Consider the following 51,253-nt stretch of genomic DNA (forward strand, 5'->3'; position numbering starts at 1 on the left):
AACCCCAAACCCACCTACACCACAGGACATGTAGACACGAGGAGAGTACGTCCCTCTCCTTTATGTTGCCAGGGCCCAGCAGCCAAGATGCCAGTGTTTAAAACACCAGCAAACTAATTTCTTCCTAGCTGCAAGCAACTAGGTGCATGAAAATCACTGGTGTGAGAAGGCATCTCAGGAGCTCTGCTCTCTGCCCCACCGAGGCAGAGCAGCGCAGGCTGTGCGTCGGCAGCACCATCTGCCCTCAATGCTGGCACAGCTCCTTTCAGCCAGGAAGGACTGTGCCCCTGGCAGTGTGTGCAGGGTGGTGCGGCTTTGTGTGCCCCTGGGTGGACCTCAATGCTAGTTGTAGATAACTGCCAAGGTAGGGAAGAGGCAGCCAAGGAGCATATGGGGATGAGAAAAGGTTGGGCATATCTGGAGTTCCTCTGAGCAGACTCATCAGTATAGCTTGCACTGAACACAGCGAGCCATGGAAAGCAAATGTCAGCTGCCTTAGCTTCTGGGTGCATGGGACAAATCACCACAGAGGTGTATAAGTCAATCTTTTACCCCAGGTCTGTCGGCTGAAGAGATGACTGCTCGCTCAGCACTCAGGCACACATAGCTCCTGCCAGCTTTCCTTGACCTGTTTACTAGCAATGACCTAGATGCAGGGAGACCTTGCATTTCAACTGCTCACTAGTGCAGCTTGCTTCGACTCTAAAGGGACGAGGAAAGCATGTACAAGCAGTTTTGCTGACAAACCTGCAAGGGTAGTTGTGGTTAGCAGGAAAATGGTGTTGAGGCAAGGTGGGGTAGACTGACCCTTCAACTGCAGCTGGAAGAAGACAGGTCTCCAGCCTGGTTGTGGCCATACGGCTGCGTAGAGGCTATGTCTCCTCAAGCATGGCTTTGAGAAGGACTCTTCCCCCACTTGCTCTCTCCATGCCAGCCCAGGAGGTGCTGCAGCTGCCCAGCAGTGTGTCTGCTCCTCCCATGGCTGCCCTGACAAGACAAGGATCAACCTCTGCTGCAGCTCCTCTGCTTACCTTGTCCTTTCACCTTAAGCTCTTCATTTATCTGGGTCCCATTGCAAATGCCAAATTATACCCTTAATACCTCTGAACAGGATTGGAGGGTTAAATAAGACAAAATATTAGAGTATCTGAGCAGAATATATACTTAATTAAGGGTCCTTAGTCTAAATCTAAAGTCTCAAGTGCTTCCAGGCATCTGGCTACAGCTCTGGTGGTGCCAAGGCTTACTAGGCAGCTGCCCATGTGAGCGACTGGTCTTAACGCCTGCCTGTTCAAGATCAGGACACCAGCCTCATTTGGTGGGCATCATAACCCTCCAACAGGAGAAAGTGGCATATGAAATACTTTGCAGAACCCCACAAATCTGAGACAGGTGTCTGGCTTGCAGAAAGCAGTGGGATTCACACGCGGCTTGCTCTTCCAGACACAGCCAGTTCCTTGCTTCTCCCCTTTTCAGTCCTCCAGGCAGTTTTTGAGGTAGCTACAAAAGCACATGCTTGAGGTACTGGCAGAAGAGAGGGGCCTGTGCAAGCAAGAAACATGGTCTGTACACAAGAGACACAGGAGGTCTGGGATAGAGTGGCTATAGTTTGTATATCCCAGGAAAAATGAAAAACTAGTACATAAAACTGTCTGCTTGTTTTGACTCAGATGACTGGATATTGAGACTAGGTAATGTGTGTTAAATGTAATTTAATTTCCATTTCTCTGTCTTTTATAAGCTGTGAAGTTTGTGCTGATTTTCTGTATTCATATGACTTTCTCAATCTTCACAGGCTTCAGTTATTATCTCTTTTTAAACCTTGATATATCCATGCTCGTTTTAGTCTTGCAGAATATTTTTAAATAATATCTACAAGATGTGGTGTTTTTTAGCTATCCTCACAGCCAAATCTGTGCCAGACTCTCCTTCTCTTCCACCTTGATTGCTGCAACATCCTTTCTCTGGTTATGAGATGTATACACGTTTGCCCTGCGGTTATTAATTCACAGAGCTGCTGCAAAAGTTGTTCTCCTCTTTGCTTGCTGTTTTGTCACCCCTTTCCACCAACATCCTTATCTCAGTAGAAGTACTTAACCCATTGTATACAAGCCCATTTCTGTTGTGGCTGATGGCATTACGGTATGCATGCAGATGGACCTATTTGCACACACAGAGTGGCTGAAGCGATTTTGCTGCACCCCAGGTTGCTGCAGGAAGGAGCATGCCCGGAGGGTCCTGCTGCTGCTGCAATGCCCCTGAGCATTGCGCATCCCTCAGGGCTCGCTGCAAAGAAGTCACAGGCCATTGGATCGCTGGCAGGGGCTGTTTGTTTCCAGCACCACCTTTCCCAAGGCCCCATGGCTGTCGCATCAAGGATATGCACCACTCCCATGACAGGAGAGAGCGAGGAGCCCTGCGGAAAGACGGCTGTAGGGTGCCTGAATAGCCCTGCCACCCCCAGAGCAAATTCCTCCGGTCTGCAGCGCAATAGCTGTGAGCTCCAAGTTGCCTCAGGAAGCATGTCATCAAGGGCAGGCTCTCAGCCAAAGGACCGATATTCATTACTATAATCCAGGGTGGGCCACTTAATCTGCACATTCAGGTAGCCCAGAGCCCCTTCTTCCCTGGTAGATTGCCTGCTAGGGTCCTACCCAGACTCTTTCTCCTTCACCATCTCTCCTGTCTCTGCTGAAATGTTGTTCAAGTTGTCTGGGGTCTTATTTTAAGGAACAGTACGGCACTGATCTGTAGTTTTTCTAAGGTGCGTGCTACACATATGGAAATACTGTAAAGCTGTTCTCAACAAGCACAGACTGAATTTCCCCTAATTGTGAACCATCAAACACAGCCACTTGTCTTTCCCTGACAAAATACAAGGTCAAACCCAACCTTTGAGGAGATGCCCTATACTGCTCCATACTTAAGATTTTATCCCTGCAACACTGTGCTCAGTCACCCTGACCTTCACTTTCAGGAGATGCTCCCAGTGAACATCTGCTTCCAAAAAGCTCCTTAGACCTGTCTGCAGCCAAACTGGCAATGGTAAGGCTGCTGGTGCCCCTCTGTCCAGTGACCTGGCCAGGCAGTGATACCACACTGCTAATGTATTTCTAAATGTGTGTGACACTAAGTGGTATCACATACAGAATACTGCTCTAATTTCACTTCATGCTGCAAACAAGATTAACTCGTATCTTAGAAATTAAAATTGAAATATATAGGCTCTGGGTTCATGCAGGTAGTTATGCACGTAGCTTAGGAAACAAAGATCCTGAACCTGATAAAAATAAATAAAGAAAATATTGTAGGTTCTTTTTGTGACTTCTGTTCTCTCATTGCCATACAGAATTTGCCTTGCTTGCTAATCTAGGGCATCATTCCATTTTATCTTTTTTAAGATAGTGTCTTTCTTCTCCAAACCCTGCTTTAATGTTAGTATTTTACAAAACATAACAGAAGTGTAAACATTTTAGCTCATTTATGCTAGAAAATGGTACTGTGGTAATAATGCAGAAGTAATCATCCCCACCTATTGTGCAGACAGCATGAAGACATTTTATAATAGAATAGTAATGCCCAAATAAGAACTGAAAGAAATTTAACAGCATAAGTCACTTCTCTGTCATTCAAACTAGAGCTTTTGCCAGTATAGACTAGTTTGGTTACAAAACATCACAGTTCTTACTGCAATTATTATACTAGGAAAACCAGTAGATCCAGACTGCCTACAAAAACATGACTGTAGCAGCTACCAATATCCTGAGGACTTCTTACACCAAAGTCAGTCCAGTTGTAGTTCTTGATTTAATTGGAAGTTATTCTAAGAATGACTTTGTTCCACTGGACTGGATTCCCTTTCGTAACAAAAGTGTAAAGTGCACTTCTTGTAAAATCACATATTCCAGGAAATAGGTAAACTCTGGTTTTCTTTTTGTTTGGTTTTGTTTGTGTTTTGTTTTGTTTTTTGGAAGGGGGTGGTGTGGTTTTTTCTTTTCCTTACAGCTGGCGAAGGGACTGTGGGGTGAAAATAAGTAATTTCTGCATTACTGCAGGAATTCTGCCTTTCCACTAACTATCCAACCTCCCACCAGTGTGCTGTCCTTATTTTGCAGGCTGGTGAGATTTTGCAGCTCCAGGTGGCCTCCTTTTTCTTCACAGATAGCACAGCTAGGCCTCACAGTCAACACAGCAGTTAACCAGAACTTTTTTTAGCTTGATAAATATATCTGCATGAAGGCATTCTGCTGCATGCATGGATCCAAGCGGGGCCAAGGTGTGGGCTGGGCAGCACGCAGCCCAGGGCTACGGCGGTCCCATGGCGGGCAGGAGGGAGGCTCCCTCCCAGCAGGTAACACAATGGAAAATGATAACATGCAGGGTACAGCTGTGTTAATCTCTCTCACCTGCACCACTTCCCAGCCACATGCTTTGGTTTCCACCAGTGCTCAGGTGGCCCCGTGAAGGGCACATTAGGTTACCTGCGAATGGACAGCTTGGGGGCATCCTGGGCATCTGTCTCCACCCTCAACCGGGGCTCTTCCACCCTTGTGGGCTTATCTGAGCTCTTTCCTTCTATTTGCTTTGCTGCGTGGTGGCTTTTTTAAGCCTGACAGAGAAATAAGAGCACCATCTTTGTTTCATGAGGGGAAACAGCCATTTCTGAGCACCGAGGCAGCAAGACCCAGGGAGTGCTAGCATTAGTCAAGTTTGTCTCTCACCATTGGCAAAGTAAGGAGCTGTAAGATGGTGGTGGCTTTGCTACATATTTTAGCTACACCAGATCTTGGGAAGGTGGCATAGGAAGGTACAAAATACTCTCCCTTCTCCCATCTCTGCTATTTCCCCCTCCTCTGATCACAGTAGGGCAGCAAACCCAATTCTCTGAGGTCTTCTGCCAGCTCCCCATTCCAGCTTGACTGTTTCCGTCTTCCCATGAATGGTGTAAGCCAGTCCCAGTCCTGGCCTTTTATCCATGGAGTGTCAAGAGTCAGCTTTGTCAGCTCAGCTGAGGAGCCCAGAGAAATGGCTTTGGCCAGACAGACACAACCAGATGCTCTAAAGCACAGTGTTCCTGGGTCTGCTCTGGTAAGCACCAGGCATGGGCTTGGCATGTTCTGGTACCTTGACTTACAATTAATGCCGGCCCTTTCAACTTCATATTGCAGCAGCCTAGGGAAGTGCATACAGTCAGTGACTGGACCTCACCTAAGAGGACAGTAACATATTTAATTCAGGCCTTTGCACTTGTCAATCAGATGTTTTGCATGCAGGGAAGTGGTGCTCAGACAACATAGGCAATATTGCCCACCTATGCAGGTTCACATGGCTCTGGCTTTGACTGTCATTTCTGTTTCCTCTTAGCTTTGGGACACTTTTTAGAGTAGTTGCTCCATTGCCAGCGTGTGTGCAGCTCCACAGGATCAATGGCAAGGAAAGCCTGCTTCACAGGCTGGCTTCTGGCAGGTGTTTCATACGTGGTGAGCTTGGACCTGACTTTGCATTGAACGTGACTCAGAGTGTCCCTCACTGCACTGGGCACTGTGTAGGCACGTGCATCTATGCAAAGCAGGTGCAAACCGCTGCTGTTTATATGTGGAAATGACCTTGCTCAGGTATCAGGGCTGTGTCACCTGGGGTGTTTTACCTCCATGGAGAATCATGTCTTGAGTTTCTTTTCACTCCCCTGCTTGGGTGGGAGGGAGTTTGTTTTAATATGTCAGGTTTAAAACTTCAGTGGGTTAGGAGTTGTTTCACATGCAGTTCAGCTGCCCCAGCAGCAGCTGCCTCTGTGGGAAGGGGGGAGTGAGCAGTGAAGCACAGAGACCATAGGTCTGTAGAAGACTGTCTGTGTAGATGGGTTAACCTGCTTTGCCTGCTTTTGTAAAATACTGCAAGTTCTATGCATTTCAGAATCTGGTCTATGTATACATTACTCATTTGTTATAAGCCTGTTGGTTATTCCCCTTCATCTGTTGCACCCAACTGCTGTTTATCCTGATTTGGCATTTGGAAAAATCTTGTCACCCAGTTTACATTAGCAGAAGGTGAAAGTAAACAACGAGGAAACAAGGACAACTGCAGATATTCCATGTGGGTAGATTACTTGTTCTTTTCCTGTGGAACAACTGTAGATGTTTTTCTTACTTAAAAAAACAAAACAGAATCAAAAACAATTAACAACCAACCAGCCCCCCAACCTCTGGCTAACTACCAGTGTCAGCTACGCCAGCCATACGCAGCTGTATGCACGTGGCTGAGTGATGCCCCCTCAGAGCAGGGCACATTCCAGATACTTGGCTCTTTGGGATTAACTGTCCCTTTCATCAAGTTGGCCTGGACTACTGTTGCTGTTGATCATGCAGTGCAAAATCTTCCTGAGAAAGACTCTCAGGCTCTTGATTATAGAAGATAGCCATTTCAACAACCATTACATAACAAAATCCAAACCCTAAATGTTGCAGGCAGTTGTCGTAGATAGGAACTGTTTATTGATCATGGCCAGATATGAAAATATGCATCCTTTACCCTAAGCAATGCTGAATATCTAGTGTAGCAAGATGAAAGCCAGCATTTATGCCACTTGGGGGAAAGAGCTCTGCCAGACGTGGGAGGATGTACGTTATCTAACATTCTACCTAACATGTAGCTTCTGAGACTAACAAACAGGAGGAGAATTACAATGCTTCTGCTTGTGAAACACAGTGCCTGAGGAGCAGAAGGGTGTGGATTTACTCCCACCTCATTTTAGGGGTCTAAATGAAGCATCGGTGTCAGGAACACAGTTGTCCTGGTTGCTCCCTCAGAGAGAGACACAGTTCAGATTTTAGGAGTGATACATTGCTTTCTCCAGGCACCTCCCTCTCTCTTGACCACAGAAGAAGATGAGCTACAGCCCTCACCTGAGATGAGTCCAGCTGCAGCCACAAAGCAGGGCGGCAGAAACACTGCCTGAAGGGAAGATACTGCCAGTTGTTTGGGGTCACTCTTAAGGAAGGGAAGAGGGAAGTCCTAAATGATCGGCTCAGGATTCCTCTGGTGGGGGGACAGCCACAGCCAGCAGCAGTCAGCATGCACAGCAGATCCTGTTCACTCCAGCCCAGAGATGGGCTCGGGAGGAAGGTTGTGCTGGGACAGTCCCCATGAGATAAGAACCTCCTGTGATGCCAACCCTGAAGCTACATTGATTTACACTAGGATGAAAATAGCCCTCGGCGGTTTTACAGTAGTGAAAGGTCAGCCAGACTGGGACATCAGGGCCAGCATATAAAGAAACAGGCAAAATCGCAACTTTTCTCTCCATGTGCTGGAGCTTTGCTCTAAAGACAGCCTCCTAAACTTTTTATTGGGATAATTGTTTGTCCACTCTGCCTAAGAACAGGTTTACTTCTGAATGCTGTCACCATTAGAGAAACCCTGGGCTCAGGCCAGGATTGTACTGTCCTAACAGAGAAATTAAAACACAGCCTTGTACCATATCCCCTGACTTCCACAAGCTTGCTCACAGCATGTTCCCTGTTAACACCTTCTATGAAAACGGGCCAGATCCCCTTCTCAAAGCTCATGGGCTCCTCAGTGCCAGCAGAGCTGACATCCATGTGAGCTGCACAGATGGACAAGTTCAGTGCACCTCCTTGATGCCAATGTGTGCAAAGGAAAAGTCAGCTTTTACTTTCCCAGCTGATGCTGGTTTCCCTGGGGACAGAGGGACACCCTGCAGTTACCCACTCTTTCCTCTGACCACAGAAAGCATCTGCCAGCAAGGAGGAGGGAGAGCAGAGAGGGGGTGGCTTCAAGGCGGATTTGGAAAAGCTCCAGTCATTGCAAGACCAGTACCATGCTGAAGAAAAAAAGGTGGGTGGCTCATTAAACCCAGCATGGCCAGCAGTGCCAAGGTGACAAAGGGCATTTTCCTGGCAGTCAGCCTCGAGCTTATAAGGCGGGGGGGGGAGTGGCATGTCAAAGCAGTAGAGGTGAAAGTGTTCATCGCTATGAATACATGGAGAAAGCCAGTCCCCAGGAGATGATTGGTGGCTTTGAAGGTCTGAGGTGCTCTAGATGTGTTGGTGTGATCGACAGAGCTCACAGTCCTGTTGCCCGATCCACACTGTCCTGTGCCCCTTCTTCCAACTACCAGGCTTTGCAGTTTGTAAATTTGAAAGAGTGCTTCTGTTACGTGCTTTAGCACCTGACCATCCACTATGGTAAATATATTGTTTCTAAAGTAGTTTGGTCCAGAAAAGATCATATTAAACTTTTCGAAATACACATTTATTTCCTGCAGTGAGAATGGCGGCTGACCCACTTTGGATGTATAGCCATAACATGGACAATCACCAGCAGCTGCGTGTCTTCTCTTCCTCCTCCTCTCCCCATGAGCCTGCACGCACATTCCTGCAACTGCACTGGCACGTGTTTCAGCCAGGCCTGGTGCTTGCTTTGGTAGGTCCCCACAGACACTTGTGCCACCACAGCCACCACATTGCAGCCCTGGGGCAAGGGCAGAGAATGGTGAGGTGGCAGGAGCAGAAATGCCACAGATGGACTCAGCAACCTGCCTGCCACAGAACCTGCTTGTTGCTTGTTGCCTTGGAGATGCAAGCACCTGGGCTGGAGAAATGAGCCATTTAACTACTGCCTAACATCAAAATGAAGAGTGCTGTTGGAAAACTGGCAAGTATTAAGCAATGCCCAGGGGCAGCTGGAGAAACAGAAGAGGATTTTGTGTTTTGTGCAGCACTGTGAGAAAAGGGAGTTACCTTCCTCAAGGGCTGGGAGACAGAGGTTCAAAGAATTGCCTCCCAGTCTGTGCAACCGGTGAAACGCCCGCTTGTGTAAGACCAGATTCCAGGAACGCCTTCCTGGGACACCACTGGCAGCTGCTCTGGGGACAGGAGTGGGGACAGAGATGGGAATTGATCCCTTGGAGCGCTGTGCCTGCTCTGCTTTGCTGCAGGCAGCCATGTGGTACAGGCTCTTTGGAAACTAAAAAATACGCCTCATTATGAAAATCGGCGACATTTGCTGCCATCTTCCTTTGTGAGAAGCCTGCTTGGTCAGTCCTCTGGTGACTAGGAACTTTTTTCTAATTTCAGGCCTCAGTCTGTTGATGGCCGGTTTGCACTGAGTCAGATTGTCCTTCAAGTTGAATAGTTTGCCATCGTCCCTCCTGTTCCCCCATGGTGCTTATGGGGAGAAATTGTAAGCTCTCTCATCCTTTGTTTTGTTCAAATTCTTCTCACATCTCACAGGACAGGCTGTCCATTCCCCATAATTTTCCTGGACATCTTTTCACAGCACCTGTTACAGTTTGAGGGCTATCTGAAAATAGACCTAACTGGAATTGTGTACAATATTCCAAATGAAGTTTCTCCAGTGCCTTTTTTACAATGCTATTAGCATCATTTCCACCTCTTTTCCATTAGTTTTTTACTACAGCATTTGACTCTATTTGTATAACTTCATCTCTCAGGGATCTCTGCATGTGATATCCACAACTTCTCGAGTGTGGGCAACACCCTCCAGCTTTCTACTGTTGACAGGTTTCATCACACATCAGTCATGTTTCACAACACTCCTGTGTTTTTAATATCTAAACTGTCAGTAAAAATATTGAAAGCCCTAAGACTGGTCTCCGTGGAACCCCCTTGTTCCAGCACAGCACCTTTCAAACATTACTTCTTCCCTTCAGGCAGTTTACAACCCCTTTACAATTTGCCTCCTAATTTCCATCGTTTGCAGTTTGCCTTTTAATCACCCAAGCAGTGGCACTGAATCAAATGCTTTACTCAAGTCCAGTAGGTGAGACCTGCTGTGCTTCCTCTGCCAAAGAGATTGGGTTATCACGTCTAAGAAATATAATTGCTTAGTTTGGCATGATCTGGTTTTGAAAGACTCATCTTGCATCTTATCCTGTTTCCCAGCTACTCATTACATGCAATTTGTAATTATTCATTCCTCTAAATTTGTTCTAAAGGTCTTAACACGCAGTTGGCAGGTATCTGGTGAGGACATGTTCCACACACTTTCTCATAAATCAGATACGGGATTTTTGCCTGACAGATCTAAATAATATGCTATGCCTACTTGTGCTTTCATCAGCTTTTAACATGGACTATTTTTAACTCTTATCAGTCAAATGAGTGCTCGCTCCTGAAGGTCTATGCAGATTCACTGACCTTATTCAGTACGGGCTTTATGTGTTTTCACATACTTTCTACTTTAGTTTTCAGGTTGTGCACTGTGTGAATGCGTTATGCCTTCAGGCTCTGGGGAGAACGTGTTGTAAAATTTGCAGGGAGTTGCTTGGCTGACTGTAGAATATGAAATTAGTGTTTGAAAGGGGAGAGCAAACCAACCAGGGTAAATGCAGTGTTCTCCTTGGAGTCATTCAGGTTCTTTGAGAGCTGCAGTGTTGCAGGAGCAACTCAGTGTCAGGGGAACACAGGAATTTGTTTTCATCAGAGAGGAGCTTTCCCTGCCAAGCTGGCAGCAGCTAGAGGTGAAGCCTTAACAGGGAAGCACTTTCATAGTTTCTGTGCTAGGAGAGGAGTCCGCCCTCAGTGACTGAGTGACAGAATAGGGACCTTCACCTTCTGATCCTTTTGCATCTCCTTTCTTCCATGTTTTGTGTTGTTGTTGTTTGGTTGGTTTGTTTTGTTCTGGGTTTTTTTAGGGTTTTTTTTGTGTTTGTTTCCCTTCCACCTCCTCCCCCTCCCCCCACCCCTCCTCCCCGTGTTTAGGGAACACTTGTCGTTTTGGAACTACGGTTATGTTCTTCACGGTGTTCTTCACAAGCTCTCCAAACATATCTTTTTTAATTACCAAGATACTGGATGGCAGTGAACACATGTATCCCTGAGGATTTGCACGTTGCAAGGGCAGAATTCACAAGGTGAGAAAAACAAGTATTGTGTAACACTCAGTTTTCCAGCACAGCAAAGCTGAAGTTTCCTTCAATCCTCGAGCTGTTTCCCACAGCCATTCTGAGGATCACCACCACAGCCTGCTCCAAGTTCTGGGAGATTCTGGAGGAAGTTCATTTCTAGCTTTCACCCTGCATCAAGCCTCTGTATTTCATGGATCTATCATCTAGCGGGCTCTCTACCAGTTAGCTGATCCACTGTAGTTCATCCATCACAGCGGGAGAGAGATTCCCTGAGGTTAAGCATCCGATTTAACAATCCTGGTGGAGCACAGCCCAAGATAAGAGTCAGAGGGGAAGCTGATGGCTGGCATAGAGATAGTGTTTGCACTTCTGCAAGTGGTCCTGGTGTTGGAGGGTGTGTTCCCCACTCACGTGAGGAAGTAGCAAAGAAAATATCTATTTGAAAGGGTGAAGTGGAAGTCAGTGAGATGAGCCTTGGAATTGTTTGCGAGAATGGGGCCTTTGAATGTTCTCTCTGTACAGGATACAGGCACTAATAGCCTGGGAAAAGACAGCCATTGTCCTGCAGATTTAGAAGTACACCAAAACACTTTATGCCTCTCAAATTCTATTTCAAATTCCCTGCAAGCAGGCTACAATTTCATTGCCATGGGTATTTATGGGACAGTTAAAGCACAATAATTCCTGCTTTGAAGGGTGTTGTCTACTGGTACTTGAGATATTGCTGTCAAATATCCAGTCTGATCCACTTCTCACGCTGTCAGGTACATAATGTAGATGTCTGTCATCATGAACCAGTTCATTTGACACAGTCTCCCACAGCATCCTGACAGCTAAACTGAGGGAGTGTGGTCTGGACGATCGAGTAGTGAGGTGGACTGCGAACTGGCTGAAGGGAAGAAGCCAGAGAGTCGTGGTCAATGGGGCAGAGTCCAGTTGGAGGTCTGTATCTAGTGCAGTGCCTCAGGGGTCAGTACTGGGGCCTGTATTCTATATATTCATCAACGATTTGGACGAGGGAATAGAGTGCAATATCAGCAAGTTTGCTGAGGACACCAAGCTGGGAGCAGTGGCTGACACACCAGAAGGCTGTGCTGCCATCCAGCGAGACCTGGACAGGCTGGAGAGTTCGGCAGGGAAAAATTTAATGAAATATAATAAGGGCAAGTGTAGAGTATTGCATCTGGGTAGGAACAACTCCAGGTTCCAGTATAAGTTGGAGAATGACCTATTAGAGAGCAGCGTAGGGGAAAGGGGCCTGTGTGTCCTGGTGGACAGCAGGATGACCATGAGCCAGCACTGTGCCCTTGTGGCCAAGAAGGCCAATGGCATCCTGGGGTGTATTAGAAGGGGGGTGGTTAGTAGGTCGAGAGAGGTTCTCCTTCCCCTCTACTCTGCCTTGGTGAGACCACATCTGGAATATTGTGTCCAATTCTGGGCCCCTCAGTTCAAGAAGGACAGGGAACTGCTGGAGAGAGTCCAGCGTAGGGCAACGAAGATGATGAAGGGAGTGGAGCATCTCCCTTATGAGGAAAGGCTGAGGGAGCTTGGGTCTTTAGTTTGGAGAAGCGGAGACTGAGAGGTGGCCTCTTTAATGTTTAAAAATATATAAAGGGTGAGTGTCACGAGGATGGAGCCAGGCTCTTCTCAGTGACAAACAACAATAGGACAAGGGGTAATGGGTTCAAACCGGAACACAAGAGGTTCCACTTATATTTGAGAAGGAACTTCTTCTCAGTGAGGGTGCCAGAGCACTGGAACAGGCTGCCCAGGGGGGTTGTGGAGTCTCCTACTCTGGAGACATTCAAAACCCGCCTGGACACATTCCTGTGTAACCTCATCTGGGTGTTCCTGCTCTGGCAGGGGGATTGGACTAGATGATCTTTCGAGGTCCCTTCCAATCCCTAACATTCTTTGATTCTGTGTGATTCTAGTGAGACCAGTCTCTTGAAGGTGTTCAAGTTGCTGACTTGCAATGTTGCTACTTTAGTCATTATTGTGTTTCCTCAGGTTCACCATCGTTTCTTTCTTCTTCATGTTGAAACAAGGCTTGTTGAAGGACCTGGTTATCTGGCACTCTCAAAACATGGTCAAGGTCAACCTGTTTTCTCTGTTTGTACAGCTGTGGGTGATCACACAGGCTCTGAAATCTCAGCATTCCTTTTGCTCTCTGGCTGCTTTCTGATCACTGTCCCCTGCAGGCATCCGCACTGAAAGCACTTTGATTTCTGGGGAATAGACATGTTCTTCCAAGACTTCAACTTGTACAGGTGTATGTGTAATGTATTTTTAATAACAGTGGCTCAAAAGAGCTTACAGGGAAGCTTAGCATTGATGCTGATGACTTCCATATGAGATGTATACTTCTCATGGAAACAGAGAAAATATTCTACTCATTTTGATACCATATACATAGACTGGTGATTAGAGATGTGCACATCATGTATAGGTATCCTGCAAAGCCCCCTGCTCCAAGCTTACTCTATTTTGTGTGTTACTCTTACATAGCCCATGGTAAATTTAGGAGTGATTAATAAAGGCATTTAGCATTAAAAAGGCATTAGGATTAATGTTTTGGTTATTACAGTTTTCTAAACAAGTATTGATTATCTGGAATCTGTTGATATAAATAGATTTTCATGGAGGACAGGAAAATATAAACTTAGTGCTAACTTTTAAAATGTGAAGTTATAAATGTATATCAAACCTCTATTAATTTGCTCTCGAGCGCCTTTGCACTGTGACAGAACTATAAAATGATCAGTCTGTAATGAGCGCAGTTTTATTATTATTTCATTTTTCCTGGTCAGAGCTGATCACACAGCACAGCAGTCAGGGAGAGGAGGGCCAGAATTTTGGAAATACATGATCGAGTAGCAGACTATGACCAGGTCACAGCATTGGCATGTGTACAGTAGCATGGAGGTTTTCAGTCTTATTGCCCTCAACATCTTCAGGGTCATCACCCATGACACAAAATTACAGTCTTAGACTAATATCTGTTGACAATGTCTCCAGCTCATTTTCAATGGACTAATGTCTGTAGCAGTACTGTACTTCATCTACTTGTCTTTAATTCTTTGTTTTGATGCAACTCTGTATAGGAAGAGAATTACCCTCCCCTGCAGTCCAACATAAACCTGGTTTCTGTGCCTGGGCTAACACATCTTTGCCTTTCTCCACAGTATGAGAAGACCCATGGGGCCCCTCATGGCACAGAGGGAGAGAATAAAGTCTTTTGTTGCAATACCGAGACATTGTTCCTAGAGCACCTGGGTACAAAAAGGCAGAACTAGCTCTGTATCAGCATTTAAACAATGAGGTGAAACCTAGTCAGTACTGGTCACCATGACCCTGTGGAGCAGAAGAAACTTGAATGAAAGTAGCAGGTAGGTGTGGGAAGGTATAAAGCCATGTGGGAAGATAGGTGGAAGACAACCAACACACTTTGAAGCAAAGGCTTCTTCAACACAAATCCGTAACTGGTACCCCCTGCTCCTGACTTCTGGTAATATGGTCAGCATAATTAAAGCCGTTTGATAAGGCAAATGGCAATTCTCTGTCACCAAGCTGGCCATGTATCAGTCCCCTTTCCCCTTGTCATAAGGCCCTGAAGGTCCTGGGCACCAGGCAGATTTCTTGCCCCCCTCCCTATCAGCCCCAAGGTTCCTGGGTGCTGGGCCAACTGCTCCTTTCCTTACCGACCTTGAAGGTCCCAGGCACCTGACCAGCCAGGTTGTGATGACCCTGTCACAGAACAGGGAAACGTGGCAGCACACAGAGTGCTGTCTGGAAAATCAAGCCATTATAAGTGGGACTTGGATCAGAACTGCTGCTGGATGGCAAAACCCATCATCTCCTGGTGGCCAGGGATGCCTCCACCGTCATCTGCTTCCTCCAAGGACTGGATGACTCATATTCTTTTATGCATTTCAAGTCTAGGTTATGATTATTTTATGGATAATGCAAGCCAAGTATTAAGAGTTGACCCAATCTGCACAGGGTCTAGCTAAGCTAAGCCATGCTATAAATTCTGTGCTGTGCTGCTTATAAAATTATGGTACACTGGTTATGATTATAATAATCCTGTGCTACTCTGATCATAAAATTCTATGCTATTCTGATCATAAAATTCTGGTAAAAAAAAAAAATAAAGCTTTCATTGTAACTACAACTTAGTGCTATCATCATTCTGCCCAGGATCTCCATAGTGGTGGGTGGCAAAACCCCTTCACATAAAATCTCCTGGCTCAGCTGGGAATAAATCATCTCAAAGTCATCTCATACAAATAGTTGGCGTAGATGTAGCTATTTTTGGAGCAAGGGAACCAGATTTGCTCCAGTATAAGTATATCAAATAGATCATCCTCCAGTCTAATAAAAAGGGATAAATGGCTCTTCATCTCTGCATTGGGGAAGGGGTCTACTAAGTGGACTGGTCAACCACAGAGCAGACAGAGCCTGACAAAGTCAAAGAAGGTCCCTGAGACCAGCAGAGTGCGTGCTCAGGGAAGCACTTGTTAATCTCCATTTTTTTCCCCAAGTCACCATAGCCTTTACGCATGCATCAGCTGTTAATGTTGCAGAAGCCAGAAGCTTTTGCACTGAAGCGGGTAGGAGGAATGGGTATTTAGTTTGTTTCTTTATCCTGCAGAACAAGGGAAGGTTCTCGTTTGGTTTTGGAGTCTGTCAGTGGGAGTGGTTAATATGAGGCACGCACGATAGCTTATGGGAAGAAGGTTCCCCTAACCTGTCATTTCTTGTGTGGGTGTGTTTTGCCCTGGAGCAACCTTAACTGCTTTTTAACAGAACTTTTTGGTGGGAATTGTTAGGAAAGCATTTCTCTAACTACCTGATCCTTGCTGTGTTTTTGGCCCTACCTATACCACAACATAAAATATTCTGTACATTGGGAATTCTCAAGGCTTGATAGTCATCTCAATGGTACCCAATTTAAACAGAATTATTCCTGATTTACATGGGCACGAATGAGGGTTTTCCATACATAATGTAATATTTTGCCTCTCTCAGATGTAGACACAAACACCGTTCTCAGACTCCTTCTTATAGAGGGTTAACTGCAGATGAATCTGATAAACTCTTTTGCCAAGAGCCATTATCTCAAAAATTCAGTATTGAAGAAGACCAAGAGGGTGAAGGAGAATCTGTATTTGGCACTGATTATCCAGGGGGTACTGAGGGCCCTAGGTACTGAAGAGCACCTGAGACTCTTCAAGGTTGGTAGGGGTCAGAGACCTATGTAAGTATAAAAAAAAATGCAGATTCTGCTGTTATGTGATTGGATATACCATTTCTGAGGAGAACTGCACCTTCAGGCTCTCTCACTTTTGTGACTCACATAGCTGAAGGAAATGTTTTGGACTTGCTTTGTTTGCAGCTCTTACTACATCAGCATCTTTCCCTAAACTACAACAAACCATAACATTAGCCCACACCTTTTTTATGTCCTGCCACTATGGTAGAAAAGCCCAGCATTTAATCAAGTGGGCCAAACCAAAGCATCTACTAAAAAACATATATATATATATAAAAGAGTGAGTGTAACACTTCAGTTATAATTTGCAAGGGGCTCAGGCACAGAGAGGGGGAGAAACGTTAGTCTCTGCACTTTGATTCTACTGCATTAAGGGTGTTGGTGTTGATGTATTAATAGATGCAGAATAAAGATATTCTCACCTTGAATTCCTCCAAAGCAATTCTTTCATGTGGTTGCCTCAGTAGAATTAAATTGTTATGAAATAGCCAGCACACCCACCCAGACATAAGCCAGGCACTAACTGTTCATGTTTAGAAACAAACTTTCCCCATGGGTACATTATTCATAGCCGGTCACTTGCCAGTTTTCCCTTGGAAGATATAAACTAAACATTAGGAATAAATGTCTCTCATTTTTTCTTTTTCCCCAGCTGGATGTTGCAGGAAACCTTTAGGTTCTCCCAATCCTCCTCTTTGCCACTCACTTATTTACAAGTCAACTAAATCGATGGTGCATTCCCAAAATCTTCCTGCTGATCCACTCAAAGGCTGCACCATGGTGGATTAGTACTTGGGAGGATCCTGCTACTTCCAAGAGAAATCCCAGATTCAACTGGCTGAAAAACATTTGCAGCTTTCAAACATTATTCCAGGAGAAGAGGAAATCATCCTCCCAATCCATCCTGCCAAAAGACTATGGGCATCTCCGTTGCCTGAGAAACATAACAGGTTGTTGTTATAACAACTTGAGAACAGCTGACCTCCTGCTTCCTTTCATCAACCAGCTGCAAAACTCCTTGGTCATGTAACAGGCTCGAATTGAACATCTGACCCCAGTTTATGCAATTCCCCTGTGACCATTTCGTAAGCTTTTTGTCACTTCACTTCACTCAATTGTTTGTTGAAAGCATTCACAGTTATATTGGCTAATGTGTTTCAGTATGACAGATAGCCCCATGGTTAAGCCCTCTGTCGCCACAGCAACTTCACAACCTTGCTCGAAGAGTACATCATGTCATGAGATAAAACGAAAACCAAAAGGATATGTCGAGGTAATTCCAGCTCTAACTACCCATAGTGCTACTGCTTTAGCAGAGGCTTCAGGAGACATTCCCAGGCTTGGTATTTAAACACGGGATGGCATCACAAAGATAGCATTTATCGCTAAAGCTGTGCCAGCTGTACAGGTCCATGAAGAGCACACCATGAGCTCTGCTAGTGAACCCAAGGACCTTAAACAGCTTCCAAAGAGCTACATTGAAATGACTGAGGGCATGAAGATATGGTGATTTAATGTGCCTGCCAAATCACTTGGGCCCTAGCTCTGTGCAGCTCCTTTACTTGAAGCTGTAGGTGTTGAAGCAGCTTGCTTCAGTGTGGTCCTTGAGTTGTACTGCCACCACTCCTGTGTCTGCCCTTCACAGTGCTCAGTTGGTATCAGACTCTGATTTTCCAGAGAAGATTCATTCCCCACCCCCTTGAGCATCATTTCAAGGTGGTTTCTGCTGACAACACTGCAGCAGAGCAAAAGCCTCACTAAGGAATATTGTGTAGGAGTGTTATTAAAGCAGGTCATTGCCCAAAGCAGCAGACCTGAGGGATAAAATGAATGAGGAGGTTCCTGCTTCCTACAATGGTTGTTTTCAGTTGGTTTGCCCACTCAGGCACAGATCATATCTGGTGCACCTACTCATGCTGTGTCCTCACAACAGTGAGTCTTAAAAACCACTTTTTTCCGTATGAAAGCTGAGTTGCCAACCTTGTCTTAGGATCTGGAGCACAATCATATGCAACCCATATGCAACACCGCAGTGTGATCTTGAGTCTCCGAGAAAACCTCACTGATTTGTCATTAGTTTGGATTTTTTGCCCTATCATAAATCCTTGCACCTCCTTTCTGTTACAATTTTGTCCCTCAAAATGTTGCTATTCCTCCTCCACACTTATGCAGGTGCTGGTACCATTCTCTTCAGGCATAAAGAAAACATAATTGGAAGGGGAGGGGGAAAAGTATAATTACCAGCTTTAAGAAAGGAAAAGATACTGCAAATAACCTGTTGCAAAATAAGTTTAACACTGCCACATTTAAATGGATTATCTCAGAAAAAAAAAAAAACAAACCAACCAACCACAAACAAACACAACAACAAAAACACACACATACAAAAACACACACATACAAAAACACACACACAAAAAACCCAAACCCACAAACAAACACCACAGTTCTTATTCATGACAACATTTCCAGGATGTCAAGCAAGCTGTTGAGAGTCTCTGGGCAAGTGCAGAGTGTCTCTGAAACCAAGAGAAATCAGGGAAAGAGCACACCTTCACTCCCCACCATCAGCTGAAATTTCTCTACTGCTGGGAAACATTCGAGTGCCAGCACTCTTTCCACTACCCTGCAAAATCAACATAACCGAAATCACTCTGCTTTTTGTTCTAATAGCTGCCAAGAACAAGGAAATAGCAGTTAAAAAAAAAAGTATGTGTTTCCAAAAGCAGTTTTGTACATCTTCTAAAACAAAAGCCTGTGCTTAAATGTGTGCAGTGGTAACACTGGCATAAATCATTTCATGTTCTGATTTTGCTACATAGAAAGCTGTAAGCTCCTGTGCAGCTGGCAGGGCAGCAAGCAAGCTGTTGCACAACTCAATATGTAGATCAGACCCAAGGAAGTTCTGCCGGGATCCTCTTTGTACTCTGTTTTTCAAATGTGATTAACATCTGTTCTCTTTGATTAGGAAATTGGAGAGAGACTTTATGTTATGCTTCTGAGTAATTTTGAACACTACACAAAAGAGTCACATGTTCTAGATATTTGGAAATACCAGGTTTTAGCAAGTCTTGCTTGGCTGCCCACAGACTGTTTAAAGCTCCTTGTCAAAGCTTTTCTCCTCTACTATCTGACTTAGATGATTTATTGTCCTCCTGAATCTGTTGACAGACTCACCTGATATTCAAGTTTGCTATTAGCTGTATTTGTTTATTTGTGAAACACAAAGGCCTGAGCCAGGAGTGGTGTCCTTACTCTGTGAGAACCCCCAAAGGCTGAGTTCTGCAAGAACTCCCAAAGGCTGAGCTCTGCTAATGCTGAACTCAGAAGCATTTGCATCTCACAGCTGGGCTTATCTGGTTTCTCATAAGGTGCAAGTTCCACCCAAATTTTTTTCCCTAGTCAGGATGTTTATAATCACTCCTAGAGGCTCTTTCCCTCTGTCAAATCAGATTGACCAATTGACCGACAGATTAAAAAATTATTAAGGGTGGGGAGGAAGGACAGACACACACGCACACCCACACACAAAGCCTGTGAGCACTCTGCCTTTGTACTCATATGGGCTTTGTTTCCTTGGGAATCCAGCTACTAAAACAGGCAGCAGCTGTGACAAGAAATGAAATCTAGTAGCAGAGCAATGAGATTGATGATTTGCAAGCCTTTTCATTTTGGCAACACCCATCCATTTTTCTAACATGTTAGAGGAACACATCAGGATGTGTGTGTAGTAAAGAAAAGCATGAACAAAGTACCAGGGCAAAGGTGCATTTTGTAGCCCACCACTGAAAGAACTGAAGTGCCAAGTGTGCACAGAGATACCGCGTACATCTGTCTCCCTTGTGCTCAATCTTGTGATGTCTCCTATGAATACTCACACTAAATCTCTAGCAGAGGAAACACTGTTTTTATCAGGCCTAACAAAACATAGGATGCAAATAATGTGAGTTCAGGAGTCGGTGGTCCCAGACCAGGTCAGACTAACAATCCACAGTCCCTTGACACCCCCCTCTCCCAGCCCTGAGGCCAGGGACCTCTAGTCTCCTGCCGCGGCCACTGCCTCCCCTCTGGCAGCAGCTATATCTGCTGCTTCTCGCATTTCTTTTCCGAGTGTCAGGTGGCTTCCCTATCAGATTTTTCCAGTGTGCAGTTAAGTGTCTCCAGTTTCCAGGTCCTGTCTTGCTGTCAGTTCCTGCCCTCTCTGGCCTCCCGGGGCCGCTGCACCTCGTGGCAGAGGCTGCGGGGCCCTGTGGGCCTGGGCACTATGGGCAGCAACACAGCACTTGGTGCTGGCGGCTCCAGGCTGCCGAGTGCCCGATTCGCCTCGCATGGAAGGGAAGCACGCCGGTCCTCATGTGGCCGGGGAGAGAGGGCAGTAAGGGGAGTGAGGGGGAGGCGATGTGGCAGACACTCTGCGGGTATGGGCTGAGAAGAGGCAATGAGCCAGCACTGTGCCCTTGTGGCCAGGAAGGCCAATGGAATCCTGGGGTGTATTAGAAGGGGGGTAGTTAGTAGGTCGAGAGAGGTTCTCCTGCCCCTCTACTCCGCCCTGGTGAGACCACACCTGGAATATTGTGTCCAGTTCTGGGCCCCTCAGTTCAAGAAGGACAGGGAACTGCTGGAGAGGGTCCAGCGTAGGGCAACGAAGATGATGAAGGGAGTGGAGCACCTCCCTTATGAGGAAAGGCTGAGGGAGCTGGGTCTCTTTAGCATGGAGAAGAGGAGACTGAGGGGTGACCTCATTCATGTTTATAAATATGTAAAGAGTGAGTGTCACAAGGATGGAGCCAGGCTCTTCTCGGTGACAAACAACGATAGGACAAGGGGTAATGGGTTCAGACTGGAACACAAGAGATTCCGCTTAAATTTGAGAAGAAACTTCTTCTCAGTGTGGGTGACAGAGCACTGGAACAGGCTGCCCAGGGGGGTTGTGGAGTGTCTTTCTCTGGAGACATTCAAAACCCGCCTGGATGCCTTTTTGTGTAACCTCATCTAGGTGTTCCTGCTCCAGCCGGGTTTTGGACTAGATGATCTTTCGAGGTCCCTCCCAATCCCTGACATTCTGTGATTCTGTGTGATGGGACCAACGCCGCCGCCCCTTTCCCCCGCTCAGCTGGCCGGGCAGGTAACACCGGGTCTGGCGCACCGGCCGCAGCCACCGTCCCCGACACAATACTACATGTCCCGTCGTGCCGCGGGCGTGGGGGGCCTCACGGCGAGGCCGCAGGCTAGCTGCCCGAGGATCGCCTGCTCGGAAAGCAGCTCGGCCCTCGGCTTTACCCCGATTTCGCGGGCAACAAGGCCCGATATCATCCTCCGCGGCGCCATAGCTTCGCACCACTCCTGCCTTTTCGCGGGCGACGGGCCAGCGCACTCCGCCTGCGTGGCGTCTTGCTGTCAGGCACCCGCGCGGGCGTCCTGCTGTGGTTCCCGTAGGGCGGGGGCGCCAGGCGGCGTGGCGGGCCCTAGCAGCGCGCGGGGCGGAAGCAGGTTGCCGGGGGCACGCGGCCTGGCTCGGCGGCGGCACCGGGATGAGCGGGAAGGAAGGTGACGGCGGCGGCGCGCGTGCCTCTCCCTCTTCCCTCCCGCGCTGCCGGCGGCGGCTGGAGCCGGCGGCTGCGCCCCCCGCCGGGGCGAGGCGAGCTCTGCGGCCCCCTGACGGTCGGCGCCGCCGCCACCCGTACCGCAGGGGTGTGGGCCGGCGCCTCCGGGCTGTGCGGCCCGTACGCCGCCTGCCGCCGCCGAGGGGCGGTCCAGCCGCAGCCGGCGGCTGTGTGGGCCCGCGGGGCCGGTTCAGGCCCCTGAGCCGACAGGAGAGCAGGCTGAGGGGCCAGAGCAGGGGGAGGCCCTGCAGCTGGGAGAGGGTGGGGGTGTGAGGCCCTGCCCTCAGCTAGGGGTCCCCTTCAGCTGTGTCACTAAACTGCCCGTACACCAGGATAGACCACGGCTTCAGAGGCGTTATCGCCCTCCCATTTGGGCTTTACAGAGGTGTCTGTGAGGGTAGCTTTGGAAATCTTCATCCTTGGTGGTAAAAAAGCGATTTTTACAGGCCAAAAGCTGAGCGTGCCTTAGGCCTCTAAAGTGCTTGTAGCAGTGACTGACTTAATAAGGCAGCGCTTGCTTTGCGGCGTGTGTGTTTGTTTGGCCTGGGTGGTCACACAGATCTGCTTTCAGCTAGAAAGTAGGCTCTGCAACGAGGAAGCTTGTCTTTTTTATTTTTTTCTTTTCTTTTTTTTTTTTTTTTTTTTTTTTTTAATTAAGGCTAAGTTACTGTTATCCCAGTCTGTGGTTTTCTGATATTCAAGTTGCTGGTTATTTGGTGGAACTTCTCACCCTGTTTCTCTCTTCCCCCTCCCCATTTCAGGAGAGCCTGTTTTTTCCTGTAGTGCATTATGAAGTTTCCAACTTTTGGAACACTGCAGAGAGCTTAATCCTCTGCACTATTTCAGGGGTTGTGTTTGCAGTGTTCTCAGCTGCTACAGGAAAAACAAAACCCTGAACTCATGTCCTAACAGAAAAGAAGGAAAAAATTATTTTCAATTTCCTCTTTTAGAAAGTAACCATGCCCACTTCTGGTTTTGGTTTGGGATAATAAACAATCACATTGAAACATGTTAAAATCCAGTGCTCTTCTGTAACTTTTAAGTAGCTTCCTTTTGTTCTTTTAAGGAAATTGAGAGAACTCCACATATTCAAAAAGGTATGCTTGTATTGAACAGTTTGCCAAATTTTGGCTTCTGTTAGGGACACAAAGCATACAGCTACCACAAAAAGGAGGGAGTGAGAGGAAGAAATGATTGAAATGAGAATGACACAAAGAGTCAGTCCTAGGTGAAGGAAGGATGAAAGGAAGAAACATAAGGGTAACAGAGCACTGGAACAGGCTGCCCAGGGAGGTGTTGGAGTCTCCTTCTCTGGAGACATTCAAAACCCGCCTGGACACATTCCTGTGTAGCCTCATCTAGGTGTTCCTGCTCTGGCAGGGGGATTGGACTAGATGATCTCTTGAGGTCTCTTCCAATCCCTAACATTCTGTGATTACAAAGTGCAAGTTGGTAGTAAAACACAATCCAAAAGAGATGCATTCTGGGTGAGGGTTTGAAAAGAAAGGCTAAGGATAAGGCGTATAAGGCCAGTTGAACTGAACAGCTATATCGAGGTGAAAAGAAAATGGTTAATAGGCGGAATGCAAGGACCAAAGATAAACTTGTGTATGTGGATAATGGTAGTCTACTTAAACTATACCTTGCTGCTTTTTTTGATTACTGAAGACCCATGTCATAAATAATTACAGTAATGAAAAACATACAGTTTGAATTACTCCTGTCAAGCTGAATATTTAAAATAATTTCAAAAAAAATGAGGAGAAAAAATAATCCTGTAGGCCCTTGCTGACACAAGTATTGCTCTGCAGCTGTTTCCTTACAGCAGGAGTAGGAGTAGTTACATTTATACAGTCCTAAAATTACATTAATTCCTTTGAAGGCAACTGTGAGGCTGATGTGGCCACCGGGGAAAAGGAATTTGACAGCCCTGCCTTAGAGAAAGGAAACATAAAAGGGTGTGAAGACCTTACCCAAAAAAAAAAAAAAGAGAAAAAGAGACTTGGGATCCTACCATAATCATCCATTGAGACTGGTAGGGTTTTTTTTCCTAATTTTCACTAGGAATGTAGTGGAAAAAGTAGCATGCTAATATGAAGATGATGTCAGTTGGTAATAAGGTTCATCCAGTTGCCTTATTATATTCTGTAAAATGTGGCTACAGTCAGGAATGCTCTGAAGACAGCATTCTGATGCTGCTTATGTGCTGGCAAAGCTACTTTATTTTTAAATATTTATCTTTTTTCTGTGTATCTTCTATTAATAGGATCGGGTGGGTTCAGAAAACGAAAGCATGACAATTTTCCACATGGTCAAAGAAGAGAGGAAAAAGAGAATGTTAATCCATCTTCAGCTTTGATGATGTCTTTTAAATGTAAGTAAGCATTTGGAATGCCAGATTATACAAACAGGTCGTGTAGAAATTTCTAGGAAATTACTAATATGTAGTGATGAAATAATCCAATTTTCTCTGAGGGATAAACTGGAAACTAGTTGGATTCATGCTTAATACATTTAGAGCTTGTTGTTTGGCTTTTTGTGCAATAAAGTCCTGAGAGTGGGGTGTCACATAGTTCTGCCTGACTCATGACATGCTCTGTTTTTTATTCTACCTCCTGCTCCCCCTCCTCACCCTGCTTGTGCTGAACTTGATGCAAAGCAAACTGCATAAGTGTACAGCCAGACAAAGGGTGACTGGGCCCTTTGATGGCAGAAAACTGTAAGATCTGCAGAGGTGTAAAGCAACATCTGAGCCATAGGGACAAGAATAGGTGATGGCTACTTTTGGGGGTGTTGAGAAGGCACTAAACTGTTGATTTCAGCTCTGGTGCATAGATGACTAAGTTACTTAAATGTAAATCTGGGTGCATTGATTTGTGAGTTGATAGATGTTTATACATGGACTTTTAAAAACTAAGTGTTTAGCTAACTAATATAGACGTGTATGTAGACATTTCAGTTTGAATGCCTTTTTAAAATTAGTCTGTATTTCAGTTTCTTTGCATAAGCAAGCTTAAACTTCCCTCCAACCAAATTGTTTTCATAGGATTTTGCACAAACCCAGATTTAAACTCCAGTAAATTTAGTTGAACTTTCTTATTAGACAAACTCTTTATTATTAGACAAACAAGGCAAAGTTGACCTTCAGAAGCAAAAAGCCTTGAAAGAAGAAGGAAGGAGATGTGATGCAGGGAATGGATTAATTGTTGGTGTAAAATTTTCCCTGTCCCTCTTATTTTTTATGAAACTAAGGAGGGTGAAGAAGTCAGAGCTGAATGGCTGCTGTGAATGGCCACTTCAATATCATATAACTTCCTTGCTTTCTTTGAAACAGATATTTCTTTTTTTTTTTTTTTCTGTGTAAACTTTGACTCCTGAACTTTTATATTCAGTAACATACATGCACTTGTATTTGAATGGAATAGTGTAACTGTACTTTCAACTTTAATTTTTTACCTGCGTATTAATTTATCATAAGGTTGCCATTAATTCAAATTGAAAACGAAACCAAGTCAGCAGAACTTGGTTAATTTCAGAAAGGATGCAAGGGATACAGTTTATTGAGCTTTTCAGATATCCACTTTGTATATTGCACTAGTGCTTATAAGCCCCAGATGAAGACATTAGTGGTCTTTGTCTCTGCATCAGGCACAAGTGTTAAGAAAAGGTATGCTCCAGATGGCTTATGACTGAGAAAGCTGTGTAAGGTGAACAAGGGTGGTGCACTATTTCTGTGTATGTTGCCTGAATCTAAACAACATAATGTCTAAAATGAAATAGTTATACACATTTTGCTCTTTTTCATCTCTTTGGAAAAAATGTCATACTTGAGTTGATGTAGTTATCTGTTGGCACCAAAGATTTCTGCAAAATTAATAGGAAAATGTCTTCTATAATAATGATTAATCAAAAAACAAGGAGTATTCAGTTACACCTTTTTTTTTTTCTTTTTTTTTTTTTTTGCTTAATACTTCTTAAATATGAGAGCTCTCTGATACAGAGAATGGATAGCATCTTTGTTTGTAAGATTAAGATTTATTAAGTGTGATTTTTAATGTTCTGATTCTGCACAACCAAAATCAATAGAGTCTGAGTCTTTGCTTTCAGTGATAGATTAGACATTCAAGTGGAGTGTGTCAAGGAAAGGGCTGTGTGGTCTCAGTGTTTTAGTCTGGAGAATCCCCCAAGTTCTAACCCTTTGCAATTTTAGGCAACAGTACAGTAGGTTTTCTTGCATCCTTTTAAGCTAGAGATTACTGTATTCGTTTACTTCAGGTCCAAACCACTTCTCAGTAATCACTAACAGGTTTAAAATCTAACATAAAAGTCTCAAAGCCACAACTGTCCAGAAGAGAATGGTGTCATTGCTAATATTGTAGATCTTCAGAATAGTGAATTGCCTGGTAGATGACACTGGTAAATGTGTCATATATGGCATCCTATGAAGAGAAGTAGCAGTCACCCACCCTCAAATTCCTGTCATGGTGATCTGAGGGAAGATTTCTTCTTGATCATAACTCAGTCGTGGACTTGACTCAGAGTTTGGAAGAAACACACCAATCAGACATGATTAAAACATCAGTAGGAATATTTGTGACTTAGCTTTGAGTTTCAGAAGAAGGTTGGGGAGAACACAGCAAAATAAGAGGAACCCAGTTTTTATTAAGGCGATGAGAAATATAGTTCCTTTTGTAGCTTCATCTAAACTTTGCTTGCCAGCAAGCTGCTATGCTTTTCTAAAGGATATTCACTTGTCAGACCCTTTAAAAATGTAACCTCTTAGCTCATTTTCACTGTCTTCTCACACAGACACTTTAACACCTCAGACAATTATGAAAGAAATGTGTTGGATTTCTTATAAGTATCTGCTAATGGTTTATTTAGTGGAGCAGTGGTCTATGAAATGTTAATGGTATCTGTGAAACATTCATAATGTTCATAACCAGACAGACATCCTCTTGTCTCTGTGTTCATTGCAGTTAGGCAGAAAGCATTTACATCAGTAAGTCAGAAATCTTATTTTAAATAATTGATCTCGCTTTGTATTAGTGCTTCTAGTTCTTAGGGATATGAATATACTTGACTTTTGGCCAAGTCTAGTTGCGATGTGAAATGCAACCTTTCTTTTTACTAATTGGTGCATTTTTAACAGTGTATATGCCTTAGTCAAATGCCTTTTGTGTTTGGTTGGGGTTTTTTTGAAGACTGGGGAATTCTATTTATTAATGATTGTAGGGTTTTACTTTTTAATTTACCTTGCTGAACTTGGGTGAAATTTTAATTCAGCTTCCTGAACAGCAGTATTGAAGGCCCACAAGCAGCTTCTGTAGCACGGGCTCTCTGCTCTTGCCTCATGCTGTGTACATGTGATAACCATACTTGTTACTGTGATGATTGACTCTGCAGCGTTTCAGCTGGAGCTGGACACCAGGCATGATAAATATGAACGACTTGTGAAGCTCAGTCGTGATATCACTATCGAAAGCAAAAGGACAATATTTCTGCTCCACAGGTTTATCAGGTGAGTCACATTGAGCATGAAAGTGTTCGTAGAAACCTAGAAACTGCCTTGCAGTGTTCTCTGTGTTTGTATTTAATAGCTGCAATGTTCTGGTGGGAAGAATTTAATCAACTTCCAATAAACATTCTTTAGGATGGATGGGAGTTAATGAATGCACACTCCAGTTAGAGAATTGAAAGATGCTGGTTCAGGTCTCTCAGTTCATTTTATTGGCTTATTAAACAGGGTGAGAGTAGTAGAGTATAACAGCAGATGAGAGCTTTCCAGCTTTCAGCAAGCTTGGAGAGAAGAGCATGCACCCTTCCTTCAGGTTGGTTGCATCTGCAGTTACTTCCCCATTATTTTTTTTGCAGTCCCACTCAAGGTCATCCATGCAAAGAGGAGATGACCTAGGTTCTGCTTACTTCAATACATACTGCAACCTAAGAGGCTTTTGTGTGAGGTTCTGAGCTTCTAGATGTGTTGTCTTCTCATAGGCCTTCAAACAATCTTTGGAAGCCACAAAAAAAAATAGCAGAATAACAGGAAAATGTGAAACTCTGCATAGACTGTTGTATAAAATGTTTGCTGAATGTATCGAACATTGATCTTCTGCGATACATTTTTAACAGCTCTCCCTGTTCCTTTTCCTAAATTTATTTTTTGTTATCTATCAATGCAGTTCTGCTGTAGTAGTATTTATAGTTAACTATTTATAGTTACCATGCAGTAACAGTTATAAATAGGTATTATGAAGTTGCATTTTTTTTAACTTGGTCTTATTCTGCGAAGAGGCGTTGAGATAACTCTAGTCAATGCTACAGCCTTGACTGTAAATAGCTACTCCCACTGCAGGGGCTAGATAGCTGGGAACTGGTAGAGGAAAGAATAACAAAAACCTCCTCTTTACTCCAAATTTTAGATTCCTGTTTTGTAAGACATTCCTGGGTTTGTGAGACTGGAAGCTTTCCATGCTGTGTTTTTGTTTCCCTCTCCTTTGCTTTTAGCTATGATATTATTGTGGCTTTACTTTCAGAAAACTGCTTATAAATGCTTTCTCAAGATCACTTTCTCAGTAGTTCTTTAAATAGACTGTAAACTAATATACCATATAGATTATTTGGGGGTGGGGGAGGGGAAGTTTAAAGGAAATTAGCTTAACTAAACTCTAAATGCCAAGTATATATTGTGGTTGTGAATCAGGTATTTCAGGTGTTCCAAAATAGCATAGGCCATAATTACTTCCTAAAAAAAAATCGTATGTAGAATCATAGAATCATGAATTGGATTTTGCAATACTGTAATGTGTTGCAAAATATTTTGTGTGTTGTTTGTTTTTTTTTTTTTTTTTAAGAGGTTGAGGGACTTCTGCAAATACTGCTACTTTTCCAGAATATGTATATATTTAAGCCTTTGCCTGTGTTTCTTGTTATTCTTACTTAAGTGATAATTAAAACTCTAGTCTGGAATAAATATCATGCTACCAAAACTATATTGGGCTGATTGATTATTTTCATTGTAAGAATCTACAGAATTTCAGAATCTGCAATAAGTATAAATGAACGTTAAACTGCTTCTCATTCAGATATCGGTTTTGCTATGTCCTGAAGTTCTGGAAAATGTATTAGTTAGTAAAAGAAAATATGTTATCTTTTTTAGCTATTTACTCATGCTTTGAAAGCTGTTCTTTGAGTTTCTGTTTTATGATTGCAGTGCTCCCAATGGGGAAGAAATACTAAATGAATCTGAAGTCAAGTTAGATGCTGTCCGACGGAAGATTAAGCAAGTTGCACAAGAACTGATTGGAGAAGACATGTATCAGTTCCACAGGGCTATATCTCCAGGTAAATTGTTTTTAAATAGGGAAAGTACGCTATTTTGCAGTAAGCTCAGTTTCTCTTTACATAGCAATGGTTCCTCTTCATGCCGCAGGTCTGAATTTAGCACATTTCTATGGTTATAAATGAGAACTCAGATTAATCTTTGCCATTAGCAAAGTTAGCTCTGGTACTAGAGAGGCTATTGCCCTACAGTGTTCTGTCTGTGCTACAAGCATTAAATCAGTTGATATCTGTTTCAGTCACAGCTTTTTCTGCTCATCTCTGTAAGCTGCAGTCTTTACTAACATCCTTGAGATGCTGAGTCCCAGTGCTTTTGTGACTCTTGCTGCCAAATCGTATTTCTTTGCTGAAACTTTGCTGACAGTCTGAATCTTACCTAAAATTGTTATGCCTTGTTTGTGACAACATATAAGTAAAATATGTATCTGCTTCTTCGACATCTTGGTCATGGTATACAAGTGTCTCAGGTTTATCAGTCTTGTTTTAAACATATTGCAATCCTGTATATCTTTCCTTATTCAGGAAGTTATTCTTATTCTTCAGCTGATTTGCTAAACTGGCAGTAAGTACATCTGTGTGGTTTACAAGACAAATAGTGCACGGGTTAACTTGTACTTATGTCTTACACAAACTTAAATTTGTTAAGGTGAGCCAGCTCATAAGTGAAAGCCCAGTTTGGCACTTCTGAAGGAGCTTGCCATTCTAGTCTTCAATGGCTCTACTTAAGTTCCATAAGTCCTCTTACGTGTGGTGCGTTGGGCTGTTCAAATTAAATGTAAGTAGTTATTCTTAGAAGGACAATTTAGGATTTGTGTGCATCTTGCTGCTATTTATAGCTCAGTACTGTAATGAAGCAATGGAAAGAAAGAGAATTCAAAACTCCAGCACTATGGATGACCTCAAACTGTCAACAATACTAGTCCAAGTATATTATGAGTATCTTGAAATGCTGAAAGTTGTGTTTGGATTATCATTTTAAGTAGTGCTTATAAAGCTGAAAATTGAAAATCCTTGCATTCGGTTTTATGAACAAAAATTTTGGAAGCTTCATTGAGACTTGTAAACCCTGTCTGAATAACCCCTGAAGGTTGTAGTCCCATATGAGTCATATAATGCAATCTATAGAACAACGACACTTGTGGTCTGCTACCTCATGAATCTTTGAGACCTCATGATACAAGCTGTCAGCTTTGCCGTGTGAGCAAAGTTATTGTGGGGTGACCAGTTACTCTGCATCAGCTGCTTCAGCTCAATTGTCTGTTTTCTTAGTATGTGGCTTTGTGTGGGCAAGTTCAAAGAGGCATACCTGCATTTATTTTTACTAAGGGGCAGCTTGCCTGGAATTAGCTTGCATTTCTCTCAGATGTGATAGAGTATGCCTGCATAGCAGATATATGGAAAGAAACTTATCACACTGTAATGTCTGTGTGTACCCATATCGTATAAAGTGAGTGATGAAACCTGCTGCTAGGTTTCTAGTTCCAGATTCTCTCCTCTGAGGAAAAAAAAAAAAAAAAACAAAAAAAAAACCCACACATTTCCCAATCTGAAAAGTTAGATTTTGATTTTTTTTTTAATTTTTTTTTTTTTTTAACATCAAAGATATGTAAACTTAAGCTAGCCATAGAAACCTGAAATTAAATAAATTAATGAAAAAAATTATGTTCGGGTTTGCTTTGTGTCTTTGGTAAATACTCATACACAGTCAGTAACACTTATTCTCCTGCATAACTTGTTAGAGATATCTGTTAATATCAAAATGGACCTGAATAAACTCTTTAGGAAACAACTGAAAATATACTATTAGAAACAATTCAGCATTTCTAAAATTTTTCCCCAGTGTTTTAGATCTCAGCCTCTTAAAATGACTTAAGATGTATTTGTCCATTGTGGAGCAGACCAAATTACTATAGATCTCTAGCAGCAGAAGTTATGGGCCTGCTGCATGTGTATGATGACTCAATGCCTCCACAGCTACATAATGAATAGAATAGAGCAGAATAGAATATTTCATTTGGAAGGCACCTACAATGATCATCTAGTCCAACTGCCTGACCACTACAGGGTTGACCAAGGTAAAGCATGTTATTAAGGGCATTGTCCAAATGCCTCTTCAACACTGACTGGCTTGGGGCATCCACCACCTCTCTAGGAAGCCTGTTACAGTGTTATTTTCCGTCTCAGTAAAGAAATGGCTCTGAATGTCCAATCTAAACCTCCCCCAGTGCAGCTTTGAACCATTCCCATGCATCCTATCACTGGGTACCAGGGAGAATAGCTCAGTACCTCCTTCTCCACATCCACTCATGAAACTGTAGAGAGCAATGAGGTCACCCCTCAGCCTCCTTTTCACCAAACTAGACAAGCCCGAAGTCCTCAGCCGTTCCTCACAGGACATTCCTTCCAGCCCTTTTCACCAGCTTTGTTTCCCTCCTCTGGATGCATTCAAGGACCTTCACACCCTTCTTGAACTGTGGGGCCCAGAAATGCACACAGTTACATACACAACAGCACATCCCTAACACTTGCATGAGACTTCAGTGAGATGTCATAAAGAATTTTCTTACTACAGTCTTAAGACAACTGAAGAGAATTAATCTTACGGACCTCTCTAGATAAAAAGGAAGGATGACAAAGAGGTATTAATACACTAAATAATAAAACCCTTGTGGTTTTGTGGACAGACCTAAAAGGTAAGAAATACGCAGCCCCACGTTGCATTTCTACAGTTAGAACTAGGAATGGCTCTACTTTTAACTTTTTCCTGTGTTCAGGTGACACCAGTGAGTGGCAAGTCAGTGGAATCTCATCAGCTGCATAATACTGCTCAGCCCTGAGATCTCCTCATTGTTTCTGTAATTAGGTAGTTCTTGCCTCATTAAGAAGACTGTATATAAAATCTGACTGAAATATGTTGCCTTCATTCCATTTCTGTAGGTCATCCACAGCATCTACTTAAATTCTGGCTCTTCTGTATGATGTTTCTCTGTGAGGGGAGTTTGTGCCAGCTGGTATTCATTGAGCCTGTTTTGTGAGGGTGCATGTTAGAACGTACCTGTCACTGGGAAGACAGGGAATACGTTTAGGCATTGTTTAAATGAACTCATGTGTATAACAAGTATGAAGTGTAAACTTTTAGCCAGAAGTTTATTCTTACCTTGTTCGTTAAATTCTCCACTCCCCAGTTAGTCATTGGGATGGCAAAAAGAAGAAATATGCTTAAAGACTTGTAGATCTTGATTGTGCTGAAGCTAGGTTAAGGAGGTGTCAGAGATGTGAAGATGCTTGATGTCAGAATTGTGAAGCTACAATAGAAAACCTAGAGACATGAAGAATGAGGGGACAGTTAGACGAAGAGAAACTGTAAGAGGGAGTGCTTTATTTCCCCTACCCCCCACTGTTTATGAAGAACTGTAGTTGGGATGGAAGCAGTGATAAGGGTTAAGAATGTTGCTTTTAGTTTTGTTTTTAAGTCTAGTGTTCTTTAATTGTTCCTTCGCTTTCTTTTTTTTCCAGTGCAAAAATCTTGTGTGCCTTCTTGAAACTAAATTTAGCTAGGAACAGTGCTAAATTTTTTGTCTTTATGTATTTCCTAGAGCTGTAAGTCTTGACCTTCCTTTTACCTAGTTTTCAATTTTGATTTTGTATTTTGAAGAAATTCTGGAGAACTAGTTAAAAAGGCTTTTCTGAACAAAAATGTAGCCATTAACTGTTTTTTTTTCTTCAAAAAAGAATAAAGAAACGCCTATGTCCCATATCTCAAAAGCAGCATGTCCAATTAACCTCAAACTTCCTAAAAATATTCTCCTTTGTCTTGAAACCAAACATGAAACATCCTCCTGTTCCCCACCCTACCTCTCACAGAAAGAGTAAAAGGGATTGAAACTGGGTTGATAATGGAAACCATCATAGCAGCCCTAACTGGGGAATCATGACTGTCTGTATAAAAAAGCTGCCTAATACGTTTTATTCAGTATAATAGCTGTTAGCCTATAAATAGAAGAGTACTATGAGTATAATGCTTGGGAATATTGTTTGCCACTTGTAATTGTTAAATGCTTTTTTTGGGGTTACTCCAAGCAGTTGTTCTTTTGACTTGAAGATAAAACAATTCTGGCAGAGCACTAAAGGAGTTTCATGCTTTCCCTCATTAAGAATAGTGCTAATGGCACGCAGGACATTTCCCCAAAGGACACTTGCATGAGCTCAAGCACTGAGTATAGCACTAATTGAACAACAACAAACTGATGTCTGTTTTCTACACATTTCTTAACAGTACAGATTGTCCCAGGGGATGATTAAACAAGCAAACAAAGAGATACTGAAATAATGAAGTCTTTTTTTAATGTAGAGCTCTTCATTTGTTATGTTAGAATGTTCTGCTTTGTTGATATTTTTAAAGCTTTAATATTTGTAATATAGAATTCCTGCTTCTTTGCCCCACTTAGCAGTGTATACCTTATATATCCTGTGAGGAAATGTGTACTGTTGCTTTAAAATAGTTGTGAGACGCTGAGCAAGGAAAGGACTGAAAAAGATTGTATGAATTTATGAAGGAGAGGAAGAACGTTTTCAGGGTTTTATCTATGTATATATGTGTGTTTGGGTATATAACTCTAAAATACCAAGGAAAATATCAATAGTATACAGAAAAGACCCATACCTGCCTTAAGAACAAGAAGGAGACTGCTCTGCAATGTGTTAGGATTCATGGAATTTTTCTAAGCTTGCTCTAAATCTATGCTGCATAAATGCAAAAATTGTGTAATGCAGAAGGAAACTAAGAGTTGCTTGATAGGTTGGCATTGGGTGGGATTGAATGGACTAACATGATTTTGTTAAATTAAATCATAGCTCCTTACAGTGAGGTCATTAGATTCTGCTAGGACCAACTATAGATGTGGTATTATCATCACAGCTGATAGCCATGCTTAAGACAAAATATGGAATGAGGAGCCCATAATTCTTCTGGAGCTTCCTCAGTAGCGTGGTGCAGAGTGCTGAGAGTAGATGCAACTTCAGCATTGCTGGCTGACCTTTCTGTTTGCTGTGCGCCTGTGGGAGCAGCAGTGGTGAGTGGAGTGATGGGCACTGAGAAGCTCATTAGCTCTTTATCATGTCTGCACTTGCCCTCAATAGGATTAGATGATGAGGCTGTAAAATGTCAGCACCTTGTTGAAACTATCGCTCTGTGACTGCTTCTGCTGATGATGACGTGGGAAATTCTGTGTAAAAGTTCAGTGTTGAGGCACTCTAACACATCATTTATCTTGTGCAGGCACTGCTTGTGTTCTGAGAGAATGATATAATGGAGCTTATTTCTGTGTCCTGCCTTACACCATTTGGAGTCACATTAAATGTGTAATCATACTGCAACAAACTGCACTGCTGGATTGGACCAAGCCAGTGAAGTCTGTGTGGGTGAAAAGAAAATATTTTAATTGTGCTAGAATGCTGGTTTTTAATGGCAGTATGTAGGACCAACAGACATGGTGCTCTAAGAAGTGTTGTGGAGATGAGTGAGGCCCATCCAAGCAGGCCAAATTTAGGTTACATTGGGGTTTTTTGGTGTTGTATGAAGGGTTCAGATTAGAACATTAAATAGTTCCTTTAGTTTATGATTTCTGTCTTACTTGCTTTTTCATTCTTTCATTCTTTTTCACTTGTAACATGGAAAGAATATCTCATACTCGAGCTGTGCTAGCTGCCTTTGTATTTATAAATACCTGTGTATTTCTGGAATAATACCAAGGCAAAGAACTATACTGCCCATCAGGAACAGCAGAAATAGGACTGTTTTCTTCTTAAGAAAGTGTGAAAACTGTAATAAAAATAAGTGACATTTAATCATAGGTTGGTGATACAAAGGAAAAGCTTTTTACCGCATGAGGAAGGTATCATGAATTGTAAATGTCTCACCCAGGAAAAAACTTGAATACACCTAAAACTTGAAAGGAAAGCGGTCCGTGAAGGAAGCAATCAGGTTTCTGCAAGATGGTGAGAAAACATAGTAACACAGGAACAGGATGTAACTGAAGAATTCAAGTTCATCTCTCTGCTGTTGTGGGTGAGAGGTAAAATGCCAGAAATGGAAACAAAGTTTCCTGATTATACCGGGAAAATTGACGGAATTTGCAGTGAATAAGCTAATATTTATCAGATCTAATTTTGTTAATTTTTTTGTTTCTCTATTTTTGTTACTTTCTCTGTTTCTCTGGTGTTCTTCCATCACCAAGTATGCCAACAAACTTTGTGAAACTGATTTTCTTCACCATGCAGGTTGTTTATTTGAAATTCAATACCTTCAGCTTGTTGAATTTTAGTGCCTTTTGGCTATTTCTGGTTCATGCCTTTTAACAAGGGTTAAATTCAGCAGGAGCTGTTGAGGGCGGCGTAAGTCCATAAGAGAAGCCCTATACAATACAGTCTTATAAAAATGTGTGCTGTGGATCCTCCAAACGAGAATTGTCCTTTCCTAGTTCTTACTTAAGACCTAACTGTCCTAAAGTCCTGCAGTACTATTATGGTAAATACTGCAGTTATATGAGAATCTGGAACTGCTAATGTTATTTGTCTCTCAATTCAATTTCATAGCTAGCAAATGGAGGAGACCTTGTGTTCTGGCTCAGGAATTTTTTTTCAACCCTGCAGCTGTTAAGATCAGTCATTCACAGACCAGATCTCTCCAGCCATTACAGGAACCAAGTGCAGGTGGAACATGAGAGGAGACCCGGAGAAATCTATGAACTTTTTTTGTTTGTTTAAAATCACACAGGAGAATGTGTCATAGAGGAACTCCATTGCAGGAAACAACTAGTATAGTGCATTGTGGTTAGAGTTTTGTTTTTCAGTCATATGGTGAGAAATAGGGGTTGCTGGGTGGCGATGTACCTTTTTACTGTCTCATCAGATCTATATTTATGAGGATAAAGGGCCATTACTGATACTTCAGATGTGCTGGTGAGTTGGGGCTGTTGCATGGAAACATCATCATCTTGAGGAGAACTTTGGGGTTTGAACTGAAGAAGCTGTGTTGTGTTGGGTGCTCTTCCTTCTTTGACCATTGAGCATCCAGGCTAAGTCAGAGATTTCTTTCTTTGGTATCTTGAACACTTGCCCTCAAGGTTGTTAGTAGTGTAAAATTTGCCATCTAACTGAATTACTTTAAAAACTTTGTATCAATTATCACGGCAATCGGAGGTAGTCAGAGAGATCAGGAAGGCTACTTTTCACAGGACTAGGTGCTTTGTTTGTTTGTTTGTTTTTTAAGAACTGGTGTAGAACATTGGCTGCCACAAAAAACCCCAAAACACAGCACCCCTCAGAACAAAAAAATTGGCTACAAAAGTAACTGTGGTACATCCTCTTCAAGTAGGAGCAAAATGAAAGCTTGTGAATTTCTCATCCACAATAAGCCATCTACAAAAAAAAAAAACTCTAGCGTTTGTCATATGTACATGTGTTTCTAATAACAATAACAAAAAGGCTCAATTAAACTCATCTCTGCAATGAGAGATTAAAATATTCTTTGCAGTTCTCTGCAGGGGTTTTGTGCCTCTTGGGGGAAATGATTTAACTCTCACAGGCACCCATGCCTATTAAATAGGTAACCTGTCTTTGTTTCTGTAGTTATTGGGAACCGTTGACTTCATGATCACTATCAGTAAAGCAGTTGGATTGCTTCACAGCCTTGGTTTTAGTTTAATTATTTAAGTTTTTATCATTTGTGTGTGGAAAGGGACCTGTGAATCTAAGCAATCATTGCCAAGTCTGCAGAGAACTTAAATGGAAAAGACTGAGGCATGAATTCTCAGTTTCATCTGAAGAGGATGCTGACTCTAAAGCAAAATTATTTTATATCTGTATTAATACTTTTTATTGCTTGCACTTGTTTTAGTTGATGCACCTGATTAATTATTTGCTTATTTGACCAGTTCTCCCTTTCATTGATCAATATGCCTGTAGAAGTGGGTTCTTGAAGTCTACCATCCTTCCTATATTCTGCCGAGCTTAGTAGTAAGGGCTTTCTCAGTTTGGGATTTCCATAAGAATATGAATGCTTTTTCTGGGTTTGTGGTGTTTCTTGGGTTTGTGGTGTGTGCGGGTTTTTGTTTGTTTTTAATCAGAGTGTAACTTGCAAGCCTAAAACATGATAAGATAGAGCTGTGGCTGTGCTGTTCTGATTTTGCAGTGAATTTGCAAGTGGGTAGATTGACATAACCTGCCCTGTACTTAATGTGGCCCACCCTTCATGTAGTGGTCCTGGAAGAAACTTGCTGCGTATATTTTTCTACCGTCTTTCTAGTGGCTGCTGTTGGCCTGTGATTCCTGCTGCACAGTTTAGGGCAAGAGCTGGGGATGAGAACACAGGTTGTCATCTGCTTGTGTCCTACCCATCAGCACAGGCTGCTCTGTGGACAAAAAGATGCAGTGCAAGAGGAAAGGAAGAGGACTAAGGGATAGGAGGAAAAAGAGTTTGAGAAGAAATAGGGAGAGAAGCAGCTTATTTGAGAAGATGGTGGGTACCGTTAGCGTTGCTAACCTTAAGAGCTAGAGACACGAAATCCATTTTAACCCATTTTTTAACTGTTGAACAGATATTTGAAGGAGGAAATGGCAAAAACAAAATTTTAGGAAGATACTTTCATATCTTATTTGATCTGTCATTCTGAGTTAAAACTTCTATGCATGCATGCATGCATGTATGTCTCGGGTGGAATTAGATTTTGTTTACCCTAACCTGACTCCTGAAATTAAGGAACTTCTATTAATTACTAATTTTTTAAGTAGAACTATCTTTTCCTACCACTTACACATTCATTTCACTCTTGGATTGAGTGCTTGAATTACCTGTTTTTTCGAGCAAGCCTGATTTCTTATAAGTTTCTTAGAGAAACTGCTTAACAGTTCTTTCTCAGAACTTGCGTATGTCGATAGGATAGATGTCTTGAATATCAGCTGAGACAGCTGGCAAAAAAAATGCACAAACTTTCAGCATAAAATCTCCTCCTTTATAGCTAATACATGCTCAGAAGTTATCTCAGAATAACTTTCTAGTTCTCACGTGGAAAATAAATTTTCAAAATACAGAAGGAAGCTGTTATACTGGGTCACTGTAACTTGTCACTAGTACAAGCTATTTATATAGAGTAAATGTAATAAAATATCAAAATACTTAAACATTTTGTTACCTTACATCTATAATTTTAAGAAGTGCTAGTAGAAGTAATGCAATGCTTTTAATTGGGTATTTTGGTCTGCATACTAAAAAAAAAAATACATAAAAGGCAGTCTTACAAACTGTTCCATTACTGGCAGCTCAATCCATAAATAAGCCAATTTTGGAATACATCCAAAACAAGAACATAAGGGGAAAGGTATTGTTGGATGTTGTAGTGAAATGGGATGGAGTTTTTCACCTTGGGGATTATTTGCTGGAAATAGCGGATGTCCTACCATTAAGCTAAAACATAACATGTTTAAACATCCTTCTACCTGCACGTGGAAACACCTTATTTCAAGGTCTTGGGTCATTGAAGTGTCATGTTGTGGCTACTTCGGGAAGAAGGACTTTAAAAGGAAAGAAAAAAAAAGTCAAATAGGCATATTTTTTGCAAAGTAGTTGTAACCAGGATTTTTTACCGGTTTGTTTGTAATGGTATCAACTTTAAATGAGCTTTTGTAAGGCTTACTTCTAAATAGTGATAGATAGATAGATTCCCTAACTGTGAAAAGGTGACGCTAGATGACAAACCAGACTGTATGTGTAACATTCACATGGTGGTGTTAAACAGAAGGAGTGAGGAGAAGAGTGGAACATGTCAGCTAGGGTGGAATGGTGGGAGGAAGCAAAAATGCATGTGTGTGTCTATACATACATATAAGTATGTCTATAAAAAACAAACAAGCATAAAAATAAATGAACAGTGGAGCCAAACACTTATCCTGGAAGAGGACAAAGTGTATGTGGAGAAGTAGTAAAGTGGACTGAGCTGAAACTGGAAGTTATGATTGATTGAGAAAGCTGTTTACCAAAAAGTTTGAGGGCTGATTTGATCTGAGAACTTGGGAAAATGACAAGATGATTCTTCATATGTGATAGTCTTTTCTTCGGATAGCAGAGAGACAGTCTCACAGATGTTGTCATGTTGAGTGCTGCTGTATCTGGTGGCTCACAGCTTATCCACAGAAAAAGCCAAAGTTTGTAATGAATTACATCAGAGGGTAAGGAAGGAAAAGAATGGGTGATGAAATCTACCTCTCTGCAACTTCTGAAGTTATTTATCTTAGAAGATCCTGAGTAGCTTTTATCTAGTATTCTTCCATTGCTTGTGCCTGGCATGCTTTACCTGAATGTAGTTGATTAAATTATTGTATTTAATTGGCCTTGCAGTTCCCTGTGTGTGTTCTGGTTTGTGAACAACAGTACTGAATGTGGCTTTGGTTGCTGGATGTTTATTCTGCTTTTCCCAGTGCTGCTGTACAGAAGCATAAAGAGTGCAGGCTGAATTGCCTTTCTGAGTGGCCTCCACTCACCTCGTAAATACATATTCAAAAGGAAAAAATGCAGGTCACTCATCCCATTTTTGTGATTGCAATGTGGAAAATTGCCTACAATTGAATTTTCCCTTGAAGTTACCTCTATTTTTTCTGGGATATTGCTACCCTCATCTGTTATTTAAATTCATGTTCTCTTTGATTTAGACTTCCTTTAATCCAGATGAGGTCTGAATTTGCTGCTTCCTCCGTATCTCTGTAGGCTGAGGTTCTGGCCCTGTGGAGGTCAGTTGAGGATTTAAAGATTATTTTAACAGAACCAGGATTCTACTTCTGATACCCTTGGTCACCTCCACATTTTCTCACTTTGCTCAGTGGAAAAAATACTGTCTAATCCTGGCCCTCTTGCAGCGTGATATGGCACTGTCACCTCTTTGCTTCTCTTGAAATGAAACCATCCTTTTAAAATGGTTCAGTATGGCTCTGCTGGAGCCATCCCTGCGACGTTGCAGTCGGTTCCTTTAACATCCTCCTTTGGTGCTTTCTCTGTCCATAGCTCAGATGCGTTGGTTTTTGTCTGCAAAAATTTCAGTATAGTCCTACCGTGGATGTTTGTTCCAGGTTTGTTTTTTTGTGTGTGTGTTGGTTTTTTTTTTCTACCAAGAGTGTCAGCTTCAGCTTTTGGCTTATGAACTTTTCCCACATGCTTTCCCAAATCTGCTCTCTGCACGTAAGGAAAAACTGATAGAAGCTGCAAAATCGCTGTCTGAACATTCAAGCTCTTTTTTAGATCTCACTTTTGCTGTAATGCATACAGAAAATCACCGTGTGCTAAGCAGGTAGTGAGAGGTAATTGTGGCAGGTGGCTGCAGATGGCATACAAATTTACGTTTATTATCTCATCTTTTATTTCCTTGTGAGCACACCAACTCCTTATTCCCTTACATGCCTTGATTTTAGAACATAAGTTCTTTCAGACAGAGCTCTTGTTCAGTTGGACATCACAGCCCTGTCTGGTTGATTTTTTTTTTTGGTCTTAATTTGTAATAAAATAACAGATGCTTTATCCTGAACATGAGTTTCACCTAACCTGCATGTTTGAAGGAACCTTTTCACTAACTCTCACAAAATAGAGAAGCGAGAAATTCAGTTTTAAATGAGCATCTACTGTTGCTGGTAAGATAAACCAAGCAAACTTAGTTTTCTTTATATGTGTTTTTTTGATAGGTGAGCTACCTCCCTTGGTTTTGATTTATTTGCAGTCTGTTTCTCTGCATTGTGTCTTGTGTCTTTGTCAACGTGTAGAATAGTAATCTGCACTCCAGTCATACAAATGTTGTATTTTAAAAGCTCCATTATCATAGAATCACATAATAGTTTGGCTTGGAAGGGACCTTGAAAGATCACCTAGTCCAACCTCCTGCAATGTGCAGGGGCGTCTTCAACTAGATCAGGTTGCTCAGAGCCCCGTCCAGCCTGGCCTTAAATGTCTCCAGGCATGGGGCATCCACAGCTTCCCTGGACAACCTGTTCCAGTGCCTCACCACCCTCATTGTAAAAATGTCTTTCTTATATATAGTCTAAATCTTACCTCCATTAATTTAAAACCATGACCCTTAGTCTTATCGCTACAGGCCCTACTAAAAAGTCTGTTCCCATCTTTCTTATAGGCCCCCTTTAGGTACTGAAAGACCTCAACAAGGTCTCCCTGGAGCCTTCTCCAGGCTGAACAACCCCAAATCTCTCAGCCTGTCCTCACAGCAGAGGTATTCCATCCGTCTCATTATCTTTGTGGCCTCCTGTGGCCCCTCTCCAACAGGTCCATGTCTTTCCGGTGCTGAGGGCTCCAGAGCTGGATGCAGGACTCAGGTGGGGTCTCACCAGAGCAGAGGAGAGGGGCAGAATCACCTCCCTGGACCTTCTGGCCGTGTTGCTTTTGCTGCAGCCCAGGATACAATTGGCCTTCTGGGCTGCAAGCACACATTGCTGGATCATGTCCAATCTTTCATCCACAGGTACACTCAAGTCATTCTCCGCAGGGCTGCTCTCAACCCATTCAACCCCCAGCCTGTGTTGATACTGGGGGTTGCCCTGACCCAGGCGCAGGACCTTGCACTTTGCTTTGTTGAACCTCATGAGGTTCACACAGGCCCACTTCTCAAGCTTGTCCAGGTCCCTCTGGATGACATCCTGTCCCTCAGGTATGTCAACTGCATCACTCAGCTTGGTGTCATCCACAAACTTGCAGAGGGTGCACTCAATCCCAATATCTGTGTCATTGATGAAGATATTAAACAGTACTGGTCCCAAAGTGAACCCATGAGGGATGTTATGAGGAGCTGCTGTTTGGTATGTTTCTGAGAGTAACTTTATGCTGATACTACAAAAGGTTCTGAATAAAAAGCGCAGTTGGAGTAAAAACTTGAAAATGTTTATTTGCTATGTTCTTGATCTGGTTTCTGTACTTGAGAAGCATGCTATATTAAATGGTGTTTCAATGCTATTTCTGGGTTATCTTAGTTTTCACTTTTTGCTAGTAACTTTAAAATAGTCTCACTTAAAAGATTTCTTAAAAGAAATAATTGTGAGCATGGCTCATTGCTGGAAAGTTCAAATCATTAGCTTAATTCTTCTGCTATTTTTGCAGGGCTTCAAGAGTATGTTGAGGCAGTCTCATTTCAGTATTTTATCAAAACACGATCTTTGATTAGTGTTGAAGAGATCAACAAACAACTAATATTTACAGCAGAAGACAGAGAAGAAACAACAAACATGGTAAAAGTTTTTCATTTCTTATGTGACAAACATCTTTCTGGGATGGAAATGCAATGAGTAGGCTTAGTCACATTTTTAGCATCTGATTAAATAAGGCCAGTTAGTGGAATGGTATTAGATATATGTCTGGGCTTTGACTCACTGGTTCAAAACATGCTTTTTATTCTGACAAGTAGTAAACTAAATCTGTGGGATACAAGTTTATAAATTTCACATCCTTTTTATTCAGAGCAAACTGAACTCCTGGTAAGGGCAAAGATCGAGGGCAGTGAAATACTAGCAAACAAATGTGGATGAGGGATTTTTGATGGCTGGGACTGCCTGTAAGTCCTATTGGTGTATAGTGATGTAGCAAAAGTTGGGAGAGACAAATGAATTCAAAGCAGGATGAACTCCATGAATTAAATCTTGCTGAACAGGAGGCATGGTATTCAGCTTCTGTTAAAATGCATTGCCTGTGTCTTAGCTTGACCATTTTTACTTTCCTGGAGTCAATCATGATGCCTCCCCTCAGAGGACGAGTTTGTGTCCCATCACACCTTAGCCCTTATACCGTATCTGCTGTTTCTTGACTTGCTCTTACTCCTATCCTTTTTCGCATAGGGACAAACTATTGCCACTGACGACAGTAAACTGGGCACAGTTTGATTGTTTACAGGGGACAAAAGACAATTTTGTAGTAATATACATAAACGCACATGCAGAGCATATGCTACTCCTTTAGATGAATTACCAAGTCTGTTTCTGTTGAAGAGATTCTGCTGTAAAGCACTTTTTATTACTTCTTCATTCTCTTGCTAAGATATTTGCAAAGAAGCCAAGCTTTTAGCGTAAGTTCATTTGTTCTTCCCAGGGCAAATTGTGCCATTGTGGCACACTTGTTTTAACAAATTGTGAAGTTGATAACCCCTGCATAAATGACCACATTTGTGAATTTGGGTGGCTAGCATATTATGGGAACAACAGAACAGAAAGAAACCTGTGTTCTCTCCCAAGGTAACCAGTATTTTGGCAAGAAAAAGTATTGAATACTTGGATATAGGAGCAAACCTGTAACTTTGTGATGAGTTTTCTTCAACAAGTATTTGGCCATTTTAATGAGTTCAGTTGATATAAAATGGATCTGAGAACAATACTTAGCAGCTTCTTCTAGAAGATACGTTTCGAAATTCAAGATGCTGTTACAAAATGTGATTTGTTTTCATAATGCAGACTCTTTTTAATTCTTGTTTGCTTTGGTAGCTTTGGACAGACTGTTTAAATTTAAATCTATTAGTCTGAGATCTGTCAGCCAAAAAAACCCCACCCACAACTGCAACTAAATGTTGGTACAAAGGCGTGATAATTCTGTTTGCAAATAGTGATAGTAGAAGCGGGGTATGTTTTCATGCTTGCTAGAATGGAAATCACATCTTGAGTGGAAATGATGCTTTCATACCTTCTAGTATTCTGGAAGGAGATTAGTACTTCTGATATCAGACTGTGTGGAAGTGCTGTGCAATTCAATTTTCCGGAGTGTTTTTAATTACCAGTTATGTTACATAAGTTAATGTATGTTTGAACCATTATAGACTGTTTTTTTGTAGTTTTCTGTGCTGGATTTTGTTCTGTTCCATCCTCAGACCTCCAATTCCCACGATAAACAACCACACACTTGCAGCCTGAAGGTGACGCCCGTAGATTACCTGCTGGGAGTGGCTGATCTGACTGGAGAGCTGATGCGGCTGTGCATCAGCAGTGTTGGAAATGGTGACATAGACACGCCTTTTGAACTGAGCCAGTTCTTACGTCAGATTTATGATGGTTTTACTTTCATTGGCAACACTGGACCTTACGAAGTATCTAAGAAGCTGTATACCTTGAAACAGAGTCTGGCAAAAGTAGAGAATGCCTGCTACACGTTAAAAGTACGGGGATCTGAAATCCCAAAGCACATGCTGGCTGATGTATTCTCTACCAAAACTGAATTGATTGACCAAGAAGAGGGTCTTTCTTGAGAAGACTGTTGCAACTCAGAAGGGAAGAGGACTTAGAGAAAGCGTTTTGTTATGGTTTGTGGGGTTTTGACCCTTCTCAAAGCTTTTTAGGTAGAGACATTTTTAGTTTTATCTATGAGAAGGTTGTTTGCAGCGGTAATTTGTAACCAAAAATACTTTTTATGATGTGCAAGAGAACAAATGTTTGACTGTGTCCCCTTGCTATGGAGTTTCCTGTATTGCTCCATTGTATCTTCTTTCAGAATGACCAAAATTTCCACTTCACTCTATGCTGGTGACTGTCAGTTGTGTGAGTCACCTCAAACTGTTGTGGTTGCTGTTATCAGTTTTCAGCAAGCACAGCAGTGGAAAAAAAAATTGTTAGGTACTGTTATTTAGCATTATCCACAGATTTCTGCTGCCCCCTGTTTTCTGAGTATTTGGGTTCTATACTCATGTCATACCTAAAACAATGCTCCTATATATTTGTAAGTTCATCCCTTGACTTGAAACTGAAGTGATCTCAAAGGTGCCATGCAACTTAAGTTTTGTCTGATTAATGCTTTTGTGCATGAAACTGAAGCTAAGTCAACTTTTCACTACTTGATAATGAAGCTAATTGCACCAGGTGAATAGTACTGCAGACTCATTGTTTTGGGGCTCCATTTAAATTGAGCTCTGTTCAAGTTAACACTGGGAGTTCGCAGTTTTGACTTGAGCTAGAAAATACACACACACACAAAAGAACGGTGGAGTGTATTGGTTTACATTTTCTGTGATACACTTTAATGCAGAATCTGACATATTTCTGTTTGTAGACAAAAGCACAGGACCTACCAAGTATGTTTAACATGAATAATTTGGTGTTAGGACAAGCAGTTTTTGGCCAAAACAAGTGCAGTGTGGTGTTGGAAGAGTGTTGTCTGTTGTTTGTGCTGCCCTGAGGACCTCCAGTGGGATTGAACTGGTATAAGTGAAAAAGGGCTAGCCAAGCTTTGAATATCTGTTTGCAGGAACTATATCATATGCATGTTCCTATGGAAAGGAAATTGCAAACAGAAAAAAGGCAGACATTCTGACTTCCATGTTTATCTTTGAGGTGGGTATGTCACTATTGGCAAAAAATCAGGGCTTTCTGCTGGTGTCTGAAGTTATGAAACTCTGATAATGTACATTATGCTAAAGGAAAACAGATAAAACAACATGATCTTTAGACTCCAGGAAGTAGGCCTCCCAACTGCAATTGAAAATACTGCATGTTTTTTATTTCCACTTCCATATGCTGTGATACTGCCAATATTTTTCCCATGAGCATGTCCTGAGTAGCTGGGATTATCTGATACATGGACAGGAATGGGCAAATACAGTTCTGTCACATTTTTCCGTTGTTTCCACAGAAAGCAATATGTGGTGGGTTGAAAAAGGAGTGGCTTTTTTCCTATTGTTTAATACTGTTTTTTACAATAAATTCTGAAAAGCAGTCACTGCCTGTACGTTGGTCCTTTTGCCTGTCAGTCCCAGCGGTAGATAATGGTGTGAGTTTCCCACTGTGCAGTACTTGACTTGGAAATTTCACTCTATTCCTAAATTCATACTTTGAGGGGCACTTTACAATCCTGAATCTCTTTTTTTTCCTCCCTAACTTTATTCTGTGAAGCCTAAAAACTAGTTAGAATACAAACTTCGTGTGATCATCTTGAATTTTAAAAATGCAAAGGATTCAGATGCCGAAACAAGTTTATCACTGGAATAAATCTGCAACCGTACCCACATTTTTACATATCTCCTTGTTTTCTCTCTGCTTTTTTTTTTTTTTCCTGAGGGGGGGGCAGGGAAAAAAAAGGAGAAGGATACTTGTTAATAAAGAATGGTTTGGTTTTCATTTTCTCCCAGAAACGTATGCATCTAGAATTTCAGTCGATGCAGGTAAGAGTATAGTGGGCACAGCTAAATTTACTGCAAGTAATTGCACGTTGAGTGTATGTGTATGAAGTGAAAGCAGATAATTACTGGAGATATTGTGTAATATTAAGCAGAGGTTTACCTCTTGTCCCAGCAGCTATCAGGTGGAATTTAAAAAATGGCTCGGTTTGAAAAGGGATGAGATGAACTCCACTATATGGTGGTGCTTGGCCAAGTGACGTTCTGCCTCTGAGCCATGGGGCGAGCACACAGTGGCCACAGCTTCAGTCAAACTGCTGCTGCTTTGGTACAGGCATTCATTATTTTAAAATTACAGCTAAGAAGTGTACTTTTTCTAGCAGTCTTTAGCGATTCTTTCAAAGAATACATAATCATTCTAATGATTTTTAGATTTAAATTTTCTGTGAGGCTAGAGAAGACTTTTTAATGACAGACATGATTTCTAAACTTGAGACTGCTTGCCCGTAATCAAAAGCTGTGAATAATTTCTAATAGGGAGCAAAGTGTATTAAAACACTAACACAGATGGGAAATAGCTAATGGCCTGCAAACCTCCTGCTCAAGGAAATATTTTCCCCAAAAAACAATTACACTGTAGCTATTTGAAAAGTGACAGACATTTATCAGCAAAACAAGCTGCTAAACAAGCAATGGCAATTTTCCCATTTCTTAGCCCATTACTCTGTGGAGCTATTGATATGTTTGGTCTATGGCCAGAACAGGACTACGTCATAGCAGATGTTTCATGAGGGCAGCTCTGTGTGCTAAAATCATCTGCCTTTCTAGAATATCCTTTCTCAGAAATTATTTTTCTTGATGGGTTCACTTTTGTCCTGACTGTTAATTTGCAGTGAGGAAAATAAACCCAACTGCATGTAGCTTTCCAGAACTGCCAGAGACGTTATGCAAAAGAAACTTCCTGTTGACAGGACACGTATGTCTGTCTACTTAAGAGTTCTGCTTACTTGGAATTTCATTTAGTTTATTGAAAACCAAAAGCAAAAAAGTTAAAATAGAACCTTATTATAATATTTAGCACGTTAGGTGCCTTATGGAATTCTATGGACCGGATTCTGGCACTGCCCTCCAAGAGTTTGCAATTTAAGAGCAGGCAGAAGAGTAGCCAAGACAAACAAAAGGAAGACAGTAGAAAGCAGGGGGGAGATGAAGCAGCGAGAGGAGGACAGGATTTTTACTAGAAGACTCTGTGTGTCAGTAGGTTGGTACACCACTCCCCATTTTGGAAAAGAAACTTGTCAAAACTTCAAAAGGTCTGGGGTATGACAGTAAAGGGTTAGTTGGGAAGGGCAAAGGCAGTGGAGAGGCAAAATGGAAGGAAGTGAGGTAGAGACAAAGGGGGGAAGAGTGGCGAGGAGTGGGACAGCATGGAGGAAGAGCGGGCTGAGCTGCAGGGTGCACACATGAGTAGGCTGGGACTGGGGAGGATGTGGGACAGGAAGAGCCCTGCAAGAACTTGGAAACAACACTTCAAAACCAGGTGACTCAGCTATAAAGAGACTGGGAGCTGATTGTAGAAACCAAATTTTAAATGACCACAAGGTCCCCAAAGCATCTGTCCTTGGGTTGTAAATATGCTGAACTGTTTTTCTGGGCAGCTGAGAACCTGCGAGCCCTGGACAGAGCAGGGTTTGCAGGCTTCCAGCTGTGCTGTTACAAATCAGCAACAAGCTATGAGTTCCCACACCACCCAACTTCCCGTGCACGTTCCCTTCACTCCCGAACTGGTGGCTGCAGTCCTTGATGTGTGAACCACCACCATTTGCAGCCATCAGAAACATGGTTAGATATAGCTTTTAACATAAAGAAATGCTTACGGTGACCACTGTTTTCCCCTTCTGTGCTGTTTACGTGTCCATTTTGCCGTCATTGCTCCTTCAGCCCCCTCCCTGTTTCTTCCCTTTCTTATCCTTTCTTAGGCTGTACCATTCTTTTGAGCCATTGCCCAGGTCCATCCCGTGGTTTGATCCTTTCCATGTTTAGCTGGCATCCTAGTGTAAGACATCTCCATGCAGGAAGAGGAATCAGTTGGTTTCTTAGGTAGGTTTTTCTACTTGCACCTCCAAATTTGGAAGGAGTGCTCTGGCAGTGAGGGGAGAGGTCTGGTACTCCTGCCCTCAGAAGGCCTGGTGCGCATGTCCTACGGCAGCTGCGATGCCGTGTGTCAGGATGGATGGGTGGGCAGATCTTGTGTTGCCTTTGCAGGTGAGCAAACCTTGGTTATTCTGAGGTTTGGAATCATCATGAGCTGAGGTAAATTGCCTACAAACATGAAAGAAGTTTCTTCTTCAGTTCTGAGGAAAGTTGTCTTTGAGGAGTATTACTGCCCACCAACTCTACCTCTTTTTACCTGACTCATTACCCCTTTGAAAGGCCTATTTGCAGATGTAGCGGAAGAGACTTGCCTATGACTTCTGGAGCCAGTCGGTGCCTCCCTGAACACTGTCCAAAAGTGATGTGACGGCTCCTTTCTCAGCTCCTCCCCCAGGCTGGGCAGCCCTGCTCTGGTGACTCTCCGGCCACCCACGGGCTGAACTCTGAGCCTCTGCTATTGGGTTTTGCAGACCAGTGACATGTGGGTTCATCCTCTTTTTTTCTAACGGTATTTTCATGCCGTGCAGATGTTTGGTCCTCCCAAAGAAAGAGGCTGTTGTGGAGGCTCTGCTCATCTGCTGCCACAACATGTCAGATGACTTCTGGAGCTCATGAAGAACTATTTCTCAGCTAGTGATGCAGTGTAGATTTCACGTGGCATCATCTGTCTTTGGGTGCTTCTCCCACAGCCCTATGCTTTCCTGCAGGCTTGAAAGTCCATTTGAATCCAGAAGGCTCCTACCACTTCTGTTATATTCAATTTTTCCTCAAGGTCCTCTCCTCTCACATCTCCAGCAAGAAGAGCTGACAAAAATGATCTGGAAATTGCTCCCATTTTTGTTAAAATGAACATCTGCATATTTGGGGACAGGAACCAAAGGGCTGAAAGATGCACTTGAATAGACAGTCTTGGGTGTTTGTATGTCATAGGAATATTGTGAAGCTGTGGCAGCTTCATTTGGGGGGGTGGTGGTTTGTCTCCTTCCAGCCAGGACTGTTGGTAGGTATGTTTTGTGCTGTGTACCTCATACCTAAAGGGAAGGTGATGGACAGGAGATGCCAGGGCTGTGAGGGAAAGTGAAAAGGCTGAAGCAGTGCAAGGTCACACCGAAAATCACTCAGGAGCTGGAGTTGGACTCGCCTCTTTCAACCTCCAGCCCAGCTTTCATTGCTGTGAACCTGAGCTCCTTCTGCTCTCTGGAGGCCTTAACAAAATCCTTTTTTCTCCATGGAACCAGTTTTTAAAGTCCTTTCCCCTTTACTGAGATGTGTGAGATGGCCCCCGGTGGGGTGGGCAGTGGGCAGCTGGGCTGGGTCCGTGCTGACGCCTCGTGGTACCAAACCTTTCATTTGCCTCCTATCCAGAGCTTTTTTCCAGGCTCTTCAGCTCAGCCTGTACCTGCGGTGGCTGCCAGTCAATGTGCTATTAATGTTGCTTTACAGGAGCACAGCGATAATTAGCAAATAATTTAGATTCTTATTTCTTAATTTGAGCTACCTGTGCAGAGTCCTGGCGATTTGCAGTTACACCCTGGCGTTCCTAAATCACTTGGGTTAGTTTGAGATTTTTACCTCTCTGTGAAAACTTTAATGGTCTATTAAATGTTGGGGTAGAGTTTGCCTCGCTCCTGCTTTAAAAATGTGTTGTATGGGGAAAGGAGCCAGGGGGATTTGTGGCAAGAGTCCTGAGTTTGTGACTAAACATAACGCTTGTTGTAAATAACATAAAAGGTTTAACCTTAACAGGTCCTGTGCATTACACGAACTAATCAGAAAAAGCGGGGCAGCCATAAACTTTCAATTTATTTTCAATATATGTTTTACTTTAATTTCTCTGGGCCTGCCTTCTTAGCAAAAGTATTCCTATTTGTCAGTTATCAGAGAATGTATATTTGTTCTGCCACCTAGTGTCCTGCTCGAGAAATACTCAAAGTTTTCGGGGTTTTTGAGTGACAAGTTGTTATTTTCTCTTTAAGTTCTTATAAGCACAATTAGTGATGTGGTGTATGCTTCCTTTTTAGACTTAGGTAGGCCTCTGTTAGTAATCAATTATACTCAGCACCTTCTAGTATTTGGAAATTTGGAACACCAGGGAATAGCATACATTTCTTTTACATCTTGTCATATGTGTGTATGGTGGTTTGAAGACAAAAAGCCATGAGAAACTTTGAGTAGACATGTTCTTGCAGACTTGTGAATTACACAAATACTCTTATTTGAACTAGTACTTTTAAGGAGTACCCGTGCTAATAAGGATTTGTAGACTGGAGCCCTCCATTCCTTGATTTATATTATAATCATGCTACCCATACAAGAAAATGCAAGCCTTTTTCAGCTGTAGAATTCCTGGTATAAAATCAAATGCTTCAGCATGTGTGAATGTGCCTGTGTACATCCCTGCCATGACTGTGGTTGCTACAGAAAACCTCCAGGTTGAAAGCACAAGACGCTTCAAACTCACGAGACTTTATGTCTGTAGCATAAAAGAAGCGTCTGTGCTGCACTCTGTGAGCGGAGTGGGGCTGAGGTTGGTGTTTCAGCGCTGGGACGTTGCCCATTTGATGCTCAAGGTGAGTCAGTCCTTCTCATGTTCCTGGTCCATCAGCTCTCCCTTGCTCTGTGCTGCAGCTCAGGAGTGCCCTGGGCTAGGAGAGACCTGGCATGCAGCACAGCAGAGGGATGATGAAGGACTGCAGTGGGCTTTTAAAGGGATTAACTCAACCAGAGCTGTTACTTGGATTGCCCTGGTGGAAAGGCACTGATAACAATCGCTTATATTATAAAATTGCATCAAGAGACTTAGAAATGGTGGCACTGTCACCATGAAGATTTATTTATTCTTCTAAAGGCCATTCAAGGGTAA

At 42.6% G+C, this 51,253-nt stretch overlaps 1 protein-coding gene across 5 annotated transcripts; it reads left to right on the forward strand.

Annotated features, from left to right (window-relative positions):
• Nucleotides 1-21,558: 21,558 nt before the first annotated feature.
• On the forward strand, nt 21,559-45,835 carry TSNAX (translin associated factor X). 5 transcript variants are annotated; one of them, XM_065057755.1, is made up of 6 exons: nt 21,562-21,710; nt 24,033-24,140; nt 27,173-27,287; nt 28,980-29,110; nt 42,252-42,379; nt 44,002-45,835. In XM_065057755.1, the coding sequence occupies exons 1-6, from the start codon at nt 21,695-21,697 to the stop codon at nt 44,374-44,376; spliced, it is 873 nt and encodes a 290-aa protein (XP_064913827.1). In that variant the 5' UTR covers nt 21,562-21,694; the 3' UTR covers nt 44,377-45,835. The 5 variants fall into 5 exon arrangements, with proteins under 5 accessions (XP_064913826.1, XP_064913827.1, XP_021151843.2 ...); XM_021296168.2 differs by lacking the exon at nt 21,562-21,710 and adding an exon at nt 22,424-22,863; XM_065057757.1 differs by lacking the exon at nt 21,562-21,710 and adding an exon at nt 22,933-23,801.
• Nucleotides 45,836-51,253: the final 5,418 nt, after the last annotated feature.

The sequence above is a fragment of the Columba livia genome, chromosome 3, assembly GCF_036013475.1.
Source record: "Columba livia isolate bColLiv1 breed racing homer chromosome 3, bColLiv1.pat.W.v2, whole genome shotgun sequence".
NCBI classification, from domain to species: Eukaryota; Metazoa; Chordata; class Aves; order Columbiformes; family Columbidae; genus Columba; species Columba livia.

Coding starts and splice junctions, on each gene's coding strand:
- TSNAX (XM_065057754.1), top strand. Junction 24,141..27,172: donor TTTGATGATGTCTTTTAAAT/GTAAGTAAGCAT, acceptor TTGACTCTGCAG/CGTTTCAGCTGGAGCTGGAC. Junction 29,111..41,423: donor CCACAGGGCTATATCTCCAG/GTAAATTGTTTT, acceptor CCTCTCCAACAG/GTCCATGTCTTTCCGGTGCT.